The sequence below is a fragment of the Salvia splendens genome, chromosome 3 (assembly GCF_004379255.2).
Source record: "Salvia splendens isolate huo1 chromosome 3, SspV2, whole genome shotgun sequence".
Lineage (NCBI taxonomy): Eukaryota > Viridiplantae > Streptophyta > Magnoliopsida > Lamiales > Lamiaceae > Salvia > Salvia splendens.
This window is the reverse complement of record NC_056034.1, coordinates 22,292,358-22,362,118: the sequence shown is the minus strand read 5'-3', so window position 1 is coordinate 22,362,118 and position 69,761 is coordinate 22,292,358. Positions and strand designations below refer to the sequence as shown.

At 39.7% G+C, this 69,761-nt stretch overlaps 4 protein-coding genes and 1 long non-coding RNA gene across 5 annotated transcripts; 2 read left to right on the top strand and 3 right to left on the bottom strand.

Annotated features, from left to right (window-relative positions):
• Window positions 1-11,491: 11,491 nt before the first annotated feature.
• LOC121796746 (activity-regulated cytoskeleton-associated protein-like) lies at window positions 11,492-12,715 on the bottom strand. The gene is made up of 3 exons (XM_042195535.1): window positions 12,649-12,715; window positions 11,982-12,277; window positions 11,492-11,935 (listed from the first exon to the last, which is right to left on the bottom strand). Exons 1-3 carry the CDS (start codon window positions 12,713-12,715, stop codon window positions 11,492-11,494), a joined length of 807 nt encoding a protein of 268 aa, XP_042051469.1.
• Window positions 12,716-25,556: 12,841 nt separating this feature from the next.
• Window positions 25,557-27,459, top strand: LOC121795479 (probable xyloglucan endotransglucosylase/hydrolase protein 32). The gene is made up of 4 exons (XM_042194016.1): window positions 25,557-25,817; window positions 26,115-26,211; window positions 26,403-26,620; window positions 27,037-27,459. The coding sequence occupies exons 1-4, from the start codon at window positions 25,609-25,611 to the stop codon at window positions 27,401-27,403; spliced, it is 891 nt and encodes a 296-aa protein (XP_042049950.1). The 5' UTR covers window positions 25,557-25,608; the 3' UTR covers window positions 27,404-27,459.
• A 643-nt stretch (window positions 27,460-28,102) lies between these two features.
• On the bottom strand, window positions 28,103-29,036 carry LOC121795478 (delta(8)-fatty-acid desaturase-like). Its single transcript, XM_042194015.1, has one exon. It carries the CDS (start codon window positions 28,891-28,893, stop codon window positions 28,228-28,230), a length of 666 nt encoding a protein of 221 aa, XP_042049949.1. The 5' UTR covers window positions 28,894-29,036; the 3' UTR covers window positions 28,103-28,227.
• Window positions 29,037-51,316: 22,280 nt separating this feature from the next.
• Window positions 51,317-52,082, bottom strand: LOC121795482. Its single transcript, XR_006049476.1, has 2 exons — window positions 52,039-52,082; window positions 51,317-51,547 (listed from the first exon to the last, which is right to left on the bottom strand). It is a non-coding gene; the product is annotated as an uncharacterized LOC121795482 (long non-coding RNA).
• A 14,223-nt stretch (window positions 52,083-66,305) lies between these two features.
• LOC121796745 lies at window positions 66,306-67,696 on the top strand. Its single transcript, XM_042195533.1, has 2 exons — window positions 66,306-66,372; window positions 66,789-67,696. Exons 1-2 carry the CDS (start codon window positions 66,306-66,308, stop codon window positions 67,694-67,696), a joined length of 975 nt encoding a protein of 324 aa, XP_042051467.1.
• Window positions 67,697-69,761: the final 2,065 nt, after the last annotated feature.

Genomic DNA, 69,761 nt, shown 5'->3' with positions numbered 1-69,761 from the left:
AGTGTGAGCCTACCTCCAAAGGAGAGGTGCTGGTGTGCCCATCCAGAGATCCGTGCAACTATCTTTTTCCGGATAAACATGAACATATCAGTACGCTTGACTGTTGGGGTTTTATAGCCCCTTGCACAGCGGAAGACTTGTACAAACAAATAAATCAGACGTAGGATCTATTTGACCGATTATGGAATTAATCTATTCACATGTTAACACAAAATTGCATGCTAGAACGCAAATAATTCATGCTCATAGAATATAAATCCTAAACATGAATTCTACGGAGTTAGCCAATTTACCTCGTTGATTCTCCAAATAATCGTCGATTGCTTGCGCCTTCTCCACGATGATCTTCAATACTAGACCACAGATCTTCTGACTGGTGTCCCGAACTGTATCTCGACATCAGGGTGGGCTGATCTTATCGAAACACTAGGACTCGAATAAAGAAGACAGATCTTTCTCACGGAGGAGAGCTGAAAAACTCACGGAGGAGAAACTCCATTGAAATTTTCGTCCCCTACTGTAGAGAGGAGGGGAACGAAATTTCACTCTCAAAAATTGATTTTCTGTCTCTTTTATTCTCCTATTTATAATAGTTCATATTGGGCCCAGTCAGGGATCTATGGAAGGTTTTGGATATGGGCTCCCCCAATTAGCTTTTTACTAATTAAATTGAACCCACAATTTAATACAAGCTTATATTGGAATATTACGAGCAACCACTACAGAAGTAATATTGAACTCCCCATCCAAATCTGAAATTATAAGTATTCCGGGTTTCCATTTTGTTTATTATTTATTTCTCGCGCTTAAGATATAAATGCCCATTAATTAATTAAAGTCTGCTATGGACTTAATTAATTAACATCTTATTAATTCCAAGAGTAGACTTAGCAAGAAACACATATTTATTATTCATAGAGTAATAAAACTCCAACTGGCCAGTTTCCGAATAATAAAACCTTGTTCAAACTCCTCTTGAGGACATTATCAAACGAGACTCACCTCGTGCACGATTCAACATAATAGCAATCCTAGCACCACTAGATAATGATCACCACTACCCAATATACCTGGATCGTTGGGTGACGAAAAACCCGCACCTTTGGTAAGTCAAAGTAGTAGATACTCAATGTCGTATGCTCAATGCTAACGTATGTAGATTAAGAAATTAATTATCAAGACCTCGTCTTTCAGTAGATAGCATAAAGACTCGTCTTGTTGTTAGATCCATTCAGTGCTATACCAAACCAACGTCATCTTATTTCAATAAGGCTTAGAAATAATCGGACTGACATTGCAACCTTTCACGATAGGTAGCCAAAGCCTATCTAGGTTGTGAAATTCTTCTTTTTCTTTTACAAAGTATTGCATAGAACCGACTGTAGTTACCTTAAAGTGGACGACGCCCACAACCAGTCTACTAAGCAAAAGACTTAGACTTTGTTTACTTCTTATGCATTTAAATGTTTATAAAACATCTTATAAACGCACAAGCAAACACAATGTAATAATATACTGATTCTATTCGTGCAAACTGCTCGAATGATACTGAATCGGGTCAAAAGTGAATTGTAGAGTTTTTTCGTACACAAGCAAGATTCTATTCGCGCGAACTCGCTCGAAACATTCTTTTCAGTATACTAAACCTAACAATCTCCCACTTATACTCAAAACATGCTTTCGAGTATACCCACTGCCAAAAACTCTCCCACTTATACACAAAGCAGGTATTGGAGCTAGATATATCGAACTACCATGCATTTCATATCATGTTTGAAACATGTTGCCACAAAGGCATTTTTCTGTGAAAAATCTGCTTGGTTGTTCTCTGATAATATCTTTTGCGTCACTATGTCTTTGCTGCGTACTTGATCTTTAATTAATTTCATCTCTCTATGTGATTGTTTAGCTTATGATTTCGTGTTCCTCTTGAGTTAGCCTTTGCTAGAGTAAAAATACTCATAGGTATACTCAAACTTACGATCAAAGTTACTAGGAGTATACTCCTAATGTAAACACATAAACTGAGGATGACTTACTCGATCACTGATTAGTCATAAGACTTAGTCAGTGTAACCCCAAGGACATTACATGAATGACTGGTAAACTAGAATATAGCGATTAGTCTTTCTCAAGTACTATGGTATATTCATTACCTCAATCAAAGTCATTTGCCATGGTTAATATGATATATACTTGCTATGCAAAAGCACAACTAATATCAAACTTAGTACACATCATAGCATACATGAGACATCTATCTGCAGAACTAGTCTCATAATTCTTGTTTTCACTAAGCGTCAAACGACACTTCTCTAGAGACAAGACAATTCCATCTTGAAAGGTAACAACCTTTTCATGGAATTTCCAATGCTAAAATGTTCCAAGCTATGTATAGATATAGGATTCCTAAGAGAATCTCAACATTCTTTCTAGCAATCTTAAAGACTTAGATGCTTAAAATGTAATTAGTTTCTCTTAAATCCTTTATCTTAAACTGGGTAGACAACCAGTTTCCTACGCTAGATGCCAATCTTAGTTGTTTGCAACTTTTATAGATTTCATCATCGTAGAGTACCAATAATACCATACTTAAAGCACTTTCAACTTCCTTGTGCATACTACACACTTAAAGAGCACATGTCAAATTCCAAACATTTGACAATCTCGACAAAACACTTATCTCTGATTTAGATGCTTGCCTAAGACCACAAAGGTCTTCATAAGCTTCCAATCATGTGTTTCTTGCCCTCTATTACATACCTATTAGGATGTTCCATGTAGATGATTTCTTCATGACTTCTATTAATAGAAAGCTGTCTTGACAATCATGATACATACATTCTAATTATCTGAGTGCTGATAGACAATAGGATCGAACAAATCTTGGCACAAAAACAGCGAGAAGATGATATTTCTCTTTGGGCATAGCCCATTGTCATTGTCTAGCCATTTAAGATCCACATTTACACTTGCAAATGTACTAGCTCCCACTGACTGACACAACCTGTAGTTAGTATTGCAAGTCTTGTAAAACATGTTGTCTATTTAAGATTGTAGTTTGGAATCTATCACCTTTTCAAGGATGAATATCCAAATGAACCAATTCTACATTGTAGTTATAGGGAATATGTTCAAGTTAATCTAAGACCGAGTCTTGCGACACTCTTAGACCCATGAATTTGTTATGTTCCTAGGAACGCTCCCACTACGATATGGTTCTTACAATCTTAGGGGTTGAAGTTGATTTTATTAGTGCAAAATTTCTAATGGTATGAGTCCTTGGTAATGTGGAAAATTCGATATCTCTCTCTGTCCTAAGAGTTATCACGATGTTAGGTTTTTAGTTCTTCTCTTGATCTTCATACAAGAATTCTATCTTTGAAGATTACAGAACTAATAATCTTACATCATTTGGGACAACCTTAAAACATACCTCAGTACTCAACTCCAATTACTTGGATACCTTTCCAACATGCGTTGGAACAACATTACACTTTGAGATGTGCTAGACGAGAGTCACTCTAGTCCACAACTCATGTTTTGTAGAAGGTACTGATGATGGTAGTTTCTTTAAGGTGTATCTCGTTATATCTAACGCTTATCCCATCAATGATAAGATTTTCATGAGTACAACTCATCACTTGATCAAACTTGTCTTAGAAAGACTTCGATTCCTTCTTACATAACTATCCCATTCTTTGAAAGAATGCTTGGATTCGTTAATGGAGATTAGACTCCCACTACTGATCATAACCCATTGCTCGTCTTCTTATGGTGTAAACCATTAAGACTTGCTAGTCTTTCTATGTCGCACTTGTATAAGTTTTCTGAATCATAGAATTCTAACTCATAATGCATCAGATAGACATTCTTGACTTTCAAGCTATTTAACAAACAAATTGTTAAAAACTTGATAGTCTAGATCAGTTTGAAAAATAACTAAGTATTTTCTTGGCCTTAAGACTAAGAGCCATAAACACTTTATCATTCATTGTTTAAGAAGTCGATGTGTTGTTTATTACTCAATATTGTTGCATCTATATTGTTTCAATACTATGATGCCTTAAACATCAACCATAAAACAATAGTTGAGCATTAAAAGCTCCCACTGCAACAAAATCCTAACTGGATCAAGATCTCTTACTAAGAAGTTGCATTGTCATGTAAGTCATTGTCCTTCTATAAAAGAGGTCAATCCAACTTACAAAGCATCTTCACTCGCTTTAGACAAACTTTGATGACAATTCAGGCTCTCCCATTTCCATATCCAGTCTTTTGTTCAAATGAACTAGGACTTAGGAAAAATGCAGCCTTCATGAATTCGTCATCTATCATGTTACTTTCCTCTAACAGTAGTATAACGACTAATATTCTGAAGGTTTTCTACTTTTCAGTTAAACCTTCTTGTAGTCATTTCTTATTACTTTAGGCGATGACTTGAGTCAGAAAACTATTTGTGTGATCAAAAGATTCCTCAAAACATTCTGTCCCTCTAGGATATTCCAATAGAATCATCTTGACAGATTCTATTGATATCCAACTTTCATCGTCACTAACCAAGACTTGTCGTGCTACTTAAAAGAAAATAGCTTGACCTTATTCCTCAAAGAACTTGTCAAGTACATGCAAAAAGCATTCTCGGACAATCTTCGTAGAATTATGTCGAGGAAATGGAGGACATGAATTATTGAGTATAAACTCCCAGTTTTAGCGATGAGAATCTTATCCATTTACATTTCCAGTCCTCATAATTTTGGGATTCGAGTTTATTCCATTAAGATCGCAGACAAAATATGAATGACATAATGAACATTTCGCAAATAAACTTATTATCACATACTTATGCTCAATACGTAATCGCAAATAACCACAAAACAATTATGTATCTTGCAACTGTAAAATTAAAATTTTTTACCCTCCAGAGGAAGTCAATACGCATTAAAATCTTACAATTTTACTGGTCACAACACCGACGAATAGTCCAGAGACCACAGAGTGGCATGGCCGCCTAATGTTGCCTAAGCAAGACCACCGAATTTAGCATTACAAAGTCTCATTTCTACAACACACTCCCATAACAATGCTCATGTGCTGCTAATAAGATCAAGCTATCTCATAAATTCTGTGTGAACTTCTGAATCTCGCAGTTTCTTAGGATTATTGTCCCCAGAGAGCAGGTGGCGATAATATTGGAAACCACATTCTAGTTCATACTATTTATTTTCGAGAAATCCGCCCACATGAACTCGCTATTTCTTAGGATTATTGTCCCCACAGAGCAGGTGGCGATAATATTAGAAAAAAAACTTCATAAATTGCAGACCAATTGATGGAGACCATATACAACGCACTTGTTGTAATTATCGCTTAGATATTTTATATGGTTTTTGCATAATTATCACATAAGCAGATAAAGCAGATAATACACTTACAAAGATAAACACCAAATAAACAGATAAATCCATTTAATGCATGACATTTAAACACACTCGATAATTAATGATAATTATTTAATCTAGTCAAGGGAGAATCAATTAAATAATTATGTTTTATCTTGGATAATTATTATCCTTAATCATTTAGGATTTATCAAGATAGTGTTAACTATCTAAATCCATTAAGGATCATTCTAGATTTTATTTTGATAAAATCAAATCCTTCAATTCAAGATAATGTTGATCTAGGATTATCATTATTTAAATCGTTCTAGGATACTACTAGATAGAAACGATTCCATCATAATCCATACGATAAATAAAATCCAACCAACCAAGATTTATACAAATCTTAATACTATTTAGAATATATATCTAGAATATATCATACATTACTTAGGATTTCTTAGATAAATAAGTTTATCTAAAATCCAATTAAATAAGAATTTTCTTATATATCATCTTTATCCTAATCCATCCAGGATGTAAATCCAAAAGATAAGGATAACTTGGATTAATATTTATTTTAATCCATCTAGGATTTGTCTTTAATAGAATTAAATCTATTAAAATCCATTGAATAAAATAAATTAATATAAATATTAATCCTAATTCATCTAGGATTTATTCTTGGAGTAAATCCATATAAATCCAAAGAATTAGATAATATTACATTATAATTATTCATATCTATCTAAGATTCATCTAGGAATAAATCCATATAAATCCATATGATATTAGATTATTACTTTCCAAATATAACTAGGATTCATCTAGGAATGAAATCCATATAAATCCATTAAATAAGGAAATAATATAATTAATCCATGATCTGATTCATAATCAAATCTCATATAATATATAAAATCCACACAAGATAAATTCAAATCTTATTTCCATATTTATCTTGAATTATTTCCAAAATTGAATCCAAGGTAAAACCCTAATCAATTTTTGGAAATCGAAGTCACGGAACGAGGCGTCTCGACGTCACGCATAGGGTAAACCCTAATCTTGCGCCATCGTACTCCCACTCGAAATTCGCCGTTGCGGCCTGCGTGAAGACGTCGCTAGTGCGTCGTCCTCGTCACCGCTGCACGCACCGCACTCGTCTCGCGAGCTCGGCGAGCCTGACGTCTCCGACGCTGCTGCGTCAACGTCGCTCGTCGGCGCTGCTTGCTTCTGCTCGCTGATCGCCTGCCCAGCGTCACAGCTTGCCTGACAGCGCTGCCAGCCTTGCTCCGTCGTCGTCCAATCGCCGGCGCTCCACTGCGGGATACCGACACTGCTGTCGCTGCGTCGTCGCACCCGCCGCCGCCCGATCGACGCTGCTGCTGCGTCATCTCTTCTGCGTACTCTGCTCCTCGTTACCTCCGGCAGAACAGCAAACTGATCTGCCCGGTATCGCAGCAGATCGCTCAAGACGTCACTGCTGCCCCTTCGGGAATGACTCCAAATTGCCGTCCGGCACTGCTGTCCGAAGACGAAGCAGTTGCTTTCGGAGCTGCTGTCCGTCGCCAACTCTCTCGTTTCTTGCTGCCGGAGCTGCCCGGAATCCGCCGTAGCAGCCTGCCCTTCTTGCGAAGTTTCACAAGGACGCTGCTCCGATCGCCCGAAGGCGAACGGGAACCGCCGCATTAACATGCCGCGAACTCAGCCATGTTCGCCATGTTTAATTTTCACGTTTTACGCAAAAATAAGAAAGCGTTTTGCATACATGTAGACATCAATCATCATGAATTTACGTATACAAATTTTGTTGGAGTAATCATTACGCATGATGATTATATTTAGATTCCATACATTAGGAATTTAATTCCACATGTCACGTCTCCAACAATCATGGATAAAACAACGCAATTCATCCAACCACGCAACGGTTAAAACATGCATTCAAGCAATTAATGTAACATGAAATTAATCCACATAATCAGAGCCAAAAATTGGCTCTGATACCAATTGTTGGCGTTTTATACCCCCTTGCACAGCGGAAGACTTGTACAAACAAATAAATCAGACGTAGGATCTATTTGACCGATTATGGAATTAATCTATTCACATGTTAACACAAAATTGCATGCTAGAACGCAAATAATTCATGCTCATAGAATATAAATCCTAAACATGAATTCTACGGAGTTAGCCAATTTATCTCGTTGATTCTCCAAAGAATCGTCGATTGCTTGCGCCTTCTCCACGATGATTTTCAATACTAGACCACAGATCTTCTGACTGGTGTCCCGAACTGTATCTCGACATCAGGGTGGGCTGATCTTATCGAAACACTAGGACTCGAATAAAGAAGACAGATCTTTCTCACGGAGGAGAGCTGAAAAACTCACGGAGGAGAAACTCCATTGAAATTTTCGTCCCCTACTGTAGAGAGGAGGGGAACGAAATTTCACTCTCAAAAATTGATTTTCTGTCTCTTTTATTCTCCTATTTATAATAGTTCATATTGGGCCCAGTCAGGGATCTATGAAAGGTTTTGGATATGGGCTCCCCCAATTAGCTTTTTACTAATTAAATTGAACCCACAATTTAATACAAGCTTATATTGGAATATTACGAGCAGCCACTATAGAAGTAATATTGAACTCCCCATCCAAATCCGAAATTATAAGTATTCCGGGTTTCCATTTTATTTATTATTTATTTCCCGCGCTATGCCCATTAATTAATTAAAGTCTGCTATGGACTTAATTAATTAACATCTTATTAATTCCAAGAGTAGACTTAGCAAGAAACACTTATTTATTATTCATAGAGTAATAAAACTCCAACTGGCCAGTTTCCGAATAATAAAACCTTGTTCAAGCTCCTCTTGAGGACATTATCAAACGAAACTCACCTCGTGCACGATTCAACATAATAGCAATCTTAGCACCACTAGATAATGATCACCACTACCCAATATACCTGGATCGTTGGGTGACGAAAAACCCGCAACTTTGGTAAGTCAAAGTAGTAGATACTCAATGTCGTATGCTCAGTGCTAACGTATGTAGATTAAGAAATTAATTATCAAGACCTCGTCTTTCAGTAGATAGCATAAAGACTCGTCTTGTTGTTAGATCCATTCAGTGATATACCACACCAACGTCATCTTATTTCAATAAGGCTTAGAAATAATCGGACTGACATTGCAACCTTTCACGATAGGTAGCCAAAGCCTATCTAGGTTGTGAAATTCTTCTTTTTCTTTTGCAAAGCATTGCATAGAACCGACTGTAGTTACCTTAAAGTGGACGACGCCCACAACCAGTCTACTAAGCAAAAGACTTAGGCTTTGTTTACTTCTTATGCATTTAAATGTTTATAAAACATCTTATAAACGCACAAGCAAACACAATGTAATAATATACTGATTATATTCGTGCAAACTGCTCGAATGATACTGAATCGGGTCAAAAATGAATTGTAGAGTTTTTTCGTACACAAGCAAGATTCTATTCGCGCGAACTCGCTCGAAACATGCTTTCCAGTATACTAAACCTAACATTGACACCACGAAATAATGGAACCCCCAGATAAAGGAATGGGAAGGAGCCTCTCGAGAAGTCGCCTTCCGCTTTGATGAGGCTAGCGCATCCTTCATGTTCCTCGGCTATGTAAAAGTTACTCTTGGTAAGATTAATCTGTTGTCCCGAGACTTCCGCATATTCATCTAGGCATGCTCGGAGCCGCCGCAAGGGGTTCACGGCGTCTTGCGTGAAGATGACAATATCGTCAGCATAGGCTAGGTGGCTAATCTCCATGCAACGCCGAGTAGCCTTAAAGGTCATATCTACATCACCGAGGATAGCCTTGTCGAGGGCCCTTGATAAGTAGTCTGCCGCAATTACGAAAAGGACGGGTGAGATGGGGTGACCTTGTTGCAGGCCCCGCGTAGATTTTACGAATCCCAAAGTAACCCCATTGATCAGCACCGAAAACCAGCATGAGCCAACCCATCTCTCAATCATGGATATCCACACTTCCGGGAATCCCATTTGGCGAAGCACCCGGATGAGGAATGGCCACTGGACTCTATCGTAGGCCTTGGCCATGTCAATTTTAACCGCAACATTTGGGCCCGGGGAGCATCTCGAGAGCTCGTGGAACATCTCTTGAGCAAGGAATACATTATCATTAAGGAGTTGCCCTTTCACGAAGCCACTCTGATTCGGCGAGATAACCCTTGGGAGGAGAGAGGTAAGTCGCTTCATGTGGATCTTTGTGTTGATCTTGTTGATAACATTGCACAGGCTGATTGGGCGGTAGTCGCCCCATTAGTCCGGTGAGGGTTTCTTAGGAATTAGGACTATACTCGTTGCCGTGACGCTTCTAGGAAGATAGGCCCCTTGGAATAATTTCCTAATCACCGCAATCACATCCGGTCCTATGGTTCCCCAGGAAGCTTGGAAGAAGGTAGCCGTGAAACCATCTGGTCCTGGCGCACTATCTTCAGAAATGTCGAAAAAGGCCTGTTTAACCTCCTCGCTTCAGGTGGTTCTGCAAGTCTGGTCATCTCAGCCGAGGGTGGGAGTTGGGGGATCAAGCTAAGGTCCGACTCCTTGAGTGTGAAGGCGTCGGGGGGGGCAGGGAGCCTTTGGAAAAAATCCACCGCCGATTGCTTGATCTTGGCTTCATCCGAGATCTCACGCCCGTTAACCTTGATCTTATGGATACGCATCCGGAATCTCTTATGTTTAACCCAGCTTTGGTAGAACCGCGTGTTCTTATCCCCCTCCGCAAGCCACCTAAGTGTCGCTTTTTGACGCTAAAAATCCTCTTCCATCTTAAGTAATCGGATATATTCGGCAATGGTTTTGTTGATTTCAGTCCTGTTTTCGAAAGTCGGGCTTTCCTCATAAGCAGCTTGGGCAACAACAATTCTATCTTCTTACAGATCTCCTTGTTCCAGATCTTCAAGGCTCTCTTGACTTGAGCGAGTTTTATTTAGAGGTTGAGGAGGCCCTCGACTTCCGTAGGTTGGTTCCAATCCTCGTGCACCAGATCAGCGAATTCATCATGTCGGATCCACATATTTTGAAACCGGAAAGGTCTGCCCCCGGTGTGGGTGTTTTGCAGTTTGCCCCTAACCAGCACCGGACCATGATCCGAGGCCACCCTCGGCAAGATTGTAACCCGTGAGCTTCAAATAGACTCGCCCATGATTCACTCACAAAAATTCTATCAAGCCTTTCAAAGAGGCCGTGTTTGGCCCATGTGAAGTCCAAGCCATCCACTCCCGGGTCAAGTAATCTGCAGTCCTCGATTGTCTCCGCAAAATCCACCATCTCAGCTAGTCAGTTAGTATCACTGCCGACTCTGTCCCTTGGTGAGAGGATGGTGTTAAAGTCTCCACCAATAAGCCAGGGGATACCCTCCTCGGCAATAGAGAGTTCCCTCAACTTGTCCCAAAAGGGATATCTTTCGGTTCTTGTACATTTCGCATAGATCGCCGAGATGCCAATTTGACTAGTCAGCCGAGGGGAAGAGAATCGACCATGTAGGACTTGTTCCGAATCACTATCAACCTCAAAGCTCGCTCCATTCTCCACAAAAATCCAGATCCATTTGAGTTCAAGCCCTTGAAAGACAAGCTCAAGGCCTTGGAGAATCTCTCCGGGTGCGGGATTGTGAATGGTTCCATTATTGCAAGAAAATGAACATTATGAGTCTTAATTAGTCTTTTTAGGACGTTTTGGGTTGGCACATTAGCGATTCCCCTAACGTTCCAAAACAAAAAGTTGATTGACATAGTTAAAGGGGGAGGTTCGTACCCGACGGCCTTGAGGAGCCCCTTTGACAATCAGAATTTTGATGCGGAACCACACCATGTCTCGCGGTTGACGTGTTGGTAGGGGCTGCCATTTCTCGGACCACAGTGTCGGGTAGCATATCCGTGTCCACTTCCCCATTCGCATCTTCCCCATCATCATCATTCGTAAACTCATCTTCTCCATCTGCTCAAACTGAGCCTCTAGCTTCTCGTCGCTTCGTACCTCTGCTGCGTGCACCGCTCCTCGTCTGTACTGGTCGCGGGAGGTTTCATACGATCTCTTCGCTTAGATTAATCTCTCCAGGATGCTCTTCGCTTGGCTGAATGGGGTTTTTGAGAAGTCCCCTTGGGCTGCTAGATTGAGGTCGTTTTTGCTGTCCACATTCAACCCACCATAAAAGGTTGAATATACCTCCCGCTCTCCCATTTTGTGATTAGGACACGCTTGCAGCAGCCCCTGAAATCTATCCCAATACTGGCCCAGAGGCTCATCATACTCCTGCCTCGCCTCTGTAATTTCTCTCTTCAAGGCACTTGTCTTTGATGTTCGGAAGAAGCGGTCCAGGAAGATCAAGCGGAACTCCGCCCAGGTTCTAATCGAGCCTTCTGGCAGCCTTCTCAACCAGATTCTTGCATCATCTTTCAAAACAAAGGGTATCGCCTTGAGCCTGTAATCTTCTGACGTGGATCCAGCTAGTACTGGTTGAATGTCACAATATCCGCAAAATTCCTCCAAAACGTCATAAGGGCATTCCTTCGAGTTTGATTGCGATTACCCGTATTCCTGGGGTAACTGTGATGGCATGAGTGGGCTCCTTCTCGTCATGAGCGTGTAGGGAGCCAATTCCCCAATCGTTGTCTACGACGGCCATCTGCTTCTCTGCTTCCTTGAGTAGTGATGGTTTAGGCGGCGTGGTCTGTTCTCCTTCCTCCTCACTGGTCAGTTGCTCAACAGAAGATGACGATGCGGCTGCTTCCAACGCGGCTCTGTAACGAGTGGTTACTACACCGGCCTCCTGAACTCGCCATTGAGCGTTTGTGTTTCTGTAGATGAGAGGATGATTCCAGTGTCCTTCTCATAAAAAGAAAGAAAAACAAATTAGAAAAGAAGGAAATAAAACTATTTACACCTAGAGATGCCCACCGGTTCCGGTTCCGGCGGTTAACCGGCGAACCGGAACCGGCGGTTTTGATTCCGAACCTGAACCGTGGCAATTTTCCCGAACCGGAACCGTCGCAATTCGGGTCGCGGTCCGGTTCAGGTTCAAGATATTTCGAACCGGAACCGTCGCCGAACCGGCAGTTCGGGATGGTTCAGAGCCGCCGGTTAACCGGCGGAACCGCTGGTTCGGGTGCGTTTATCAAGGCATTAGGGATGGGGCCGACGGCGGCAGCTTTTCAGCTGCAAAACCGGCCGGTTCCGGCGGTTAACCGGCGGTTAACCGTGAAAACCAGCGGTTAACCACCGGTTCAGTGGCTTCCGGTGGCAGCGCGAGAAACGAGGAGACATGGCGCAGCTTTTGCAGACGGTTTGTCGACCGAACCGGCGGTTTTGTCCCGGAAACGTAGGCAACTCAAATTAAATTTGAAAAGTTTAACTTTGAAAGTTTAAGTTGAGCTCAAGCCCTTTTCAATTTTTTCCCCCCATTTCATGTTTTTTTTTATTTAAGTTCCGAGTCCGACGACACTTGTAAATTATATTACATTGTTGTATGTTGTATACTTGTAGTTGTAGTTGTAGATGTATATGTATTGTAAATTGTAATGTATCGTTGTCCGTTACAACTTATAACTTACAACTCAAACTCAATAAAATTGATATCATTTTCTCCTTATTCGTCGTATTTCTATTTGAATTATACATTGTCTTGTTCCAATTTGTTGTATAAATCCAAATTTCAATTTTAAAAAAAAATTGAACCGCGAAACCGCCGGTTCCGAACTGGAACCGCCTAAACCACCGGAAAAACCGGCGGTTCCGAACTGGAACCGTGAAATAGCCTCACGGTCCGGTTCCGGTTCCGCCTTCGACCAAACTGGAGCCGTCCGGTTCCGAACCGTGGGCAACACTATTTACACCTATGCATTAAACACATCCATGTAATAACACCATGCATCCCCGGCAACGGCACCATTTTGGTGAAGGCAAGAGAGAATACGCACAGATGGATCAAGTTATATGGAAGATAACCGACCGGGTGGATCAGTTAGCAAATGTCGTTGCTACTTGATCAAGGCGTTCTCTCTTGTTCACGAATAAACATTTATAACTCCCAAACATGCACTACTTTAACAGTAAAGCGGCAGGTACAGGGTCGATCCCACAGGGAAGCTGGTGCGTTGAGTGTGTGTTTAGTGAACAGGGTTCGCCTGCTGCCACGCTTTAAATTGGGAGTTTTAAACTAGTGGATTACTGATACGATCCCATATCTTAGGAAATCACAATTATTTAGTTATCTTTTATTTCACCAAATCTTTTCCATATCTTAGTTTTCTTATTCAATAAGTTAGGGTAGTATTCTACTATTATAAATAGGAGAGCTTGTTATCATATTTAAGCATCCAACAATGAATCAATGAATATTATTATTTTGGCCAAATGCCCCGAGTTATGCTTTGAATTCGTAATTCCCTACGCTACCTGCTGCCCGACTGAAGGTCTCCGCGCACAGCCGGAACGTATATCTGATCTGTAGCCGTTGTCCGACGGGTTGGAACCCGCGCACAGCCGCCCAGATCTTTATCTCCGCCGACCCTCACGGGCGCCGGATTATCTTTATCTCGTTATTGCCCGTTTTATCGGATCGTTAGGGATTTAGGTCCTTAACAACTGGTGCTTTCATCCAGTACTCATGAGACGATACAACAACAACGGTAGGCAAGGTTGGGGCGCAACCGACCCGACTACTTTCCGAATGGCTCATCGCGCCGTGATAACGCGATTGGCCGCCGAGACAACATCAGTTTTAACCGACAGCAGACCGACGAGGGGGACCGTGAGGGTCGCCCAATGGAGGATGCGAACCACGATGATTCCGTGGGTTATAAATTGGATCGCTTGATAGATAGACTCGACGGATGGGATTCTTGGAGGGATGAAATGGATCGCCGGTTCGATAATCTTGAACCAAACCCCTACCGCGGGTATGATCAGTGAACAGGGTATGACGACGACGATTCTGATGGTGACGGGGCACGACGGAGACGTAATTGGGAGAGGGGGCATCGCCCCAGAAACCCTAATTTTGGCACGCGTGACAGCCCGCAGAGAGATCGATATCATCGCGAGGGGAGAAATCACAGGGGTTCATGTTGGGGCCCACCAAGATATCAACAACATCGTCAACAAATAGGCGGGTATGATCAGCAGTTTAGTCGGCCAGCCACTTGTTACGACCCACCACAGTCGTGGCAGCCCTCTAGTTGGGAACCATCGCGAGGATATTCGGATTATGATCAGCCACCACTGGGTCCGCCTAGTCGTTGGGATCCACCCGACTATCGCTGCCCGCAGACCTTGTAGCCTACGAAGTATGACCGACCGCTGAGTCACCGCACAACTCCGCTGTCTGCCGTTGCCACGCACCCGCCTCAACAGTCCAGCAGGTTTATTGATTCGGGGAAGCAGCGTGGTTTGCCCAATATTCTAGTTGAGGATGTTCATAACAACACCGCTCACAATGGGGACTCTAATCCTGATGTTGATGTTCCAATCGACGAGTCCATAGAAGAGATAGTCAAGACCGGCAATACGCCGCGGCAAGTGCTCGTCGGGGCATATGATGGGAAGATTGATGATCTTAGTGTTCCAACACATAAGGAATTGGAGATGAGAGAAGATGCAGAGACTTTGCTAGAGAAAGAAAATAAAGCCGACGCCCTTCGATCTAGTATAGAGCCGAAAGAGAAAGATTTTAGTGTGTTGATGGAGAAGCCGAGCGAGAGAGAGAGCATGGAGAATCAGAGCCTTGTTAATGACATCCTGGCTGGATTTGATATGAAAAACTAGGACAATCAAGAGGTAATGGAGGAGAAGCGAAGGTTGTGTGAGGATGAGCTTAAATTAAACGCGAAAGAATTGGGTAAGACAAGGGATGCTCACTCCGGTTCGCATGCACTTGCTTGTGTCTATGTGGATTTGAATGTCGGTGATGTTCCAAGTATGAATCATCGATCAATATCGCTCGACACCGATGCAAGGTTGATCCCTCCGCGCAATGACACGCCATGGTTGAGCATTGTTGGAGGTGTGAACAGGTTTTTCATTTTGGTACGGAATTTTGGCAGTCACATTAAGTCTCCTTGGTTGATTTTTTATGGAAGTGATCGAGGGATACATTCAACTATTCAGTATGTATTAGATCCAGGAGGAGACGCCTCACCAAAGCTTTTGCTTACGGCTATCGTCGTTTCTTCGTAGTTTCCACCTTGAGGACAAGGCGGATTTCAACCGTGGGGGAGTTGATACGATCTCATATCTTAGGAAATGACAATTATTTAGTTATCTTTTATTTCACCAAATCTTTTCCATATCTTAGTTTTCTTATTCAATAAGTTAGGGTAGTATTCTACTATTATAAATAGGAGAGCTTGTTATCATATTTAAGCATCCAACAATGAATCAATGAATATTATTATTTCGGCCAAATGCCCCGAGTTATGCTTTGAATCCGTAATTCCCTACGCTACCTGCTGCCTGACGGAAGGTCTCCGCGCACAGCCGGAACATATATCTGATCTGTAGCCGATGCCCGACGGGTTGGAACCCGCGCACAGCCGCCCAGATCTTTATCTCCGCCGACCCTCACGGGCGCCGAATTATCTTTATCTCGTTATTGTCCGTTTTATCGGATCGTTAGTGATTTAGGTCCTTAACAATTACGCTAGGCAGAAAATAGACTAACTACTTGATCAAGGGACTCATCATGCTGACAACAAATAACGGACCAAGTAAACCGCAGGCTGAAATAAAGACTTAACTAGGGCTGGTAATTTTTGACACGACACGATAACACGACACGAATCGACATGAAATTAATGGGTTTGAGTCAGAGCTTATTGGGTTCGTGTCCTTATCGGGTCAACCCATTAAGGACACAAAAATTTCGTGTCGTGTTCGTGTCGGGTTCGTGTTATCCGTTAAGAAATAATATTATAATATTATTAATTCTTATTATTTTCATTTTTGTTGAATTTTGTTGGATTTTTGTTGGATTTTGTTACTAAGAAATTATTGATATTTTTATGTTTAGATCAGATTTTGTAATTAGAAATTGTATGTTTTTAATAGGTTTAACCGTTATCATGTTGTGTTGTTATCGAGTCGTTATCGTGTCATCTCATGTACGTGTTGACCCGAAGTGGTTCGTGTCGTTAATGGGTTCATGTCGTGTTCCTATCTGAGGGTAGCGGGTCGTGTTCGTGTTTGGGGTTTTCTTAACGGATCGTGTTTGTGTTTGTTGTTATCGTGTCGTGTCATTATCGTGTCGACACGATAACAACCCGACACGCACGATTTGCCACCCCTAGACTTAACTACCTAATTATGCTACGAAACTACAAACCACTTTGTCATTCAACATAATGAAGATTCAAACACTCGGTCAGGGACTTTAAAACGAAACTAAACTGGAACAGTGGACATGGAATTCCGAAAACAAACAACTTTTATTTTTATACTCAGAACTCAAATAGTACTGCGAAAATGCGAAATACAAAACAAGGTTGATTCTTTAACTACACAACAAGACAAAATTTAACTAAGCTAACAAGTTCAGAAAACAAGAAAGTAAGAAGGCAAAATAAGCCGAGAGGTCCTCGGTTGGAAACTTGAGATGGCGCCGAACAGATATTGATTTTCTGTCACACTCCCTTCAGTCGCTTTCCTTCTAACTGGCCATTTCTACTTTTTAACTAGGCTATATTGGAATTGGGAAAGAACTTGGAACCAGGAACAGGCGGAAAAACTAAACTAAAGGCGAGGAAAAAGGAAGAAAATGCCGAAGAAGAAAAAAAGCTCCTTATTATGGCGCTGCATCCTCTATTTATAATTTCCTCACACAACCTCCAGCTATGAAAACAACTTTGGCAGCGAATATCCGTCCTTGCTGGGATCGTGCGTCTCATCAATTGATACGTGCCCTTCTTCTAGAATGTCGTGGTTCTTCTATAACACAATGAGGATTCGCCTTCCAGCGCATCAGCCTGACGCGTCTTCCTTCTAGAATGCAGTGATCCCCCGGCTAACTGCTTGATCACCTCCTTGATCAACCCACCCATTTTTTGGCATTTTTCGCCTTCTGTGCCAGCTTGATTAGTTTGACCTTGTTGCCTTTGGTCAAGTAGCATTCCTGCACAATTAACACTCGTTTTGCGTGATAAACTGATCAAGTAGCATACATTTTACCCCTAAACCGATGCATGAAATAGGCCTTATCAGTCATAATGAGACATCATATAAGTTTGGAAGTGCGGAGTGCACGCTTATTTGAATTCATTATGATTAGACGGGGGTTCGGGGGCAGCGCCCCCCAGTAGCTGGGTCAAAGGGGCAGAGCCCCTGGCTGGGGTCGAGCTGATAGTCTAAGGACTTATTTGCAATTTTCAAAACTCCTTAAAAAACTGTTAAAATCAGTTAAGAAAAATGAAGAGACGCAATGCTTCGTGAAGAGACGCGATGTTTCGTTTCAGACCTCTTCTTATTGATCTTTTTCGATTCAAAGTCTCATCGAAGAAGTAACATACGAAACTTCTAAAACCTGAATTGCATCCGATCAAATATTGGTTGAATCACCAAATTGATTTGATCTGAAATTATTGTTCACGCCTTTCAGTATATCCAGTTGTTCACGTTTCAGTAAATCTCCCTAACATGTATTTCCCAAAACGTTCATATATTTTTTATCATAATCGTTGAATTCCATCTTCTTTGTGGTATTAAAGATGTGATTTGTGAAGCCACATGTCGAAGGATCATTCCGGGAGAAGTCCAAAAGCGTGAACACGATTTTCGTTATATTGAGTTGGGAGAATTGAGAAGACAAATGCAACAACTCCACCAACAACGTGCCGAAACAAGGGTAACATACTATGTGATATTCCATATGATCTGCAGGATCTTCTAAGACTTCCCCTCAAGTTAAGTAACGGGATTCTCGATACTCAACTTGCTAAGAATACCTAGGAAATTATTCGTGCTCACTGACATGGTAAAGATGACTGCAAGCTTATCGCCATATCAAACAAATGGAAAAGCAATAATTGCAGCTTCAACATTCTCTTTTATGAAATGTCGATCAACCTCCACATGTTTGGTCCTGTCGTGTTGGACTAGATTCTCTAAAATGCTAATGGCAGCTGAAAGCTTGAGACTTAGATGCAAACGTGCAAGGTGCATGAAAATATTAGAAGACTGGTCAAGTAAACACACACTAGACCTAGTCATTTGTCGTTGAACACATACTCTAAGTGTTCAAAACCTTAATCCACTAGCTATTAACTAGCATATGAAAGTATGGGAAGGATATTTTGGGTATGTGGAAGGATATTTTGGGAAAGGATTTGGTTGCTGCTACGCACCAAAAACGGGTTAAAAATTACTACTCGGGTTTCAAATAAGATCAGGAGGGTAAACTGAGAAGTTAGACTAGGCGAAAATACAATTGTGGAACCCTATTCATTTTTACTATAAACGGTAATAGGTCTTACATTCCACTAATTCATTATACTAGCATTTCATTTAAAACTAATATATATATATATATATATACCACTAAAAGTGAGACTCATATACCACTAACTATTTTTCACTCACTTTTCTTAATATATCTTAAAATCGATGCCGAAAAAAATGTGACTCCTATTAGCAAACGAATGGAGTATATAAATATACAAAAAGATATCCTATGAAAATAAAACAAATCAAATAAAAACATATCAGATCCTTATCATCTATGGAAAACATATGACAATATTCTAATAAAAATAGATTAAATAATACTCCTATTCCTTTATTCTAAATTAATAGGGAAAATTGTTGAAATGGATAGGTATCTGTATGAAAACGTGATTGAGTGATAGATCAGTGATAGATTTAATAAATAAAAAAGTAACTATATAAATTATATTTATAAATGTTAAGATAAAATAAAAATAGAGGGAACATCTTTTTAAGTTTACGAACTTTGCCAAAGTATCATTTTAGGTCCGTGAACTTTGAAAATATCATTTTAGGTCCGTCAACTACAAGTTAATATCATTTGAGGTATTTTAAACTTTTTCCGGACGAAAATGCCCTCAATGCCTTCAAGGGCAATTTGGACATTTCATTTGCTACTCATCCAATAATTTTTTTACTACTATTTAATTCAATTACCTTACAAATTAAATTTAAATATAATTAAAATTTGCCATAAAAAATATGTGTTAAATTTTCAATTATTAGATTACTAATTATTTAAGAATAGTGAATTGAGACTTGATACTTTATTTTATTTTTTCAATCTAAACTGCATTTTAAGAACTTATAATAGGTGATTTGTGAATTATATTTAATTTATTTGTTTTGAAATTAGATAGCTATTAATTTGGATTGTCATTCGGAGTATTATTTATATGAATTTCAGAATGAAGATCAATTACTATCCAAATTGAATTTAAATCTAAAAATTTGGCGTTACAAATTGTTGGACCCTAGGTCTCTGACGCAAGATGAGTGGCGAAAGAATTTTCCAAATTGCCATTTGAAGGCCTTAAGGGCATTTTCGTCCGGAAAAAGTTCAAAATACCTCAAATGATATTAACTTGTAGTTGACGGACCTATAATTATATTTTCAAAGTTCACGGACCTAAAATGATACTTTGGCAAAGTTCGTGAACCTAAAAAGATGTTCCCTCATAAAAATATTGTAAAAATTGGAGATAAACTATAATTAACTCTTGTACTATAATATACTATAATAACATAAATAGAAAATAAAATTTAATCTATCAGTCTTCGACGTATATAAATTTTTTTGGCATTTATGGTAGGCCCCGGAGCAAAAATTCCCTAGTCATGACATGCCACAAATGGCAATATGACTTGGTATGTCCAACTAATGATATTTTGACAATTAGAACTCTAAAAATGTTAAATTTCACGTGCATATGGTAAATACTGTGTGTGAAGCTAATTAGATCCATTGTTTTAAATTATGGAAATTTCTCCAAGAATTTCTAAACCTTCCTCATATAATATAATATATACATACACATATATAATACTTCATCCGTCCCTGAAAATTTGTCACTTATTTCATTTTCTGTCCGTCCCTAAAAATTTATCACATTTTACTTTTACTATTTTTGGTAGTAGACCCCACATTCCACTAACTCATTCTCACTCACATTTTATTTTAAAACTAATATATAAAAGTAAGACACACATGCTACTAACTTTTTCAACCCACATTCTATTACATTTCTTAAAACTCGTACCGGGTCAAATGGTGCCAAATTTTAAGGGACGGAGGGAGTAACATCCTCCTCTACACATTATATATAAACTAAAAATCTACACAATTAATAAAATGTGACCATAAATTAAATTTTATAGTATTTATTAATTAATTTCAGTTTTTGACTTTTTTTTATAGATTTTCAATAGCATGTCAAAAAATAAAAAAATATTCAATACAAGAAAATAAAATCATCGAAGTCATGGAATATTCATAAAGTCTTTATAGTAGAATAGCTAGAATATACAAATATTAATTTGATTGATAATGATGAGATGGTTTGATAACTTGTAGGAGTACATAATATTTAGAGAGAAAAAAAAAACTTGTACATAATATTTCATGTTTTGGCCACATGTATTTTTCGTTCATATATATACACATAATAAGAAATATAAAGGTATGCATAAGATCCCAAATTAAGCGTGAATAATTGCATATCAGTGTAAAAATTGTATAAGGAAGACCCGGCAATTTTGGGAGAAGTTTCCATATTAAAAAAATAATGAATCACTAATTAGTTTCTAATAATTTCATTTGTCAAAATGTTGTTAGTTGGATATAGCAAGTCACATAGCCACTTGAGATGAAGACTATGAAACTTTTACTCGATGAGCGAAGGGAGACTTATTAGCTGATTTCGCATATATAGAAAAATCGACGGTGCATCTTTTATAAATTAAAGTATATGAAAATGATTGAACTATTGCATTAGATTGATTTTTATTGTCAGCTGGCAGCTGGCAGCATCTTAAGGCATTCCCTATATTGTCGGTAGACATTACTCCCCTACATATAGTTCTATCTTTACCTTAGCTAAAAAAATAGAGTATCAAAAAACATATTGTAAAAGATTTGCAGTTAATTATTATTGTCAATATATAAAATCTGGATACAGTTATTTTTTTCTTCAGCTTACAGTAAATTACTTAATTTTATAAGACACTGCATGTAGGTTAAGGTGGAGTCCTTCCTTTGTTTCATTGCAAGTGACACATTTTTTTCTCACGTGTTTTGATAAAATTATAATAATAAATAGTGAAAGTGAATAGTAAATAAAGTAAGAAAGACAACAACGTAGAGATGTGTCTCATCTACATTATTCTCCCTTTTACTTCACTTTCTCTCCACTTTAATTATTTATTACTATGATTTTCCCAAGTGCTAATTTTGCATGTGTTGTCCTTTTTTAGGGATATTGTCCATTTTGCTGAAGAAGATTTAATGTTAGATCATAAAGACAAACAGCTTGTTTTCAATATGCCTTGCTTTTTAGGGCGTGAAAGTGAAATGTCCTAAATTACTCATGAATTCCATATTAATTACTCTTCTTTCAATTCTTACTGACAAACATGAGGTACTCATTTCTTGATCCGCCATGGGGAGATCTACCATAGATATAAAATTTAATTAATTAACTGAACTTTTGGTTTAAAGCAGGAAATTTTCAACTGTTATTTTCACATTAAACAGCACGCCCTCAAACAATATCCAATGTACTTAGTAATTTAGGCTAAAATATCGCCGACACGTAATATGGAAAAGTCGTCTTACTTGTTTAAGAAATGACAAGTGGAGTTGTACGCAAGTAATTAGGATCATTTTTTTAAAAATAATCTAGTGGTGTATTATTTGTATAACTATAGTAATAATAATAATATTATTATTAATCTTATACTGCTAGATTGATACATTAATTAAACTAAATAATAACGTTATCCTAATTGTAGTTCAACTGCAACATAAAAATAATATTATTAGTAATTCAGGGCAAAATGGCATCAAAATGGCACATACACACATACTAAAAGAATGTGAAAAGTATGGAAGTCACATGAAAGAGGTCCCTCGTCATTAAAACTGTCGAATGACTCGAATTTTAGAATTGCAGCCGATTGCAAATGCAAATACTGTAATACTATAGTGGCCGTACGTGAATTATTAGCATGTTTTCGTGAATTTAGTGGTACAGTATTAATTATTACACACGCATACGCTGCTTCACCAAATGGAAAGTCTAGTTTTTTTTCTGTATAAATTATATGGGGACAGCGTCCTCAATTTCTGTAGTATTAATTCATAATTATACTCCATCCGTCTCACTTTAAGTGGATCATTTTTAATTCGACGTGTGATTTTATGTAATGTTGTTTTGTGAGTAAAATAGAAAAAATAAAGTAAGAGAGAAGAAAAAAGTAGAGAGGGTGTTTCTATATTTTCAAAATGTGTGATTTAGAATGGGACATCCCAAAAAGAAAAAAACGTCTAGAATGGAACGGCTGTATAGCTTTGTACTCCCTCTGTCCCGCTTAAGATGACACGTTTTCCTTTTTAGTTTGTCCCAACTAAGATGACACATTTCATTTTTTGGAAATTTTCTCTCTCCAATTGATACACCCAACAATTTTTTCTCACTCCTATTAAAATATTCATCTTTCTTTATCTCTATTTTAATACTTCCACCCACCTTTTCTTTCTCCAATTAAACACTTTAACCAATAACTCATAAAATCCAGTACCGGCCAAGAAGTGTGTAATCTTAGCCGGGACGGAGGGAGTACAAAATTATACTCCACTTAGCATGTTAATGTGGGGACAGCGGCATCACTGTATGGCTTTGTACAAAATTATACTCATGTTAATGTAGGACGTCCATATAACAGAGAACTATACCACAACTAGTTGTCAGGAAAGGTAAATTTCTTTTCATTAAAATTGGGGGTGACGAGTAGATAGAGATAAGAAAAAAAAGTGTGATGCTTTGAATTCTTCAAATTGGTGTAGGAAATTAGGAATCGACTTGGATCGGGAGGACGATTGAGATGGAGAAGGAGAGAAGGATGAGGGGAATAAGAAAGAAAGGGAAATTAAATATTTTAATGAAAAAGAGAAAGTAAATAGACTAAATTATTCTTCATGGCGGTTGGGTATTTCTATCTGAAAAAAAGAGCTCGAATGATATAAAGTCGAAATTGACTAAAAAATATTCCCTCTAAAATAGAGTTGTTACAAATTAATGGAATGACCGTCAATGCTTTTCTATTTTTTTCATTATAACTTGAGCAAGCAATGTATTCTTTGATTAATGTTTAAATGACGGACATTTGTATAACTTAAAAGAAGTAAAATTGAAGCACTAAAACCGCAAATAATATCAACTTATATACTAGTTGTCATGACACAAAATTAAATAAACAAATAAGATGAAGAAACAAATTGTGAGGGCCCAAACAATCGAGAGATAAAAGATAGATTGGATTGGTGAATCGTAAGTATATGAACAAAATTCGTCACCAAATCCATATCAAACACATACTCATCATGCAAAATAACAAGTCTAAACTGGTTAGATCATCGCAAGGTGCACGCACGGTCACGTTGGAGGGGAAGTGCGCATGCCAAGTTCACGCGACATACACTATGCGCGCGCGTCTCACTTCAATTTCTTAGTTTGTTTCTAAAATAATTTTACTTTTATTTACTAGTTTATGTCTATTTCGTAGTTAGTGATCTATTGTTGAAAACAATTTCCATCGTTAAGTATATCATTTTTGTTTATTTCACATTTCCAGTTTCTATTTACTTTGATTACACCTGCTATTTTATGTTCGATGCAACCTTAATTTCTTTAAGTTTCTATTTGTTTCAAGTTGCTAAGTGTCGATGCTGAAAAATAAATAAAAAATACTACCTTTAAGTTTCTATAATAGCTTTTGTTCCTTACTTCCGTAATTTAGATCATTAAAGTTCTTGGTGTCCCATTGATATTAAGTGATGAATGAAAAAGTATGTGAATTATAAATATTGCAAGTCAAGTGCATCTTTAGTGTGGGATGAATTGCTTGGTTATACCTTACTCCATAACACATATTATCAATCGGTTATTTCTTGTGAAACTCTCCAATGAAAATAATTGTAACTTGACAAACTATTTATATAGAAAACCAAGTACTATTGTATAATCTTGAATAATGTAAATTAAGCATATTGCGATCATGCGATGTATATAAGTGTGTACTTGAACTAAATTGCAGAGGAAAATCACCGTCCAAAATTTAAATCTCCGGAAAAATTTGTCAACCAACTCATGAATGTTGTGTACAGACACAGACAGAAAATCAAATTATATCTTCAAACTCAATATTAAGATACTCTTGTCCCTACTCCATGAAAGAAAATTTGCTGTAAGTTAACAATTTTTTTATTTTTAGGTAAACTAAGTTCTCAGCCTTTGTTACCATCCCTCACATCCTCAAATTTTTTGACCCCTCCTATTAGAATTAAGTGAGTATGTTACTTTTTGCCATGATAATAAATAAAGCGATACTTATACCAACAAATAAAGCGATACTTATTCCATCCCTCACATCCTCAAATTTTTTGACCCCTCCTATTAGACATAAAAGTTTAAAGAATGAAAGGATGATATGATATCCAACGGCAAGTAAGGATGAAATGCCTAGCAAGAACGACGTACATCTAATATAGATGGCATTATTGTGATTCGACCTTATACCAACAAATTGGTGAGTCCGTGATAATCAAGTAGCAATGGTGCATAGTAAAAAACGCCCAAAGCGAAACTCACCGTGTGCACTACTACCCCAATCATACAATAGGGGCTAGAATTCTCCTATGTAGATCCACAAATAATTGGACATTTTGGCCTAGCTAAATTGACTGAAAATTAAATGCATGTCATTCATCACTACAAAATTACACCTATGGCAAAGACTATAGGCATAGCAATCTGAGTTACTCTGGCACCAAAAGCCTAAATCACTGACTTCTCCATTTGGCCCTACCATTTTCCATTATTAATGCACCATACTCCCTCCCCATCCTCACATTTATAACTCCAAACACTAAATCACCCTGCCATTGATTTGAATCATCTCCTCTTGTCATGGCATCTCCATTTCTTCCACTTGCTCTCATCATCTCCCTCATTTCCACTCTTGCCAATGCAGCTCAAAGGCCTCCCTCTCCGGGCTACTACCCTAGCTCCCGGTATCGCACCATGGCCTTCTATCAAGGTTATAGGAATCTATGGGGTCCGGCTCACCAGAATGCGGACAATAACGGTGCCACCATTTGGCTAGATAGAAACTCGGGGTTGGTTCCCTTAACTTCTTTTTTATTTGCAATATATGCTAAGCGCCAGTTAGGTAGGCATGCTAAGATAATGCAAGATAATTAGATTAAGATGGGCTTTAAGTACCTAACATGGGCTTCATCTTATCTACCAAATAGTCAAATAAGCTCATATAACTCATGTATCTTGGCATTATCTAGACTACCAAACAAGCACTAATGGTATTGTCTCTAGTTCATGTAATGTACCGACTTATTTTGAGTAGCAAAGTAAAATCATTGATTAATTCTTATTGGTTTCGGATGGTGTGTAGGAAGTGGATTTAAGTCCGTCAAGCCATTTCGTTCCGGTTACTTTGGAGCCTCCATTAAACTCCAGCGTGGTTATACAGCCGGAGTTATTACAGCTTTCTATGTAAGATTTTTGTGTTTTTTATTCTAAAAAAAGGGAATGAACGACAACATAAAACTTTAAGTAGCATTGTGAATACCGAAACTATTTAAGTAGCATTGTGAATACCGAAACTACATTTAGTAAATACTAGTAACTAATCTCGATTCCCTATTTTTATGGGCTAAACCTTGGTCATAACCTGAATTATGCAGCTTTCCAACAGTGAAGCTCATCCGGGCTTCCACGACGAGGTGGACATCGAGTTTCTTGGGACAACATTTGGGAAGCCTTATACTCTTCAAACTAATGTCTATGTGAGAGGAAGTGGGGATGGAAGAATTGTTGGGAGAGAGATGAAATTTCGTTTATGGTTTGATCCCACTCAAGATTTTCATCATTATGCCATCCTATGGACCCCTAAAGAAATCACGTAAGTATTTAAATATCGAAGTTGTCACAATAAAGTAGTAAAAATTTAGTGGTCCCAACATATTTTCACTTATGTGTCCAATCAATTAAAATTAAATAATATTCAATCCCTCTTTTATATCTCTGTTTCTGCAATTATGATTGACTGAACACACTAGTATGCACCACTAGATTTATTGCCAACATCACCTAGAACTTCCATTCAACAATAAATGATAGCTCATAACAATATGAAAAGCATAGAAAAAAGCAATACCTACTATCACAAGATCCATGCCATGCGACATTCTTCAATAATAATACTCCAAATAATTGTTAAGATCCAATTGACAATGACAATAACACAATGATAGATGATGATGTGATCTACATTGTACATTAACACTTTGTAATAATTTGGTGGGAATGAAATTTCAGATTCTTTGTGGATGATGTGCCGATAAGGAGTTATCCAAGAAAGAGTGCAACAACATTTCCACTAAGGCCAATGTGGGTTTATGGATCGATATGGGATGCATCATCTTGGGCGACAGAGAATGGAAAATATAAGGTCGATTACCGCTACCAGCCCTTTGTAGGAAGATTTACCAACTTCAAGGCCACCGGCTGCACCGCCTACTCCCCGCCCCGCTGCCGCCCTGTATCTGGCTCCCCGTACCGGTCGGGCCGTCTGACCGGGCAGCAGGCTAGGGCTATGCAATGGGTGCAAAGTCACTATTTGGTATATGACTATTGCAAGGACTATAAAAGGGACCATTCCCTTACACCGGAGTGCTGGCGCTAATTATTTCGAATTTTTATTATTAATTACAATATTCTTAAATAAAAAAAAGACTAAAGTCCCAAAATGGTCTTTAACATATTGCGTTTTTTTTATTTTAGTCCAAAACATTATCTTTTGAATTATTCGGTCCCTCACATTTGAAATCGGATCACATTTGGTCCATTTTGGAGGTTCCGTCAAATTTTTGACGGTTTTAATTACCGGGTCACAAATCCGTCACTAATCCGTCACTAATTGGGAGAAACTGGTCCGTCACAAATCCGTCACTAATCTATCACAAAATCCGTCACTAATCCATCACAAGCTGTTCGAGATAATTGATCAGCTTTTCTTTCAAAATTAATTTCAAAACAAAAACAAAATGTGGTTGAAATGTGTCATCCATGAGTGTTGACAGCTTCCCACAACAAGTTCCTGGGAGCCATGGAGAAATCGCGGGCCTCAACCGCGGCGGTTCTAAGCGTTCACAACATCCACTTGTTCTCCTCGACGAAGGTTAAGCTCCGGTAGGGCAAGTTGTGCTTCTTACAGAGCTCTTTAATGATGGGGGAAACTTTCCTCAAATGGCACCTCAGCAGCCTGGGGAAGAACCAATCCATCCAAGAAGGGCAGTCGATGTCGATGGTCCCGGCGGTTTATTTCTCGAACCAGTTGTTCCCCTTGGGCGGGCCCACGTAGACGTCGGCAGCGAAGTGGTTGAGCTTGAATTGGATGTGCTGGATGGCGCAGACGCAGAAGCTGGCCACCACGAAGAGCACGCGTTCGGTCCAATTGGGCAAGCAGGAGACAAGGAGAGGGAACCATGTCCAGAAAAACATGATTCCCTATATGTTTAGGGCTCGGTCGGGGACTCTGCGGTTGGAGAGGAGGAGGAGGAATGTCTGGAGATAGAGATTGACTCTGGCGACGCACATCACAGGGTAGTAGGTGAGGTGCTGGTAGCTGATGAAGAATCGGGTGATTGGATCGAATTCGAGCTTTCTGTTGTAAAATTTGGAGGTGAGGTTGGTGAAGAAGCGGGTGGAGACGGCGAGCATCGGGAGGTGCTGGAGATCGGGGTCGTAATCGAGGTTGTTGCAGGCGATGTGGCGCGCGTTGTGCGTCCACTTCCACCACGCAATGCTGATGCCGGTGAGGCAGTTACCGGTGAGGATCTGCGCCAGTTTGTTGAATCTAGGGCTAATCATGATGTTGTAGTGGCCGGAGTAGTGCCATAGGTAGGCGACCTGCATCCAGATCAATCTGAGGAGGCCTCCGGAGAGAATGTGTGTGAGGAAACCGTCGCAGCGGAGGACGCCGTAGAAGCAGGTGGCGAGGAGCACCGAGATGAAGCAGAGGCTGTAGATCACGCCGTGGCATTTCTTCTCGAACATTCTGGATCTGGTGAACTGCGTCGCGAGGTTGCGATAGTCGCGAGAAAGCTGATCAATTATCTCGAACAGCTTGTAACAGATTAGTGATGGATTAGTGACAGATTTATGACGGATCATTTTCTCCCAATTAGTGATGGATTAGTGACGGATTTTTGACCCGGTAATTAAAACCGTCTAAACTTTGACGGAACCGTCCAAAATGGACCAAATGTGTTCCGATTTCAAATGTGAAGGACCGAATAATTCAAAAGATAATGTTTTGGACCAAAATAAAAAAACGCAATATGTTAAGGACCATTTTGGGACTTTAGTCTAAAAAAAAGGTTTTTTGAGATGTGACTACAAGAGTAGAAGCTGCATCTAAACCCACCAAAACGTATAGAGGGAATAAGTATTGTACTACTACTAGTATTTATTTGCTTGTGGATTTTTGTTGATGTATTTTTTTCAAGGTATACATTGGAGATAATAAGATAATAAGTGATATGTCACGTCCCATAAAAATATAGAAAATTGATATGGTACAAGAATTAATTAGAAAAAATTGGTAAAATAAAAGAGATGCAAAAAATAATAGTTAAAGTAGTGTAAGTGGGTAATGAGGGCTGCATTATTAGTAGTGTTTAATGGTGGTATAAGTAGTAAATAAGTTGATGTATAAGGGTAATAAATTAGGATAACTTTCTAGAAATGAAATGCACATATTTTTGTAGGACGGATGAAAATAAAAAGTGCATATATTTTTATAGGACGGAGGGAATAGTATATTCACTTGCCAATTCTCAAATAAAGCAACTTTGAGTTTTTATCTTCCTGATATGTCATTTTTCCTAGCTAGGAAAAGTTAAAGTCGACGCTATTTTAATATTTTTTCAATATATACTCAATGGGATGTAGTATTAAGATGACGATCCTTATTGAAGTGACAACGTACTACCAATCACGTATTGCCATGTGGCACATTATCCTGCAATATTCATTAGTAGGCATTTTAGATGAATTTCTACCGATTGCATGATATTAATAGGTGGATTGCAGCTTAGATTATTGAGTATTGCATTATAGTATAGAATGTATAATTTGCATTATAGTATAGAATGTATAATTTGCATTATATACATAGACTGATTGCTCTTGTATACAGTTGTTTTGCATTATAGACAATAATACAATACTCAATAATCTACATTGCAATCCACCTATTAGTATTATGCAATCTGTAAAAATCCTTCTAAAATGCCTACTACTGAATATTGCAGGATAGCTAACATGTCACGTGATAGCACGAGGTTGGTGGTATGTTGTCACCTTAAAATTGGTGTCACCATAACGCGCCCCTATACTCCATATTTCAAATAATTATACTATAAGCATTTATCATAGTTCATATCTTATGTCTTATAAAAATTGGCATTCTTTTTATTTTGGTCCTAATAGTTTGTTTATATTTTTGATACTACCTTCGTCCAATAGAAATAGGTCATTTGGTATGGGCACGAGTTTTAATGCATAATTGGTAAAGTAAGAGATAAGGGGAAAAAGTAGTTGAAATTGTGTAGTGAATAGTGGAGTCCATAAATAATAAAATAAAAGAGAATGAGAACAAAGTTCCCAAAAATGGATATGGACTATTTGTATTAGACGGACGAAAAAGGAAATATGACTTATTTTTATGGGACGGAGGGAATAATTTTTTTTAGTGAAGTGAATCTCATTCTCTACTACTAATAAGTATTTCATTCACTTTTTTCACTTCTTCCCATAGTTTACCAACTATATATTAAAATTTATGTCACTTTAAAAATATCTCTTGCTATTAGACGGAAAGAATATATAAAAATAGTATAAAACATATTCATTGATGTGGTTGGATAGTGATCACTGATCAATGCAATTTGATCTACACCCTGATGCTGCCGCAACAACCAACACCATCACTAAGTATCAAGCCTTTGAATTAATAATACCAAGGTTTTGTGGTAAAAAAAATATCCATGCATGTAATTTGGTATTCTCACTCATGTAACTAGAGTGAGAGTGCAGTGGCAGCCTTACACTGGGGCAAGGCGGTCCATAGGATCCCCAACAATTAGAAGAACCACTTCATATTATGTACTCCTTCCGTTCCTTATTATTTGACGTCGTTTGACTCAATACTAATTTTAAGTAATATAGTGGAAAATGGATGTAAAAAGTTAGTGGAAGATATGTACTATTTTTATATATTAATTTTATAATAAAATATGAGTGAAATGAGTTAATGGAATGTGGGATCCATTACCAACGAAAAAGAAAATTAGTGTCAGTTAATGAGAAATGTTATATTAGAGGTATGCCAGACAAGTTCATCAGCGTAGCTGGTTTAATTGTCAATGGCTAAAACGTTTGAGCCGCAATTGTGTGACCAAGGATGAGAATGGAACTTCATGAAAGAGAGATCTTATTCACTTAATCGAGCTCAATAAATGGTTTCCATGACACTAAAAATCTAATATAAAAAACTAGCTAACAGAAAAGCTTTTAAACTGAAACAAAACTAACGACTACTAGTTGATAAGCTTGGATTTTACACGTGTTTAGAGTTGGAAATTGCATAATTTTTATATATATTTGGCTGTTAAAAGGGCATTAATATACCATATATTGTATATTATGGTATTTTAACCATTTTATGTGAGCTATGAAAGAAAATATGTGAAAACAAGCCAAAAACATATTTATCACTCAAGGCAAGGTGGACAAGTGAATGAAGTCAGAATGTCAATAGTAATACTACTACCAAAATGATCTCCAAATTATCTCAAAAGGATAGCATTATCTTCTTCGAAAGAGCTTCGTGTGGGTACCTCGCACATGTCAATCGAAGTTCAATAGAGAAAGTTATGTTCGTTTAACGAAGACTGTGCAGGAGCTGTGCAATTCCGATGACTCGCCAAAAATTGCACTTTTCCTGAAACGAGTCAGTGACCAGCTGGAACATACATGGACAAATTCGACTTAGTTTCAGATTTCTATCTATTTAAGTTCCTCAAACACGACTCCAACACATCCATTCATGCCCAAAACTCCCAAAATCCGTCCTAGAACAAGACGAAGATAGTCGGTAGACTTTATCATCGATTTGAAGACTTCCAGCCGTCCAGCTCTTCTCCGATATCCATTCTCCTTGTTGTTCACGTTTTTATTATTCCTACCAATCTATTTACTATAATTCCTATAAACATGAATAGCTAAATACTTTCATAGGGTTTAAAATTATATTTCCTCCAATCATGAGTTAAATTATTTGACCTTATAAATAAATGAGTGAAAAAGTTACTGAAATGTAGATCTTATTTCTATACACTTCCTTTGTTTTCATTTAAAGTCTTATTTTGTTATTTCAAAATGTTTGTGATTCAAAGTCCCATTTACTTTTTTCATTATAGGTAAATGGACCAACCATTCAGTTAACTCATTATACTCACATTCTATTATAAAATAAATATATAAAAATGAGGCATACATTCCACTAACTCATTTTTCTTTTTTTTTTCTGTACGAAGTCAAACAGTTTCTTAAAATTCGTATCGAGTCAAAATAAAATTATAAATGGGGGACGGAGTGAGTATTAATTTATAGGAGAACGTGATCCACAGCTCTACTGGCCTGCCCCATCCACGGGCCAACGGCAACCTTCACTTTTGTGTTTTCTTGAGTATTTTTTAATTGGGTTAAATTTTTCCTTTAAAAATTTTAAATTATGGCCTAATAGCTATCCTACCAACTTGATATGAGTTTTAGAGCATCCTCATTCGTGCTTTTGCCAACGAGCACGGATGTGAGCCCGGACCCACTTTTACGCCTTGTCCTTAGGCAAGAGCACAACACTCACATCCGTGCTCTTCCGCAAGGATAAGCTCAAGGGTCCCACCATTCTATTATTAAATTTAAATAAAAACATTTCCACAATATTAAAATGCATTAAAATTACCCGGAATACTATTACAAATTATAAAAAAAATTAAAAATTACATAATTAAAATTCTAAAAATTAAAAATTACATAAATAAAATCCTAAAAATTAAAAATTACATAATTAAACTCCTAAAAATTAAAAATTACATAATTAAACTCCTAAAAAATTAAAATTACATAATTAAAATCCTAAAAAATAAAAATTACATAATTAAAGGCTAAAAATACCCCTGTGGAAGACTATTCATTCGGCTCTACCCCCAATGTTCCTTGGAGACCCCGTATCATTGCCACATGCGATCGAAGTTGCTTTTTTTTTTTTAATTTAACTTCATATATTTATATCATATATATGAAGGAGGAAATTACAAATCAACTCCTATAACAAGGAGGAAAGATAAATTACGCCACCCAGGGTTCGAACTCGAGACCTCCAGGATGGACGCGGTATCCAGCACCCTTTACCACTAGGCCAAGGGGCTTGGATACATGCGATCGAAGTTGCTCGGGGGTCAAAGTTGACCTATCGGCCAAATTGAGTTGGACCAAAAACCCCCCACAATGAGTTGGTGGGGGGTTGAGGTGGCACAAAGGGAGAGGGATCGGGGGCGGATGGAGTCGCGGCGCGACGGCGGTTGGCCGTTGACTTCTTCCTTCTTTGCGGTCGGCGTTGGGAACTACTCGGGTCGGCGTCGGGGCTACCCAAGTTAGCTCCGGCGAGCTGGGTGGATACCTCATCGGGGATACCGATCTCGACCGTTTTTCGGAGGAGCTAGAGGAGGATGATATGCCTCCCCTATACTTCGGATGCACCTCCTGCCAAACATTGAGGTACTTGAACGGTTTGTAGTGTTGGGATTGGTAGGTCGCCAACGCGGCACAGATGATGTCGACCTTGCTTCTGCCGCTCCCCGCCAACCGCTCTTCCTGGAGGTAATACCCCTGAAACTTTTGGATTTCTTCGTTGGCTCTGTATATAGCATTGCGCACCATACTCTCGTTGCGCTCGATTGTTCCAGCCGGACGGTTTTGATTGTACCAGCGACAGATGCGCCGCCAAAATGGTCCCTGGATTGGTTCGTGCCAATCTCTAGATCATCGGAGATAGATAAAAACGCTTTGAATAATTGATCCATCTCCCCAGAGTGTACGGGGTGCGGAGTTTGAGAGCCGCCGCTCCCTCCCTCTCTAGATCATCCACCGAGTAAGGCCGATAGCCACCCGGAGCTTGCAAACTTTGGGTTTGAGGAGGGGCCGAAAATTCTATTTCTGGACTAGGAAATGGTTGCGAGCCGAACCATTCGTGGTTCCAACCGTAGGAGTCGGAGGGGTGATCACCGGAGTCGGACATTTTTTTGTTGTAAAAGTGAAAGAAAGATTGAAAATGAGAGAATTTAGATGAGAATTGTGTATTGTGGTGTGAAATTTTTTGTGTGGAAGTGAGGGTATTTATAGATGAAAATGTGAATTTTTGGGGAAAAAATTGAAAAATAAATTAAAAGTTGAGAGAAACGGATATAATTTTTTGGAAAGTGGAAAAATATTTTTTTTATAGGATTTTTTAATTAAAATCTGATTTTTTTTTTAAAAAAAGATAGAAAATTGCCAACGGTATTGCCGTTGGCCAATCAAAGGAGGATACGTCAGCTGCTCGCTGGCACGGCGTGCTCGATGCATCGAGCAGCGCCGTGCCAGCGGTGAGAGTGCAGCGGCGGACAGCGGGTGCCATGCCGCTGGCACGGACGGATGGACGCCGTCCTTCAACCGCTGCTGATGAACTTAGGTGTAGGGTGTTGGACTGTTGGATGAATTGTGATTAACATTTGTGTACCATTGATTTGTTTATATAACTATATTAAAATTTCTAAAAACTATATAAGTTGTAGTCATCAATTGTTCATTTATAATTACTGTATATGTCAAGACCGAAGTTAGCTAAGGATAATATAACTCGGGGAAATCATGACTAAGGAGGGATTATAAGAAGCGGGGATAGAATTTAGGGGAAATTAAAGCCATGGCAGAACGAGACACACAAAAATAAAGTCAAATAGGGAAATACTTATAACAAAATACACTCGATTATACAGAATCGAGTGACTGTTCATATAAGTTCTGATTATCAGAGTCAAAAGTAAAATAGGCATTGCCTCTTAACCGGCACAGCGGAAACAAAAGAACGCGGTCCATGTGTGGAGACATGAACCTCCGAGAGTTTTATTCTTAGTTAGTTATTAGCTAGCTCTCCACAGCATTTGTCCCTCCCCCTTTTCATGACTCAACCTGCACATTTAGAAATATATGCAGGGTTGAGTACCAAAAGTACTCAGTGAACACATTGCCGAACATACAAATATACATTTGAAAATATTGTCAAGCCATCGTCACAGTAACACTCGGGGGTTTTATTGAAAAGACACGAGCTTACTAAAATATTCACATTGGACTGCAGACCCTTTTTCCTGTACTTAGCCATATCTGATCACATTGTGGCGTCGAGATAGTGTTCTCGCACGATCACCTTCTCTGCCTATCATGTCAAAGGTTTCCTTGTGTCGGGAAGGTGGCCACCTTCCACGGTCACCTTCTATGCCATTCACGGTCAGAGGTTCCTGTGTACACTAGTCTAAGTAGGGACACCACCCTCACTAGCACCCGAATTCGATTCACATATATCATCATTCTTAATTCACTTGGCCTTAGCCAACAGATAGGCATCAGACAAAATATTTATGGCAAGACAATATCTTAAAAAGAAAATCACGAACATGTGTTCATGTTTTCACAGAATACGATTTGTATTTTTAGTATAAGAAAGCTCACCTTGATCGTTTAGTTCTCTTAACTTGAATCTTTCGTTCCGATTTTACTTACGAATGTACCCTTCTGAAAATATCACAATAGGAAAATACTAATTTAGTTTTAAACTAATCTAATTAAATGAGAAGGAAAATCTCAAGGTTTAACCTTATTATTAATATTATTCTTATTCTTCTTCTTCTTATTATTATTACAATTAATATTATTACTATTATTAGTACTATTTATTAAGAAATTTCCAAAAATTATATTTTCTATTATTACTTAGTTTGTTATTTAGGCCTTTGACTAAGTGACACTCCATGTGTCACTAAAATAGTTACGTAAACCCCTAAAATAAATTCTAAGATCAACTATTTTAGTTTAATTACATAATTTGAAGAAATCATAAAACAATAATTAAAGTAAACATTATTAAAATCTTATTTTAAAACTTAGGCTAAAATTAAATATTACTTTTGCTTTCAAAAGATATTATTAAATTTTTTACTAGATGAAGACTCTCTTTCATTTTCAGTCCAAAACACAAATAATTTCGAAATTGGGCTTCTCTCTATTTAAAACAGCCTTCATGATTTAAAGGATTGGGCTCATTTTAATTCCTCACTCCCTTGGCCCAAGTAAAAGAAATACTAGCTCATTACAAAAAAAAAGGCTAGCCCAAAATAACTAAAACCTACATACTACTAAGTCACCATCTTCCTCCCTCATTTCACAAATCAAAGAACAATAGCCTCCCTCCCTCTCACACATCGCCGCAACCGCCAGCCTCCCTCATGTGCCGCCGTCGCGCCACCGCAACCTCCGGCAGTGGTCCTCCTTCCTCCTCCCCTCTTTCTCCCTTCTCACCCTCTCTCTCTTCTCTCCTCTCTCTGTGTCAGTTTCCCTCTCTCTCTCTCTCCTATCTCCTCTCTCTCTCTCACTGACCACTCCACCACCGCCGCCGCAACGAGCACGGCGACGCACCGCCACCACCGTGCGCAGCACAGACGCCGCCGTCACCTCTAGATCTCCTCCCGTTCAGATTAGCCGCCGCCGCCTCCGCCACTGTGCATGCACAGACGGCGACTTCGGCCTCCTCCGTGCCTCTTACCGCCGGCCACCGCCGGCATGCACCACCTCGCCGCCGCTACCCCTGACGCCCCACCTACGCCGTTCGTCCCCCGGCAGTAAGGGTTCTATTCCACATCCTCTTTAGATTTTTACTTGATTGTTTAAAAAAAAGAATTCTGAAAGTTTTATTGTTTTACTATATAGGTTCCTAAGGATCCTAACTCTAGTGCAAGATTTGAGAGTTTGGGGGTGTCGTTATCGGCGACGGAGTGCCGAAGCTTGCTGTCTGAGATTCGGCAGATTCACTTCCCATAGATGAGTTCCAGTTATTGCTTTAGTTAATTGTTGTAGGACTTTAGCCTGAGGTTATACATATAATTGTTATAAGAGTCACATGATGTTGGTGTTGCCTAATGCATCTATGATAGTCCTCGGTTTCAAGTGTGAATGTATGTATTTGCACTAAAGAAGGTAAAAAAGTTTGAAGATTACCTTAGTAGGTAGAAGGTAGAAAGTAGAAAGTGTTGGTACGGCCGATCTGGAATACACACAATGTTACTCCTGATATCTCCTTAAAGTTGTTGCTATGTGGAAGAAGTTGGGGTTTAATGGTGATGTGGGGGTGAAGAAAATGATTGTGATATCTACGTATATGTATAAAAGATGGCTGTGAAAGTGGCGTTGGCAGCAAGTTATGGCAGCAAGTTGCTAACATTCTTCTCTTAATCATTCTCCTTTGTCAGGAGATTTGATATCCCCTGCTATCATTAAATGTATCATTAAATGCAGTATTAAATGCTGCTGAGAGGAGATTGATCCTCCAGGATCTGCCCATATCTCTTCTTTTTTAAATTTTTTTTTATTTTATTTAAATATTTAAGTAATTATTTGAGTATTTATTTAATTATTTATTTAATTTGGTGTAGATCCGCGTTGAAGTACCCGCTTTCTTAGATCGTGGGATGTATTAAATTTTGTTGGACTTTTGTTGGTTGTATCAGACATTAAGATTTTAATTTTGGGATCTTATTTATTTATTCATTTAAATTTATTATATTCATATAGGTGTATTAATATTTGTGTTTTATATTCACTTGCCTATCAACAAACAACGATGACAATCTATCGTGGCTCAAGTTTAATCGCATAAAAGTCACTTATATAGGTAATCAAGCTAATAATATTGTTTCTAGTAATATCGTCTTAGCGGGTCGTTACATGCTACCCCTCTTAAAAGAAATTTCGTCCCGAAATTTAGGATGTATTTAGACAAAAAGCTCAGGATATTTCTCCTTCATTTTCTCTTCTAGCTCCCATGTTGCTTCTTCCTGTCCGTGGTTTTTCCACAAAAACTTCATTGTAGTAATCGACTTGTTCCGAAGCTGCTGCACCTTTCGATCTAGTATTTCTACCGGCTTTTCTTCGTAACTCAGGTCAGGTTCTAGAGTGATTTCTTCATGGCGAATCACATGTTTTGGGTCGAACACGTACCTTCGACTTTGGGAGACGTGGAATACGTTGTGTACGTTCCCAAAGTTGGGTGGTAATGCCAAGCGATATGCTACTGGGCCCACCTCCCCAGAATTTCATAGGGTCCAATAAATCGTGGTGTAAACTTACCTTTGAGTCCAAATCTGGTTATTCCTTTGGAAGGGGATACTTTCAAAAAGACCTTCTCCCCGATGTTAAATTTCAATTCCGTTCGACGCTCATCGGCGTAGGATTTTTTCCGGTCTTGCGCTTCCTTGATCCGACTCCAGATTTGTCTCACGAAGTCGTATTGTGTTGTATCGCAGTTGACATTAATATCACTTTTGGCATTGCTACTCTAATCCCAAAGTTCTATCGCAAATCTCTGCTTGTTCTTTCCTCGCTTCTAGGTCATTTCCCATTCGTTCTCGGTTGTCAAACATTCTTTCATGTCATCTTGGCGTTAGGTTGAAAATAATTAGGGTACTCACACTTTTATTTCTTAGTCATCATTGTAGTATAGATCTTAATTAGTTAACTTTTCGACTTAACTTAGTCTAAATCGTATCGATTGATCACCTAATTGTATACATAGAGATCTTGCGCACTACGAAGGGACTAATAAGGTGGAATTAAAATTTTGAACGAATATCGCCATCACTCTTTTCTCCAAAATTTTATTGTCTAAGTACGTAACGTTCGATCACCTTGCAGCTCATCGCATGCAATGTTTAGTCATAACATAAATATAACGACTTATCGTTCTAGTCTTGGCAATTTTGGTCAGCGCATTATTTTTATGGACGTTCACTTCAGATTATTCACTCCTTTAGGCATTTTCTGTATACGTCAATGTCTTGCCTCCTATGAGGGTCTCACACGAGGAAATATAGAGTTGATCTAACCGTTTTAACTTTGATAGGAACTGAATTTGGGATTCCAAGAGAAATATTCGAATCGTTCTTGCTTTGTGTAGGCTCCAAGGTAGCCATGAAAAAAAACGATTATAATTATTTCAATTACGTGAGTGTTTAGTTCACCACAAACTCTCACCAGTAGTTTGCAACAAAGGTTTTCATGAAGTGCAAAGACTAGGCTCAATTGGGCTCATTATGCTCACTCCCAGAAAAGAAAAGATACAACTTCAAAGGGCTTGAGCTATACCCATAGTGCTTGGGAATTTTGTTGTGGGAAGAGCTTGCCAGATGGAATAAATTGCGAATGTGAGGGTATGATGAATAGAATGTAGATGTCAATAATAGGTTGCCAATAATATAATCAAAATGAATAGTGAAGTAGAAAAGTTTCATGTATCTCCTGATGATAACAGGAAGACCTGAGATGGTTGGTTACAAATGGATTTGAATAGAATAGGAAAAACAAACAATTGCAATTTGCTCAACAACACTGTGATAGAAGATCATATCAACGAAAATTTTTAGAGTTTATAAGCAGTTCAGGGAAACTAACTAATAAAGAGGGCAACCAGGGGAAACTAGCCAAGGGAGAAGCAATGTGCCAGCTTTGACATGGAGCTTGCAGAAAAGCTCAAATCAAGAGACAACAGTCATATTTGAATTCAGAAGATGAGAGTACTCATGTAAAACAAAGAGCTTGTCAATAAGTATGTCTGAAAACACAAAGGGTCAAATTAAAAGGTTTAAGGTCTCACCAGATAGTTGCTCCAATATAGTAAGACTGAAAATGATTGGGCTCAAGTGGATTTGAGAAAAAATAATAACGAGGAACTACCCTTTTGGGTCAACAACATCGTGATACTATATCACGTTAATGAATTAACAAAGTTTATAACCAAATCACGGAAATTAACTAGTAGAGAAGACAACCATAGCAAACTAGTTCGGGAAGAGAGCAAATTACTTTAGACTTGGAGTTGCTAAAGAGCTCAAAGCATGAAGGAGTAATTATAGTGGGATTAAGAAGAGGTGACTATTCTTTATAAATTAATGAGTGTCAGCAAGCACACTTGAAAACACTAAAGGTCTACTAATGATCTTTGAAGGATATATTATCATTGAATAGACAATAGTTTAGAGAAACATGTTCATTCTGAATGCTATAAATAAAACAGCTCCTAGTATAGGAGTTTGGTGGCAAGAATTCAGAGAGTCAAAGTATTGCTTTTATACAGAACGAGTAATGAAGGACCGTAATCACTTGAGGTTATCAGAAAACATGAGGGAGCAAGCTCAAAACTGAAAGTGATTCACAACCTTGACATAAAAGAGGGAAAATAATGGCACATTACCTTGCAAAATAAGTCATTTAATATCTTAATTCAACAAAAGTATTTTGATCAAAGGGGTGCGAGAAAATGGAATTCATGGGAATCCAAGCGTTGCTGATGAATCTTCTTGGTTAACTACAATGGTGATACTCCCTTGTTTAATTCTTTATAGAGAATGGTAACTGAGTTATGAGAAACTTTGGTCTCAAGCTATTTTCACTTTACGATCATGTCAGATGACCATATGTGGGGATTACGACTCTTTGGTACGCTCGGTTTGTCATAACGCTCATCCTCGTAACACGTCGTTTCTGTTTACTTCTATTGTAGAGCTAGGTTCTTTGTTTACATTGTAATCATATTCTCTTGCTATGTATGTGTACATCGCTTAGTTGGATTAAAGGTATGATCCTTTGGAGTGATTGGATTGTCAAGAAAGACAATGGCTAACCCAGATTATTCATGTCATTGGGACGTAGAAAATGGCATCTAACCCCTACCATCTTTCTAGAAACATCGTTTTGTTCTATGTTGGATTGCTTTTCTCGTGACGAAGTTTCTTTCTTATCGTCTCTTTTTCTTTTCGTCGCTCGGGAAAGCGAGAAATGTTCATACTGTACTTCTAAGTTCGAGTTCATATTGTGTTCTAGAAGGAATGCATATCTAAGTATTCTATGTTCTTTGGAAATTTTGATTTCCCCATACTAGCAACATGATTCAATGACTAACTCAAAAAGAGATGTCATTTCACCAATTGGTACCAGACTCGTATACTTTATACTTTCATATTTCAGTACTTTTTTCCATTTAGGAAAGTTACTTATTTTATTCATACATTCACAGTCTTTAGCCAAGAAAAGACATACTAACTCTTTCTTTAAGAACGCTACCAAATCAAGAAACATCAACTCTTTCTTCAAACTTAGTATTTTCATCTGTTCACTCAAATTAACTGCATGAGTTACTTCTCCATTTCAAACTTTTATACATCTTGACTTTCTTCTGAAAAAGAACAAGTTACCTTTTTCCTCTTTGAGTGCGATTGGTGGGAGTGCTAAGAGCATTTTCATCGATTAGACAGTCAAGTGGAACAAGGCTAGACCAAAGATTTTCAAAGAAGACTCTCGGGTTCAGAGCGAGAAAGAAAGCTCTTATACCACTCTGTCACGATCGCACTTACTTTCAAAATATAATCACTTACTGTTGCTTTGGTTGAGCGTGTTGGGGGTAGGTGCTGGGAGTCTCTTTTGTTAGGCGAAAAGGCCTAGTGGAACAATGGTAGACCGAAGATTATTGAAAAAGACTCTGGGGTTCAGAGCATAAAAGACAGCTCTGATACCACTCTGTCACGACCGAAGTTAGCTAATGATAGCAAAACTCGGGGAAATCGTGACTAAGGAGGGATTATAAGAAGCGAGGATAGAATTTAGAGGAAATTAAAGCCAAGGCAGAACGAAACACACAAAAATAAAGTCAAATAGGGAAATACGTATAACAGAATACACTCGTATAACAGAATACACTCGATTATCAGAGTCAAAAGTAAAATAGGCATTGCCTCATAACCGGCACAGCGGAAACAAAAGAACGCGGTCCATGTGTAGAGACATGAACCTCCGAGAGTTTTATTCTTAGTTAGTTACTAGCTTGCTCTCCACAGCATTTGTCCCTCCCCCTTTTTACGACTCAACCTACACATTTAGAAATATATGCAGGGCTGAGTACCAAAAGTACCCAGTGAACACATTGTCGAACATACAAATATACATTTGAAAATATTGTCAAGCCATCGTCACAGTAACACTCGGGGGTTTTATTGAAAAGACCCGAGCTTACTAAAATATTCACATTGGACTGCAATCCCTTTTTCCTGTACTTAGCCATATCTGATCGCATTGTGCCGTCGAGATGGTGTTCTTGCACGGTCACCTTCTCTGACCATCATGTCAAAGGTTTCCTTGTACCGGGAAGGTGGCCACCTTCCACGGTCACCTTCTCTGCCGTTCACGGTCAGAGGTTTCCTGTGTACACTAGTCCAAGTAGGGACACCACCCTCACTAGGACCCGAATTCGATTCACATATATCATCATTCATAATTCACAAGGTCTTAGCCAACAGATAGGCATCATACAAAACATTTATGGCAAGACAATATCTTAAAAAGAAAATCACGAACATGTGTTCGTGTTTTCACAGAATACGATTTCTATTTTTAGTATAAGAAAGCTCACCTTGATCTTTTAGTTCTCTTAACTTGAATCTTTCGTTCCGATTTTACTTACGAACGTACCCTTTTGAAAATATCACAATAGGAAAACACTAATTTAGTTTTAAACTAATCTAATTAAATGAGAAGGAAAATCTCAAGGTGTAACCTTATTATTAATATTATTCTTATTCTTATTATTATTATTATTACAATTAATATTATTACTATTATTAGTACTATTTATTAAGAAATTTCCAAAAATTACATTTTCTATTATTACTTTGTTTGTTATTTAGGCCTTTGACTAAGTGACACTCCATGTGTCACTAAAATAGTTACGTAAACCCCTAAAATAAATTCTAAGATCAACTATTTTAGTTTAATTACATCATTTGAAGAAATCATAAAATAATAATTAAAGTAAACATTATTGAAATCTTATTTTAAAACTTAGGCTAAAATTTAATATTACTTTTGCTTTCAAAAGATATTATTAAATTTTCTACAAGATGAAGACTCTCTTTCATTTTCAGCCCAAAACACAAATAATTTCGGAATTGGGCTTCCCTCTATTTAAAACAGCCTTCATGATTTAAAGGATTGGGCTCATTTTAATTCCTCACTCCCTTGGCCCAAGTAAAAAAAATGCTAGCCCATTCCAAAAAAAAGACTAGCCCAAAATAACTAAAACCTACATACTACTACGTCACCATCATCCTCCCTCATTTCACAAATCAAAGAACAACAGCCTCCCTCCCTCTCACACATCGCCGCCGCCGCCAGCCTCCCTCCGATGCCGTCGTCGCGCCACCGCCACCTCTGGCGGTGGTCCTCCTACCTCCTCCCCTCTTTCTCCCTTCTCACCCTCTCTCTCTTCTCTCTCTCTCTCTGTGTCGGTTTCCCTCTCTCTCTCCCCCTATCTCTCTCTCACAGACCACTCCACCACCGCCGCCGCAGCGAGCACGACGACGCACCGCCACCACCGTGCACAGCATAGACACTGCCGTCACCTCTAGATCTCATCCCGTTCAGATCAGCCGCCGCCGCCGCCGCCGCCTCCGCTACTGTGCATGCACAGGCGGCGGCTTCGGCCTCCTCCGCGCCTCATACTGCCGGCCACCGCCGGCATGCACCACCTCGCCGCCGCTGCCCCTGACGCCCCACCTACGCCGTTCGTCCCGCGGCAGTAAGGGTTCTATTCCACATCCTCTTTAGATTTTTACTTGATTGTTTAAAAAAAAGAATTCTGAAAGTTTTATTGTTTTACTATATAGGTTCGTAAGGATCCTAACTCCACTGCAAGATTCGAGAGTTTGGGGCTGTCGTTATCGGCGACGGAGTGCCGAAGCTTGCTGCCGGAGATTTGGCAGATTCACTTCCCAAAGATGAGTTCCAGTTATTGCTTTAGTTAATTGTTGTAGGACTTTAGCCTAAGGTTCTACATATAATTGTTATAAGAGTCACATGATGTTGGTGTTGCCTAATGCATCTATGATAGTCCTCGGTTTCAAGTGTGAACGTATGTATTTGCATTAAAGAAGGTAAGAAAGTTTGAAGATTACCTTAGTAGGTAGAAGGTAGAAAGTAGAAAGTGTTGGTATGGCCGATCTGGAACACACACACTGTTATTCCTGATATCTCCTGAAAGTTGTTGCTATGTGGAAGAAGTTGGGGTTTAATGGTGACGTGAGGGTGAAGAAAATTATTGTGATATCTACGTATATGTATAAAAGACGGCTGTGAAAGTGGCGTTGGCAGCAAGTTATGGCGGCAATTGCTAACATTCTTCTCTTAATCATTCTCCTTTGTCAGGAGATTTGATATCCCCCTGCTATCATTAAATGTATCATTAAATGCAATATTAAATGCTGCTGACAGAAGATTGATCCTCCAGGATCTGCCCATATCTCTTCTTCTTTTTTAAATTTTATATTATTTGATTATTTAAGTAATTATTTGAGTATTTATTTAATTGTTTATTTAATTTGGTGTAGATATAATCGGTTCAAGTTCGGGGTCGTCCGCGTTGAAGTACCCGCTTTCTTAGATCGTGGGATGTATTAAATTTTGTTGGACTTTTGTTGGATGTATCGGACATTAAGATTTTAATTTTGGGATCTTATTTATTTATTCATTTAAATTTATTATATTCATATAGGTGTATTATATATTTGTGTGTTGTATTCACTTGCCTATCAACAAACAACGATGACAATCTATCGTAGCTCAGATTTAATCGCGTAAAAGTCACTTATATAGGTAATCAAGCTAATAATATTGTTTCTAATAATATCGTCTTAGCGGGTCGTTACAGTATATAATAATTATGTTGTTACTAAAGTTTTACTATCTTCGTCCTTTAAAAATAGAAACTTTTAAAATGACATGAATTTTGATGCACAATTGGTAAATATGAATAATTAATAAAGTACTGAGAAATATGGAGTAAAAAATAGATAAAGTAAGAGAGATTGAGGAAAAATAGTGTTGGTGGATTTTATGGTGTTACTTCCTGAAAGTTTCGAAACTTTCTATTTCTAAGGACATACTAAAATGAAGACTAAAATGAAAAGATAATTTTTATTTTTAAGTAATAAAGGTAATAGAAAAGTAATACATGTAGGGGGAATTAAGAAAGTGAATAAATTGAACACACTTTCAGAAACTTGAATATACTATTATAATCATATTCATGGGGTTCAATATCAATATGACCAATAAAAATACGGAGTATATGTTTTCTTAATTTTGTAGTCATATTTTTCCATACCGATTTAACTTTTTTACGTAAATTCTGATCCTAAAAAATTAATAAAATAATATTCGATCCTTCAATATTTAGTTTTGTAATTTTGTTTAATACACAAATATAACTTTAACTTGCATGGTTAACATTATACTACTAACTAAGTCGATATTAAATTTTGGATGGTATTGATTGTAGATTTTGAATAATTATTTAAATACCAGTATTAGCTTTAATTTATTGTATAGTTCGATTCCACGATGATTAATTCTTGAACCCATCATTGTTTGTAACCATGTCTCTCGAAATATCCATTCTTATTAAATAAGTCTGTGGCCAATTAAACGTTTCATTTAGACATCTCTCACAAATCTTATTGCAGCTTCCAAATGATCTGATTGAGGTCCTTGCATATTCACAAATCAGGTCTAGTGCATAAATGTGATTAGTGTTAAAACTTAAAGGTTTTAGTAGTTTTTAATATTTATTCATAGATATAGATAATGAAAATGATCACTTGGAGTGGAGCAGTTAAAGCCATAAAAATTGAAGTGTGAATTTAACTGCTTATATATCCATAATAAGATTAAGATCCAAATGCCCTTACAAAATACTAATTTATTCCTCAATACAAACTGAGTGCTTATCCTACACACCACATTACACGTGTTTCCAATAATTTTACAAGGATCAGACCTGCCTAATTTATTTTTACAATAATCATGTTTTTAAATACTCCATCCATTTCCTAAAAATAAAATTTTTTATAATAGCACAAGTTTTAATGCAAAATTAAGAAAGTGAGAGAAAGATAAAAAGAAAAATGTGTTAATGGAAAACGGGTCTCATCTCATAAGAGATAAAAAAGATTTCCTTAAGTAGAAAGTTTCTATTTTTTGGGATGGACCAAAATGGAAAGAATTTCTATTTACGTAGGACGAAGTGAGTATATTCTTTTATTTTTCTGGCATACGATATAATCCTTCCACAATATTCGAAGTAGAATCTTTATTTTTTTTTGGGAATAAAATTCTATATAATGTTATCTTTAATATTAAATGAAAACAGTATAAACTAAAAGGGAAATTAAAGTATGGATGTCAATATATCTTTTTTTAGTTTGAATAAGCCATTGGAAAATAAAAATATGACTTTTTAAATGAGACTGAGGAGAGTATTATTTTTGGATAATTTACAATCTAACGACCGTTGAGCTTGAGCAGCAAACACTCATGGGAATTATTTGTTTGATCCATAGTATTTTGTACTTTTAGTAAATAATATCATTTACAATTAGAGACGTCTTTTCAGTACGGAGTTTAAGAATAAATTATTAAGTGGATTATAAATAAAGTAAAAGAGATATAAAGAGAATAAAGTAAGAGTGGGGATTACTTTTTACCAAAAATAAAAATGACTTAATTATGTTAGAACTTTTCAAAATAAAAAATGACTCTATTAACATGAAATGAAGATGGAATGAAGAGGGTATCATACTAATTTAAGATGCACTGAAAATTTCAAAAACAATTTACTGGTTGGTAATATATAAAACTTTGCACCTGAAAATAAAATTAAAAACAATTTACTGGTTGGTAATATATAAAACTTTGCATCTGAAAATAAAATTTAAATTAAACTACTGCGTGTTGTACAAATGAGACACTAAGTCTAATATAACGACTATTGTCTAGTATAGTAGAGTTGGGAAATGAATACACAATTCCAACTAGATATTAAAATAATTGTGTTGAAAGACACGATATGCTTATTCTTGTATTATTTGAAGATGAGTGCAGCAAATAAAATAGTGGTGCCTACTTAACAATACCACAATATTAAATAATCATTGTCTGCCGTCTCTAAGTTGAATATTCCTATACATTCTTACTCACAAACTCTATCCAAACAACTAGATTCCGTCAAAAAATACTATTAGTAGCAGTTTAGGCTTCGACATAGGGTAGTGTTTTGTGACTGGTAGCATTATACATTTTATATATTATTAGCGTCAACATGCCAAACTTTACAACAAATTGTTTTTTTTAAATGGAACTTTACAACAGTCATGTATGGACAAGCATAATGTTGAACATCTGCAGTCATACAGTATATATTTATAATAAAGATGCAATTATTTTGATGGATAAAAAGCAGACGTACCCGTACTTAGAGCATCTTCAATAGAGATAGGTCACTCATAAGCCACAAACTCCACCTACCACATCATCAGCACTAAAAACTTCTCCTGTCACATCATCAGGACAAGCAATAGGCCAGTCATAGCCTAGCCACAATAAACAAAATTATAAAAAACAAATAATTAACAATCACACAAAATACGGAATTAAATTTCCGACACAGATACGAGAAAATTCAATAATAATATTAAAATTTTAAAAAGTACATTAATTAAAAAAAATTACATTAAGTTAAAAAAAAAACTCCTCCTCCACACACGAGCCCCCCGCATCCGCCTCACTCCTCGCCGTCGTCGTCGCCGTTGTCGCTGCTATCCGGGACCCCCAAATCTGCGGCATCTGAGCCCCCCAACTGTGCCGCGGCGGCATTCAAATCGGCACGTATACTCACGGGCATTGAGTGAAGAAAACTCTTCTCCTCGGGGTCAGTTGCCGCCTTCCAGTCAGCTATGATCTTGTACATCTAGCCCGCGTTTGTTGACGCGCGAAGAAGGCGAGCTCGGCTGTCGACCTGCCAACAGAGGGGATGCCGACTGGACCTCCTGGGACTCCTGGTGAGCCCGTTGCGCCCGCCTTTGACCAACCGGGCGAGTGCGGCGAGTAAACGCGGGAGTGGACGGGAACTCCTGAACATCCTCGGGGAGGTCGTGGGAACTGCCGCTGCTGCCGCCGCTGTAATCACCAGTGTAGTTCAGTCGCTGCTTCTTCGGCCATCCAGCATCGACACCTGACCGAAACATCTCGGAGTCCATCAGCACCTATTGCAGTTCCAGTAGTTGAACTCCTTATAAAGCCCGGGCACGGGGAAGGCTTTCTCCGCTATCCTCCTGCAGTCCTCGTCAGTTTGGCCATTGGTCTGCATGCAGAGGGCGTTGGTGTACAAGCCCGAAAATCGGGAGACAGCAGCCCTGATTCGGTCCCACACCTTCCGGCACTCATCCCCGCTGCGTGGCCTCCCCTCCGGGTAAAATGTCTTGTAGGCTGCTCCTATTTTATCCCACAAGTTGACGATCCTCTGATTGTTCAAGGCGAGGGGATCATCACAAACACTCACACACGCCTTGGACAGCGCGACGTTCTCCGCATCCGTCCACTTCCTCCGTGTCGGGCTCTAGCCATCAGCCGGCTACGACGACTCGCCGACCACCCTCTTGCACTTGCCCTTCTTCTTCTTTGGCGCGCCCCGACCCCGCCCTACTCCCCCCGTTTGAACGGGAGTGTCCGCATCCCCGAGATCTATCCCCAACTCCTCTAAGGGAAAGAATCAGTGAACTGCGTCTCCGATGGGGTCGATGTGTGCGAAGAAGCAGTAAAAAAATCAAAACCGGAGCGATACACGTTGTCCCCCCCTCCCCCCGCGTCCCCTGCATCCCCGGCTGCCACCCCGGCATCATCTGCATCCCGAGTGCCCACCCCGGCATCATCTGCATCCCGGGTTGCATCCTGGGTACCCCTGCCCGCTCCGCATCGCCGGTCCGCCCTGCATCCCCTGCCATCCCGGCATACTACCCCCGGATGCCATCCTGGGCATCATCTGCTGCCAAGGGTACATGTTGTAGTACCCGGCCATCGGACCCCATCCACTTCCCACGGGTACCGTGGGAGTTTGAGACCCGCTCGTCACTGGAGTAGACTCGTTGTTGTGCTCCATTTTGCGTTGTTGCTCTTGTACAAAAATTAAGATAGAGAGAAAACTCGTTAAAACAAGTGGTGCGAATGAAAATGACGTGCAAATCGCGTATATATAGTGTTTCAAAAATTAAATAAAAATAAATAAAAAAATCGGGTGGCCGATCGGGAGCCTGCAATGGCGGCCAGCGCCCGGCAATCGGTGTGCGCTCGCCGTTTTTCTCGCCGATTTGGCGCTCACCTGCTGCAATGGTTCGGCGAACGGACCGGCCAGCGCCGAGAATCGGCTAGCCGGTCTGCTCGCCGCCATTGTGGATGCTCTTAAACCTTATAGGTTCATACATATTACGATGGATACATATTTGGTGATGATGATTGAAGTCTTTTATAATGTAGCTTTGAATTATTTTCAACCCATCTTTTAATTGTTTTAAGATGTGCTTAGAATAACAACCCTTTAAAACATGATGGAGCCAGCCTATATAAAATTGCAAATGTATAAAAGTTCTTGATAAGCAGATGACAGCACTGGGCCCCAGATTGAACAGATTCCTTTGCTTATTTGTAGTGTTGTACAAATGGCTAGTAAATCCTATGCAATTATGAAAGTAAGGTTTGTATTAATGTGGTATTGTCATAGGTTAGATTGGATTTTGGTAAATAACATACAAATGGCTAGTAAATCCTATGCAATTATGAAAGTAAGGTTTGTATTAATGTGGTATTGTCATAGGTTAGATTGGATTTTGGTAGATAACAGAAAGACGTAATCTATGAATTGAATTAAATTAAATTAAATTAAATTAAATTCAATTCAATTCAATTCAATTCAATTCAATTCTCACCTATTCCAATTAAAATAATAGATAGAGAGAGAGACAAGTAGTGAATGGACCAGCACCAACGCATCAGTCACGTGCGGTAGCAATATCCAGAAAATGAGTTAAGCACTCACCACTCGTGCAACTAGTGTCATACCTTCATCTCGGTGGACGAGATATTGAATCAGCTGCTATATGCTCATAAATACTACTAGGGATGGCAAAATGGGTAGCGGGTAATGGGTAATTCCCATCTCGACCTGCTATCCGTCGGGTATTGGGTACCCGCTACCTGATGATTATGGGAAACGGGAGGGGATCGGGTAGTGTGTTTTAGAGTTTTGCGGGTAGCGGGTCCTAGGGGTGGCAAAATGGGTAACGGGTAATAGGTAATTCCCATCTCGACCCGCTACCCGTCGGGTATTGGGTACCCGCTACCCGATGATAATGGGAAACGGGACGGGATCGGGTAGTGTGTTTTAGAGTTTTGCGGGTAGCGGGTATACCCACTACCCGCGAGGGTATGCCCGTTAGTCCCGATAATACCCGTTATTATAAGTATTATCCATATACCATCTTTTAATACTCCATTTGTTCCATATTAATAGAGGCGTTTCAAATAGTTAGAGTGGAGAAAAGGTTAAATAATAATAGCCATATACGCACTCATTTTGAAAAATTAAAAATAAATAGTTAGAATGAAGAAAAAATAAAGTAAAAGAGATAATAATGTAGAGAAGAGTATTTATATTATTATTTTTCCAAAACGAGTGAAGAAAATGAAATGCATCTATTAAGGCGGAACATTGGGAGTACTTTATACTATAATCTAAGAGTTCTTTTTAAACATTTTTATATTTCAACGAACATACAATTGAAAACTCACCGGAACTAGCTATAGAGTGTCCCCTCACTTTTATTCTCAATCTATTTAAAGTTTATCATCGATATTAATAAAATAAATAAGGGAACATTGACGGTTATTATGCTTTTCAAAAATTTTATTAGGATTTCGGGCCGGGTACGGGTACCCGCAATGTCAGTTACGGGATACCCGACACGTGTATTGGGTAATCCAGGTATGTCGCTGGGCAGGTATTGGGACAATAAATTTGGCTAAAATCGGGTACGGGTATTCGTGGGTAACCCGTTTCGCCACCCCTAAATACTCCTAATAACATATGCTCACAAATACTGTAATAAATTCATGTTCCCTCCGTCCCACTCAAGATATTTACATTCTTGAATAACATGAGATTTTAGGAGCAGTTGTTAAGTATAAGTCACGACCGCACTTCCTAAGGATAGGAGGCACGGGAAATCGTGACTCGTGGGGGATTTAAGAAGCGGGGAAGAAGGGGGAAAACAATTCAAGGCAATACAACTTAACAATCAAAGAGGAAATTCCATTTAAATCAATCAACGTTTCAAAACCCAAGTCTCATAATGAAAGATAACAGAGTTTAACAATAACGGAAATAACAGAGTTTCTTAAGACATTGAATAGCGGAAGCAATTTGAGAGTGTAGTTACTACTACGTATGAAGACGTAATAGTAACCGGACCAATTCTTGATAACATCACTCAACATCCTCCGCCTTCCGACCTCGCTCAACCTGCACATAGGGAAAACATATGCAGGGGTTGAGTACTTGATGCACCCAGTGAACTCATGCCCGAAATACATTTATCATTTAAGTTATGTCAAGCCATCATCGTGTGAATCCCGGGTTTTTCTTTAAAAGAGACCGAGAAGCACATAAATCCATTTCCATAAAATAGTGTCCGCGCGGACTAACATCATCCTCCATCATATACCATATCTGAACCATCATGTGAAACGAGAATGTGGCCACAAACTCGATCACTGGACCGGCCGACCTAGGGGACGGCTCACGATCCCCATCAGTGCACTAGTCCGAGTAGGGACTCACTCCCTAGTCAGACCCGAATTCGTTAACCATCAAAGTCTAGTAGAGTTTTATTCTAGTAGACAATCAGATAGGCAGTTTCAAAACATAAACACGGCATGACATACTTGTAAATCATCCTTATCACACCATAAATACATCAATTTAAGAATAAACTTTTAAAGAATAAAGCCCACCTCAAAAGCTTAGGTTTTCCGTAACAATCCTCGTTCCGACTTTTAGCGTGCGTGCGAACCACCTTTTCGCAAATTACATAAAATTCATATCAAAATTCGGTAACGATGATAATTAGAATGCATGCACTCTAATTAAATTCTTTTAAATCTTCTTTCTCGATTTCCATGTATTTTCGGTTATTTGGCGGCCGCCCAAGGCGTCGCGTGCGACGCCGGTCGGCCGCTTACGCTCGTTCTTTCCTTCGTTGGCTCCTCATATTTTTTCCATAATCGTCGAAAATAATTTCTAAAAAAATTATTTAAGCGCATACTTTAATTTCTGTATTTATTTACCGTTGAAAAAGTATTAATTCATACTTAGGTAAATTATTCATTCTTCAAAAGTCTTCCGGGAACTAATTAAATAATTTTCCCCGATTAAATTTTAATTATCGGCCCAAGAGACTAAACTTAGCCCACCTTATTCCTCAAAAAAAACAATCAGTGAGCCCATCAATTAAAAGAAAAGCCCAACATCAATTTAATTAAAGTTCCAATTAATTAGTAAAAGGCCCAACAATTAAAAGAATATATGGCCCAAACTTAATAAAATGTTGGCCCAAACTCATCTCCCTCTCCAACATACTCTCTCTCTCGGCAATCACACAACAGCCGTGGAGCTGCCGTCGCCGTCGTTCTCCCTCCGGCTCGCCACCGTCGCGGCTGGAGCCGCCTGCCGCCGCAGCTGGAGCCGCCGAGGAGGCTGCTGTCTTCGCTGCTCGCCGGCGGGAGCTGCTGCCGCGGAGGAGAGTCCACGTCGCCGCTGCCGTGCGGTTGGAGCTGCTGCCTCGCCACTCCGGGAGCTGCTGTCTCGCCGTCGCGCCACTGCCGCTGCTGCCTCCCGTCGCAACTTGAGATGCCTGCCGTCGGGAAGACGTCAAACGGCTGTCCGCCGCTGCCCGTCGCCGGCGGCGGCTTCTCCTCTTCCGAAACGACTCCGAAACATCCCGCAACATATGTTATGTTTATAAAGTTACGTTCTTTCTTAGTTTCGGTTACGCGCGGCGATCGTTTGGTTGATTCTTACGGATTATTCATAGCTTGGTTATGAAAATAAAATCAAGGCTATATGCATGCAAAGTTAGTAAACAATTCATGCTTTGAGGATGGAAGAAATGGTATACCTCAAGAGCTTAAACTTGATGTGGTTGAACAAAAAAAATGAAACCAACTCCTTCTTCTCCCCTCTCCTTCCCGTCGACTTCTCTCGGCCCTTCTCTCTCTCTCTTTTTTTTCTTGAAGTGTGAATGATGAGAGGAGTTAGTGAGGAGGGTAATGAAGGAGTGGTGGTGACTCTTGGGATGGTGGGAGATGGAAGGGTGAGAACTTGGAGAGTCTCCCATGAAGAATAGGGCCGTCGGCCATGAGGAGGAAAGAAGAAGAAAAAGAAATAAAAAGGAAAAGAAAAGGAAAAAGACTTGGGCTTGATCCACTAAAATTAAAATCCACTTGGGCTTCCATGATTTAATTTCCATTGGGCTAAAGAAATAAATAAGTTGCAAGCCCAAGAAAAAAAACTACTACTTGATGGATTTTAAAGAGTAATTAAAATCCAAATTATCTTATTTTTAATTGGACTTCAAATTTATTTTGAAAAGTCCAAAATAAATTCATAGTTTATTTTTTTCCGCATTTTCCCTCGTTAATTAAAATTCACGGGTCTTTATTTATTTTGTTATCTCGTTCTTCACAACCAAAATTAGTGTACGTTTACCGGCATAACTTATATTTGGTGTTATTCCAAATATAATATTCCTTCAACCATTCCTCGATTTACGCGCGTCGTTATCCATAAAAACATATATTCCTTCCCACCACATTCCTTCGTTTGCTCAAGAATAGCAATTTCATCATCGATCTTTCAACGAGACCTTAAACGTGTCTCCAACGTTCACAATTAAATATAAACATGCACGCTTCTTTTCACATTAACCCCAATAACCATAATTCTCCGAGAGCACATTTATCGAGAAGCATCATAATTCGAAATAATTTTATTAATTATTTCGTGATATACATTAAATTAGTACTTTAAAAAGTACGGGTGTTACATTCTACCCACCTTAACAGAAATTTCGTCCCGAAATTTACTTGTTTCCAGCGAAAAGCTCCGGGTATTTCTCTTTCATTTTATCCTCGAGTTCCCAAGTAGCCTCCTCGTGGCCATGGTGTTTCCAAAGTACCTTCACGGACGCGATCGATTTATTCCTCAACTCTTGTACTTTCCTGTCCAGAATAGCTTCGGGTTTCTCCTCATAACTCAAGTCGGGATTCAATATCATTTCCTCTTGATGAACCACGTGTTTGGGATCGAACACGTACTTCCGTAATTGTGACACATGAAAAACGTTATGCACAGTCCCAAAACTCGGTGGTAGTGCCAATCTATACGCTACGGGTCCCACCTTCTCGAGGATTTCATAAGGCCCTACGTATCGTGGCTTCAACTTCCCCTTTACACCAAACCTCGTTATTCCCTTCGACGGAGATACTTTCAAGAACACCTTATCTCCATAATTGAACTGTAAATCTGTGCGCCGAACATCAGCATACGACTTCTGTCGGTCTTGAGCTTCTTTTATCCTTCGTCGGATTTGTCGCACGATCTCTATCATTTCCTCGACCGAATCTGGCCCGAGTATTCTTCTTTCACCAACCTCATCCCAGTAGAGTGGTGATCTACACTTCCTCCCATACAATGCTTCATATGGGGCCATATTTATTGTCGCCTGGAAACTGTTGTTGTAAGCGAACTCGATCAACGGCAATACAACTTCCCAATTTTCTCCTCTGTCAAGAACCACGGCTCTCAACATGTCCTCGAGAGTTTGAATCGTTCTCTCGGACTGTCCATCGGTTTGTGGGTGGAAAGCAGTACTGAAATTCAGTCGTGTACCCAGTTCTCGTTGTAGACTCATCCAAAACCTTGAAGTAAACCTTGTATCTCTGTCTGACGTGATTGTTACTGGCACTCCATGCAATCGAATTATTTCCTTCACATAGATCCGGGCCAGTTTGTCGGACCCATGAGTTATAGGGATAGGTATAAAATGCGCACTCTTGGTGAGGCGATCTATGATTACCCAAATGGCTGTATTCCCTTGTCGGGTCTTTGGTAAACCTGTCACAAAATCCATAGCGATATGTTCCCACTTCCACTCCGGAATCTCCAATGGTTGCAACTTCCCATATGGTCGTTGATGTAAAGCTTTTACTTGTTGACATGGCAAACATCTTTCCACAAACAAAGCTATGTCCCTCTTCATTCCATCCCACCAGAATGATCCCTTCAAGTCCTGGTACATCTTTGTACTTCCAGGATGAGCGGTGTATGGAGTCTCGTGTGCCTCGGTCAAGATTTCTTTTCGGAGTCCATCGTCACTAGGCACACACAGTCTCCCCTCGTAGGTAAGAGCATTATCAGCTTCTTCTCTAAACTTTTCTTGTTCGCCCTTCCTCACCCTCAGTCGAATTTTCTCCAGATTTTCATCATTCCGCTGCCCTTCTATTATCCTTGTCCGTAGATCGGATGCAATTACCAAGGTGGCAATCTTTCCCTTCACAGTTTCCGGAGCTCTCACTACCTCCAGTCGCATCTTGCTAAAATCGCGAATCAACTCCACTTCCTGAGTGAGAAAAGTAGCCAACTGCGGTTGAGCTTTCCGGCTCAAGGCATCCGCCACCACGTTTGCTTTGCCTGGGTGATAGTTAATGCCACAGTCATAATCCTTGACTAGTTCGAGCCATCTGCGTTGCCTCATATTCAAGTCTTTCTGTTCAAAGAAGTATTTCAGGCTCTTGTGATCGGTAAAAATCTCACACCGAACTCCATAGAGATGGTGCCTCCAGATCTTCAATGCGTGCACAACAGCCGCTAGTTCTAAGTCATGAGTGGGGTAGTTCAACTCGTGTGGCCTCAACTGCCGTGAAGCATAGGCAATCACCTTACCATTCTGCATCAAAACACACCCCAATCCAACCTTCGATGCATCGGTGTAAACCACATAGTCTACCCCTGGTTCCGACACGGCTAGAATAGGTGCGGTGGTCAACTTTTCCTTCAACAATTGGAAGCTGGCCTCACACTCCGGCGTCCAATTGACCTTGGTCCCCTTCTTTAGTTGTTGAGTCATTGGCCGTGCGATTTTCGAAAATCCTTCTATAAATCTCCGGTAGTATCCTGCCAGTCCAAGGAAACTCCGAATCTCGTTTGGGGTCTTTGGCGCCTTCCACTGTTGTACGGCCTCAACCTTTGCAGGGTCAACTCGAATCCCTTCGGCCGTCACAATATGCCCCAGAAAATTCACTTCCTTTAGCCAGAAGTCACACTTACTGAACTTGGCGTACAACTTCTCCGTTCGTAGTGTTTCCAACGTGATCCTTAGGTGCTCCTCATGTTCTTTTTCATCCTTCGAGTAAACCAGCACATCATCTATGAATACCAGAACAAACTTGTCCAAGTATGGATGGAATACTCGATTCATTAAATCCATAAATACCGCCGGTGCATTCGTCAGTCCAAACGGCATTACTATGAACTCATAATGCCCATACCTCGTTCGAAATGCTGTTTTGGGTATGTCCTCCCTTCGTACCCTCAACTGGTGATATCCCGACCTTAAATCCATTTTCAAAAATACTCCTGCTCCCCTGAGTTGGTCGAACAAGTCATCAATTCTCGGCAGAGGATACTTGTTCTTGAGAGTCAACTTGTTCAATTCCCGGTAGTCTATGCACATCCTCAGTGTCCCGTCTTTCTTTTTCACAAATAGTACTGATGCTCCCCACGGCGACACACTCGGTCGGATAAAACCCAAGTCCAGCAGTTCTTGTAGCTGGATTTTGAGTTCTTCCAACTCCTTCGGCGCCATCCTATAGGGTGTCTTCGACACTGGTGCGGCTCCTGATTCCAGATCGATAGTAAACTCTAACTGTCGGTCAGGCGGAGGGCCTGGCAACGCATCGGGAAATACGTCGGGAAACTCACGTACCACTGCCACATCTTCAACTTTCCTCTCTTTCTTGTCATGTCCCTGTAGATACACAAGATAGGCCGGACGCCCCTTTCTAATCATCGTAGTTGCTTGAAGTGCCGATATCACACAAGTTCGCTGATTCATCGAAATTCCGTGGAAGGTAGAGGGCTCCTTCCCCGGGGTTTGTAATGAGATTTGTCTCTCTTGGCATCGGATAGTGGCATAGTTTTCAGCTAGCCAGTTCATCCCCAGAATAATGTCGATGTTATCCATCGGCATAGCATGCAAGTTGTGAGCCGTTAAACTAAGTTCTCCCACCGTGAGTTCTATGTTCGAACAAGACTGTGAAATTTCTATAAGGCCTCCTACTGGTGAGTTCACGTTCATCTTATGTTCCAGTTCATCAACAGGCAGTCTTAAAGCATTCACGCAAGAGTGCGATATAAAAGAGTGCGACGCACCCGTATCAAACAGAACAGCAACAGGCATGTCAAGTAGTGTTCCCATACCTGCCAGATTATCTTGTTTTGGCTCTCCCTGTGGGGCTTTAGCTTGCTTGCGTCCCAAGGCATAGGCCCTAGCTTGAGTTGGGTATGGTTGGCGACGCTGCTGTTGCTGCTGAGGTGGTGTAGGATTCCCTCGAGGTCCGTTCGGTGTTCCCCCACCTCCAGTGTTGTTGTTGCTCGGGCACTCCTTGGCGAAGTGTCCCATTCCCCCACACTTATAGCATATGTTGGTCCCGACTCTGCACTCTCCCATGTGGTTCTTCTGACATTTGGCACATGGAGGTGCTCTCTGACGGAAATCTCCATTTTGGAATGGAGCAGCCTGCTTTCCTTTTCCCTGGGAAGAGTTTGGGGTACCCTGGAACCTCTTGTTGTCAAAGGGTGCGCGGTTCCCGTCCCATTTCCTCTTATCCCGGAAATTCTGCTGTGGGGTCGGCGGTGTTGGAGTAGTGGGTGTGACTGTCCTTTCCCGTGGCATCGCTTCCTCCACGTCCAATGCACGAGACAATGACTCGGCATACGAGAGTCTGCCACGGCATGCCAAAGCCATCCTGATTTCGTGCCTCAGACCGGCACAAAACTTCTCCGCCATCTTCTCGTCTGTGTTTACCTGTTCGGGTGCATATCGAGACATGTCACATAGGGCACGGTCATATTCTGTCACAGTCATCCGCCCCTGTTTTAAGTTGTAGAACTCGGCCTCCTTTGCCTTACGGTAGCTCCTTGGAATGTATTTGTCATACAGTTCCTCCTTAAAGTCTTCCCACGTCAGGGTGTCCAATTGCTCTTGCGTCATTGTACGCTGCTTAGTCTCCCACCAAAACTCTGCGGACCCGGTGAGCTGATAGGTCACGCACGATAGGCGCTCCTGGTCGGTGCACCTTAAGAACTTAAAGATGCGTTCTATGGCCCGAATCCAGGTCTCGGCCTTGGTTGGATCTCCCATTCCGTCAAACACGGGAGGACGTTCCTTTTGGAACTCCTTCTCGATGTTCCGTTCCGGCTGTGGCGGTGGTGGAGGTGGTGGTGGTGGTTGTGATTGTCCTTCAGGACCCACACTTCTCTGGGTCTCGTTGCTTGCCTCATTCTCGTGGTGAACGGCTGCACGTCGGGGAGGCATTCTGTTCAACACATACGTTAGTATAACATCCAACTTTACCATCACCACTCCACATAACCTTTCCAAAGCGATAACACAACTTTCCATACACAACGTGATAAAACGAACACAACGATAAAACAACGGAAAACTTTATTAACTCAAACCAACAAGTACGTGTTTCCACAAGGTCTTTGAAGCAGGGAAGGAAAAACAAACGTCAAAAGAAACTGTTACATAGTTCGTCAAAACAAAACATTCAAAAGCTAATAAACATCGAAAGAAACACTACTCCTCGGGAGCTCTCTCATAATTCGCCCCTTCCTCGCTGTCAATCCTAACCTCTCTCGCAAGGGGCTCTTCTTCGGCGTCTTCCTCGTCTTCCATGGGATCCCCCTCGTCTTCAAGAGGTTCCTCTTCATCTTCGAGAGGATCTTCCTCCTCTTCCTCGGCGTTCTCCCGAACATAAGTAGCCACGTCGATATGCTTATCGACTACAAGAACTTCCGTCGCGGGAGGTGCGGAGGTGCGCATCCCAAGCCTCCTCCTCTTGGGGAAGTTTGGTTGCGGAGTCTCACTCTCGTACCGACCCCCGCTGTAGAGGCTGCGACTCGATGAGGATGCCTCCTTCCTAGGAGGAGCATAGGGTGGCGGTCCATCACGAGCATCAACCAGTGCTTCCAAGAGAACCTTCACAAAACCATGCATGTCCCCTTGCATGTTGTAGTCGGGAAGCTTATGCCAGACGTATGACCGTGAAGCCTCGTCGGCCCACCTATTCCAAGGTGCCGGTAGTCCATCAATCAATCTCTTGATTCCCTCATAGTGCCTCACTCCACAGCCATGAGCATCCCGCCATAAAGTCAAGTAATCTGTGACATAAGATATCAAAGGGGTCCTCTCGTCCCTCTCGAACTCACGATATATTTCCACCGCCCGCAATCCATTTTTGACGTACCTTCCCCTTAGCGGTGCGTGGATCATGATCGCCATCTACATAAAAGTGAGTCCCCTTAGCAACCAGTCGTAGAAAAGAGTAAAGCAAGGTAGAGAAAGATAGAACGCATAAAGAACGTCATACGTACTACCGTGCATATACCTGTCGATTTCCATAAGGAAAAGTCGTAACGATTCCTTTTTTTTCCCTAAGGATAGATGTTTCGTATTTTATAAACGTGGTACTTTTGCAACTTCGTCTATCCTTCCATCTATCACAATCGCGTTTCACAAGGTTATCCTTGTCTCGTCATTTCATCGTCCTTTGGAATTCGCGCCCTTTCGCACCCCATTCATTCTATCACTTCTATTATGCTTCGTTTCAACTTTTTCCCTCTTTCGTGTTGAGCGCGGTGAGACGGAGTGTTGAGTGTTAAGTGAATACTCTTTTAGTCTAGCGAAACGAGTCTAGACTAGATTGAATAAATGACTCTCGGTCCAGAGCGGAAGGAAAAAATTGCTCTGATACCATTCTGTCACGACCGCACTTCCTAAGGATAGGAGGCACGGGAAATCGTGACTCGTGGGGGATTTAAGAAGCGGGGAAGAAGGGGGAAAACAATTCAAGGCAATACAACTTAACAATCAAAGAGGAAATTCCATTTAAATCAATCAACGTTTCAAAACCCAAGTCTCATAATGAAAGATAACAGAGTTCAACAATAACGGAAATAACAGAGTTTCTTAAGACATTGAATAGCGGAAGCAATTTGAGAGTGTAGTTACTACTACGTATGAAGACGTAATAGTAACCGGACCAATTCTTGATAACATCACTTAACATCCTCCGCCTTCCGACCTCGCTCAACCTGCACATAGGGAAAACATATGCAGGGGCTGAGTACTTGATGCACCCAGTGAACTCATGCCCGAAATACATTTATCATTTAAGTTATGTCAAGCCATCATCGTGTGAATCCCGGGTTTTTCTTTAAAAGAGACCGAGAAGCACATAAATCCATTTCCATAAAATAGTGTCCGCGCGGACTAACATCATCCTCCATCATATACCATATCTGAACCATCATGTGAAACGAGAATGTGGCCACAAACTCGATCACTGGACCGGCCGACCTAGGGGACGGCTCACGATCCCCATCAGTGCACTAGTCCGAGTAGGGACTCACTCCCTAGTCAGACCCGAATTCGTTAACCATCAAAGTCTAGTAGAGTTTTATTCTAGTAGACAATCAGATAGGCAGTTTCAAAACATAAACACGGCATGACATACTTGTAAAATCATCCTTATCACACCATAAATACATCAATTTAAGAATAAACTTTTAAAGAATAAAGCCCACCTCAAAAGCTTAGGTTTTCCGTAACAATCCTCGTTCCGACTTTTAGCGTGCGTGCGAACCACCTTTTCGCAAATTACATAAAATTCATATCAAAATTCGGTAACGATGATAATTAGAATGCATGCACTCTAATTAAATTCTTTTAAATCTTCTTTCTCGATTTCCGTGTATTTTCGGTTATTCGGCGGCCGCCCAAGGCGTCGCGTGCGACGCCGGTCGGCCGCTTACGCTCGTTCTTTCCTTCGTTGGCTCCTCATATTTTTTCCATAATCGTCGAAAATAATTTCTAAAAAAATTATTTAAGCACATACTTTAATTTCTGTATTTATTTACCGTTGAAAAAGTATTAATTCATACTTAGGTAAATTATTCATTCTTCAAAAGTCTTCCGGGAATTAATTAAATAATTTTCCCCGATTAAATTTTAATTATCGGCCCAAGAGACTAAACTTAGCCCACCTTATTCCTCAAAAAAAACAATCAGTGAGCCCATCAATTAAAAGAAAAGCCCAACATCAATTTAATTAAAGTTCCAATTAATTAGTAAAAGGCCCAACAATTAAAAGAATATATGGCCCAAACTTAATAAAATGTTGGCCCAAACTCATCTCCCTCTCCAACATACTCTCTCTCTCTTCCTTCTTTCTCTCTCTCGGCAATCACACAACAGCCGTGGAGCTGCCGTCGCCGTCGTTCTCCCTCCGGCTCGCCACCGTCGCGGCTGGAGCCGCCTGCCGCCGCAGCTGGAGCCGCCGAGGAGGCTGCTGTCTTCGCTGCTCGCCGGCGGGAGCTGCTGCCGCAGAGGAGAGTCCACGTCGCCGCTGCAGTGCGGTTGGAGCTGCTGCCTCGCCACTCCGGGAGCTGCTGTCTCGCCGTCGCGCCACTGCCGCTGCTGCCTCCCGTCGCAACTTGAGATGCCTGCCGTCGGGAAGACGTCAAACGGCTGTCCGCCGCTGCCCGTCGCCGGCGGCGGCTTCTCCTCTTCCGAAACGACTCCGAAACATCCCGCAACATACGTTATGTTTATAAAGTTACGTTCTTTCTTAGTTTCGGTTACGCGCGGCGATCGTTTGGTTGATTCTTACGGATTATTCATAGCTTGGTTATGAAAATAAAATCAAGGCTATATGCATGCAAAGTTAGTAAACAATTCATGCTTTGAGGATGGAAGAAATGGTATACCTCAAGAGCTTAAACTTGATGTGGTTGAACAAAAAAAATGAAACCAACTCCTTCTTCTCCCCTCTCCTTCCCGTCGACTTCTCTCGGCCCTTCTCTCTCTCTCTTTTTTTTCTTGAAGTGTGAATGATGAGAGGAGTTAGTGAGGAGGGTAATGAAGGAGTGGTGGTGACTCTTGGGATGGTGGGAGATGGAAGGGTGAGAACTTGGAGAGTCTCCCATGAAGAATAGGGCCGTCGGCCATGAGGAGGAAAGAAGAAGAAAAAGAAAGAAAAAGGAAAAGAAAAGGAAAAAGACTTGGGCTTGATCCACTAAAATTAAAATCCACTTGGGCTTCCATGATTTAATTTCCATTGGGCTAAAGAAATAAATAAGTTGCAAGCCCAAGAAAAAAAACTACTACTTGATGGATTTTAAAGAGTAATTAAAATCCAAATTATCTTATTTTTAATTGGACTTCAAATTTATTTTGAAAAGTACAAAATAAATTCATAGTTTATTTTTTTCCGCATTTTCCCTCGTTAATTAAAATTCACGGGTCTTTATTTATTTTGTTATCTCGTTCTTCACAACCAAAATTAGTGTACGTTTACCGGCATAACTTATATTTGGTGTTATTCCAAATATAATATTCCTTCAACCATTCCTCGATTTACGCGCGTCGTTATCCATAAAAACATATATTCCTTCCCACCACATTCCTTCGTTTGCTCAAGAATAGCAATTTCATCATCGATCTTTCAACGAGACCTTAAACGTGTCTCCAACGTTCACAATTAAATATAAACATGCACGCTTCTTTTCACATTAACCCCAATAACCATAATTCTCCGAGAGCACATTTATCGAGAAGCATCATAATTCGAAATAATTTTATTAATTATTTCGTGATATACATTAAATTAGTACTTTAAAAAGTACGGGTGTTACAGTATAGTAAGTAGAGAAAAAAAATAGTTGAGTATTTTAATAAAGAGAGAATGATTTATTTCTAAATATAGAAACTAGACATCTTAAGTTGACAAACTAAAAAGGAAAGGTGGACATCTTGAATGAGGCGGATGTAGTACTATAATATCTTGCTCTTAAGAGCATTCACAACGGCTGCTCATGGGCCATGAGGAAGAGCAGCTCATGCCATTGGCACGGCCACGCACGAGCTCGCTGATAGGCCTCGTTACAAGCATGGTTTTATAGGGGTTATTACACTAACATGGTTGATAATGTACGCAAAAGTGGTGAATTTGAGTGTGCAGAAGCTATAAAGTATAAAAGCGGCAAGTGCAGGAACAACTTGATCAACTCGGAAAAGAAGTGAAAAATGGCCAGAAGTGAAGCTAAGTTGATCAGTTGCGTACAAGCAGTGAAGCCTGCCTAGCCAACAAGTTGATCAAGTGGAGTTCACCACATGAAGTGATGAGTCATGGAGAGAGGAGAAAAGATGTTATCTCAAGGACATAAATGTCAAGACATGATGGGCTTACCCTAGGGATTTGGGCCCAACACCATCCTATAAATATGGAGAGAGTGCACACAAGAAAGGTGTTCGACACCATCACCACCTTCAGTCACCTCATTTTCACCTCATTTTCATAGCATGAAGTAAGAAGTTAGCAATCGGAGTCGCCGTTTCCACCTCTACTTTCATCTCTTCTTCCTCGTCAAGGAAGGAGGGACCTGGGTCTACCTAGAAGTCTTTGTAGTTTGCATTTTTCTTACACCCCGAGGGGTCAAAACAATTTCTATCCTGTTTTCAGTTCATCTTTTCGGTAGCTTAGTTGTTTTTAATGTTTTTCTTCTAGTTGCTACTCTAGTTACCTTTCCGTTGTTTATCGATCTTTAAAACCTTGTTCGGAATTCTGTTTTAGTTACGTTTATTGGAGTTTTTAATTCAAGTTGTTTTGGATTTGATGTTCTCTGCTTCAATTGCTTTCGTTTGCTTTAGTTCCGCCTTGTTTATGTTTTCTCGTAGGTAGATTTACATTTTAGTTCGTCAACTTGCATGAGAATAGGTTAGATACTTTAGATCTGTTTTTCTTTACGTCGATTTCATATGGATCTGCGTTTAATTTGTCTGATTTCTGTTTTTATGTTTGTTGCTCTATTTGGATCTGCTTTCGTTATTTTTATTTAGCTGCTTAGCGAAGAAGAAGGTAGTAGTTTGTTAGAATTGCAGTCTCTGTCACCTTTTCGATTTTTACAGCTTTTTAGGTAGTGCGCTTATTTTGTGTCAGTGGTCCCAAGTTACTTTTACCTTTCCGTTCTTATTTTAATTGATCAAGTCATCTGTTCCTTATAGTCTAGCTTGATCAGTTTAATTTAGTCAGTTGGGTAGTTCTAGTTTCTTAGTTTAAACTTAACCCACTAAAAAGCGTGGCCGCAGCCAACCCTACCAAATGTCTCGAACACAACTCAACTCGCCTCTGTCTCTGTGGGATTCGACCCTTACTTCCCTTTACTAAATCATAGTATTGTGGGTTAAGGTCTTGAAAGCCCTGAGCCTCTCCGTTCGCATAGCGACCAGTAGTTGTCAGCCAGCTTGAACCATCTATTGTCTGACTTGGTCAAGTTGCGCAACTCTACATATTTTAATTTGCATGTGAACTCTGAGTCTTCAGTAAGCTCTTTCAAATGGCGTCGTTCGCAGGGATGGATGGCGTAATATGTGCTTTTGTTTGAGATACTTGGTGTACATATTTTTAATCCTTTTATTTTCTTTTTCAGTTTATGAACAGAAGCCTGAACTTTAGGCACTGGAATAATACAACCAATTGGAGAGATACGGAGTCCAACTGGCGGATCCGAGAAGCAGCCAACTCGGTCATCACTAGATCTGGATTGAACACGAGGGGGGGAGGGGGCATCTAATACAAGCTCAGAAGGGGAGGAAGATCATAACCCGTTTGTTGAGTTGAAGGAGGTGACTGTTATAGAAGAAAGACCGGTCAAGATGGCCGCACTAGTATATAACGATCCCGAGATCGAGTCTCTCAACGCTCACTTGCCTGGAGAACTAGCTCAGGCAATAGTGGTGACTCCAGGGCAGGCGAATATAGATGTGAAGAACAACATACTGGCGATCATGCCCCAATATTATGGGAGACCAATCGAGAGCCCATACGAATTCTTACATGATTTTTGCAAGATTTGTGGGATTCAAAAACATCCAGCTGGATCAATCGAGGACGACTACAGGCTCAGGGTGATCCCTTTCGCTTTAAAAGTAGAAGCCGATACTTGGTTCATGAGGCTAACGCCCAACTCTATCAGGACGTGGGCTGATTTTAGATCTCAATTCTTGGATTATTTCTTCCCTTCCACAAAGACTAATGCGTTGAAGAAGGAGATCCAAGTGGCCCACCAAGATTGTGATGAGCCTCTGAGTCAGTATTGGAATAGGTTCAAGGGAATGTTGGATGCCTGTCCAAACAACCACATGATGGAGGCATAAATCTTCAACAATTTCTATGAAGGGATGACACCCGAGAGCAAGGATCTGATGAATTCTTCAAGTGGTGGCGATTTCTCAAAACTAAGGGTAAGTGAAGCAAAGAGGTGCTGGATAGGTTGGTAAACGCTAAGAAATCGTATGACTCTCCCAGAGCCCTGATAATGAGACGGGTGGCAGCGAACACAACTGTGGAAACAAACGAAGATAGGATGGAAGCACGGATGGATCGGTTGGAGAAATCTATACTTTCTGCCATGGAGAAAAATACACAATATGCTCCTGTGGAGAAGGTGAAGGTTGCATTGAGTCAAGAGGGGGTGTATCCTAGTTATGGACATTCAGAAGAACAAGATTTCCAAGCGCAGGAGAATGCAGCTGGGAATTGGAATCAGAACACTAATTGGAACCCATGGAAGATCAAGGATGCCACATGGAGGTATCACCCCAATTTTAGGTGGTCAGATCCGAACACAACTCAACAACCACCACTAGTGATTACCTATCAACAACCTCCAGCTATCAGTTATCCACCACAGTCGGAAGGGCAACCTCATTGGCAGAACCGTAACCAAGATGGTCAGAATAATTGTTACAATAAAAGGGGGCAAGGGAACCAACCTAATTGGCCGAACCAGAATCAAAACAATCAAATGGTTTCCTATGTTCCACCACATCAGAGAGGATACCAGAACAACAACCAGAACATTTAGTCGCAGCAGCATGGCAATCAAGGGCCACATGGAACTTCCACCAAGGACAGGGGTCTTCGACGAATCAACCGTCAAGAGTAAATTCAAGACAGCCAAATTCTAAAATGCCTAGGTACATTGATGATGTAGCGGGATTTACTGAATTTTCAGCAGCAACTCCAAGGAAAAATGCAAGTCAATAATGACCTGGTGCATAAGATACAGGATGCCCAGCAAGAGTAGAAAGTGGCTATGGATATGCTAACTAAACCACTATCCCAGATGGCCAAGACGTTAAATAAAATACGTGGACATGATGGTCGGATTCCTGCTATTGTCAGGATGTCGGACAAAGCTAACATTAGCAAAATCACTCTGAGGTCGGGAAAAGACTATGACGAACCCTTGGGCAGAACGGATGAGGAAGATGGAAAAGATAACAGTGGAGACACCCTCTTGAAAGAGGCAAGATAATCATTTCCTCAGTTTGCCGAACCACAACCTCTTGTTCCAGAACCAGAGGAGTTGATTGAGGAAGTTAAGAAGCATGAGAGGGATGACCCGGATGAAGGAACGAGCAATGCAGTCAAGCGCCTGAAACCTTACCCATACAGGGGAGAGCCTAAAAGGCAGAAAGAGGACCCAACCGATTTCATGGAGATCTTTGGCAAGCTTGAGATCAATCTGCCATTTTTACAAACATTGAGACTGCCCCCGTTCAGCAGGTTTATTAAGGACTTCATAGCTGGAAAAGCTAAGGTCGATGGGAAGATTGTAATTGGAGAAAATGTGTCTGCTGTAATCCAGAAGAAGAGACTTCCTTCCAAGAGAACTGATCTTGGGATGTTTACTCTACCCATCATTATTGGGGATGTTAAAATTGAGCATGATATGTGTGATCTGGGAGTGTCTATTAATGTGTTGTCTTTCTCAGTTTACAAGAGATTGACTGGAGTCAGCCTAGTGGATACAAAGGTGGTGATCCAACTCGTGGATAGATCATGCATTAGTCTTGAAGGAGTGTTAGGAAATGTGATCGTGAGGATGCATGATTTCCTATACCCTGCAGATTTTCACGTGATCCGTATGAATGAGTCGGAGGCTGGCGAGTCCAGTGGAGTATTGTTGGGGAGACCATTCCTGCGAACAACTAAAACTATAATTGATGTGAGTGACGTAACGATTTGCTTGGACTATCATGGGGAGAAATTCACTTTCAATATTGATAAAGCAATGAAAAAACCCTTGGATATTGAAAATCTACATTCGTTGGATGTGATTTACCCATTAGTCCAAGAATTTCTTGAAACTGAACTCTTGCAGGAGCAGCCTGCAGCTGCTGAACTGAATGACTCGATTGAAGAAGAGGTTTCTAGATGGTGTGAAACACTTTTGACACAAAATCAGAGTATTGTAGGTTAAGGTCTTGAAAGCCCCTAAGTCTCTCCGTTCGCATACTCAACGACCAGTAGTTGTCAGCCAGCTTGAACCATCTATTGTCTGACTTAATCAAGTTGCGCAACTCTACATGTTTTAACTTGCATGTGAACTCTGAGTCTTCAATAAGCTCTTTCTCTCGCCGTTGGACATGTTGAATACCGCCAGGGGCAATTTGGGTGGCCGCCCGAATAAGGCTCGACACAAGAGTTGTCTCAACTTCTGAAGGGAAACACCCCAACATGCATCACGAGGACTTCAACGTCCCCACTCCGTACACCCCGACGGAGATGGACAAATTTTTCAGGCCTATGTTTCGGTGTCGGAAGATTCGATCACCGCTACCAGTTAAAACATGAAGAGGTTTTGGGAGCGCATCATCAACACCTACAACGTCAACCGACTTGATCGAACTAGAGAGCGCAACACAAGTATGTTTCGCAATGTGTTTTTTAGTGCAATCGAAGAAATACAAAAGTTTTAGGGACTTTATCACAATGAAATGAGAACGACTTGCAGCGGCATGAGTGAAGCCGACATCATGACAGGGGCCATGTTGGACTACCAAACAATGATGCACAAACCATTCAAGCATATCAGTTATCACGATGTGGAAGATTGTTCTTCATATGCCTAAGTTGTCTGGAGACAGACAATCCTCAATGGGTTTCTCCACAAAACTGTCAAGGTCACAATCCTCAATGAGGTGGCAAGCCAGTGAGTTGGAGCTCACTTGCTTAGTTCTGATGCTGGTCCAAGCAGTTGGCGACGTAGTCAGCAAGGGACGAAAGCGGCGAAGGCTAGCCGTTGTCGCGCAGAGCCAAGCCCAACCGGCCCCCATACTTCCACCACATCATATCCCTCCTAATATGAACACGTTATTCAGGTATTTGTAGTCTGCTCTCTACACCTACATGTCCGTATGAAATCCACAACAACAAGTTGCACATGGCTGGATGATTGAAGCCTTCGAAGTGCAATAGGGTATGCGCCGTCAGCTACCGTCGTCGCCACTGGAGTAGTTTTCATCTATCCGAACCCGAAAAATGTAATTTTAATTTTTAGAATTTAAATTATGCAATTTTAATTTTTAGGATGTAATTTTAAATTTTTAAGATTTCAATTATGTAATTTTAATTTTTTAGGAATTTGTAATGGTATTTCGAGTGTTTTTAATGAAGCTTTATTATTAAGAAAATTTTTTAGTAATTGTAATTTTAAAATTGAATAATAGAATAGTGTGACATATGAATAATGTAGAACATGCTTTTGGGAAGAGCATGGTTGTGGGTATTGTGCCTTAGAGCAGAGAATAGAATATGAATAAAAGTGGGGGTTGGGCTCATAAATAGTTATGAGCATACTCTCCATGGAGAGAACGGTTGTGCATGCTCTAATAGATCTTTTATGTTTATAAGAACATACGCTACTTTTTGCTTTCCCCCTTTTAAGCCTCTACCAAATATTTTTATTTTATTTTATGCTGTATTCATTTATTCTAAATTTTATGTAATTGTTATGCTAAATGATCTACTTATTCAGCTAAAAAGAAAATAAAATTCAGAATTGTAACTTTATCAGTTTTTTTTTGTGTCCACTTCTAATTATAGGTCACTAAGCACGTTGTGCTTGCACATAAGTCCGTGTGAGAAACGACTTCCGTCGTCCACTCAGTGCCCCAAAGAGGTAGTATGATTAAAAACTTTTAATGATTCAATAATATCATATTTTAATAGTTTTATTTTTTATAATAAATTCATTTATTTTTCCAATTTTCATTTATTTTAATTATGATAATTTTTTTATTTTAAATAGTTTTTTTAAAAAAATTTTAATTCTTAAATCACTTTAGTTGATAGTTAAAAAAAATTGGAAATGAAAATTGTCACACCCCAACCAACCCCTTTGTCGTATATTCTAATTATATAAATATGAAATTTTTAAGCTATTTGGAAATTAAAATTGTCACACCCCAACCAACCCCTTTGTCGTATATTCTAATTTTATAAATATGAAATTTTTAAGCAAATAACCTACATGTAAAATTCGT

What these genes read in the sequence shown, in the direction of transcription:
- LOC121796746 (XM_042195535.1), bottom strand. Translation starts at nt 12,715, where the DNA reads ATGTCTCCTCGTTTCTCGCGCTGCCACCGGAAGCCACTGAACCGGTGG. An exon ending in GTTAACCGCTGGTTTTCACG is followed by an intron (nt 12,278 to 12,648) that starts GTTAACCGCCGG and finishes TTTTATGAGAAG; the next exon opens with GACACTGGAATCATCCTCTC. An exon ending in CAGTTACCCCAGGAATACGG is followed by an intron (nt 11,936 to 11,981) that starts GTAATCGCAATC and finishes GACGTTTTGGAG; the next exon opens with GAATTTTGCGGATATTGTGA.
- LOC121795479 (XM_042194016.1), top strand. Translation starts at nt 25,609, where the DNA reads ATGGCATCTCCATTTCTTCCACTTGCTCTCATCATCTCCCTCATTTCC. An exon ending in TGGCTAGATAGAAACTCGGG is followed by an intron (nt 25,818 to 26,114) that starts GTTGGTTCCCTT and finishes GTGTGTAGGAAG; the next exon opens with TGGATTTAAGTCCGTCAAGC. An exon ending in TGGACCCCTAAAGAAATCAC is followed by an intron (nt 26,621 to 27,036) that starts GTAAGTATTTAA and finishes ATGAAATTTCAG; the next exon opens with ATTCTTTGTGGATGATGTGC.
- LOC121795478 (XM_042194015.1), bottom strand. Translation starts at nt 28,893, where the DNA reads ATGATCCGTCATAAATCTGTCACTAATCCATCACTAATCTGTTACAAG.
- LOC121796745 (XM_042195533.1), top strand. Translation starts at nt 66,306, where the DNA reads ATGGCAATCAAGGGCCACATGGAACTTCCACCAAGGACAGGGGTCTTC. An exon ending in CGACGAATCAACCGTCAAGA is followed by an intron (nt 66,373 to 66,788) that starts GTAAATTCAAGA and finishes CTCTTGTTCCAG; the next exon opens with AACCAGAGGAGTTGATTGAG.